Here is a 72,089-nt window from a genome sequence, read left to right on the forward strand (position 1 = left end):
CTGCCAACTGCCGGGAGTTCAGTTCTCACCGATTCTCAAGGCTGACTCAGCCTTCTACCTTCTGAGGCCGGTAAAATGAGGACCCAGATTGTTGGGGGCAATATGCTGACTCTGTAAACCGCTCAGAGAGGGCTGTAAAGCACTGTGAAGCGGTATAGAAGTCTAAATGCTATTGCTATCTGTACAAAATCAGAATTTTATATTAAAAATGGAGAAGTTTAGTCTGACAGTTTACTTTGGGAAAACAAACAGCTTTCATAAGGAAAGCAAGATAGATGCTTCTTACTCTTGAGAATTACTGAACAGGAATACTTACCTGCAAACAGAGTTAAACCATCTTGATGCATATAAGATAGACCGAATCTGTCCCCTCGCCAGTCCTCTTTAATGCATTTGATGGAACATTATTTAATTCTGTACTACAGCTTATACCAGGGGTAGGCAACCTTGGCTCTTTTATGATTCATGGACTTCAATTGCTGCTGGCTCAGGAATTCTGGGAGTTGAAGTCCACGAGTCATAAAAGAGCCAAGGTTGCCTACCCTTGGCTTATACCAATTCAAGGAAAACTAGTTATTCAGGTTCCATTTGCGATAATAGAAATGTAGCCTGGTGTATTTCCTTTATTTTGCATTCAAGAGCCACAGATGAATGGATAGTCTGAAGATGGATCTAGTGCTGCTCACTTCAGTGGAACAAGACTAATGAACTGATCGGTAAACTAATACATAATACCATCTTCTGCTGTAAGGATAATTACAGCACAGGTGGTCCTCGACTTACAACTGGCAAATGGGACCAGAACTTCCATTGCTAAACAAGGTGTTTGTTAAGGGAGTTATTCTGGATTTTATGACCTTTTTTGCAGTTAAGTTACTGCAGTTGTTAAGCAGATTCAGTTTCCCTCATTGACAGTGCTTGTCTGAAGCTGGCTGGGAACCTTGCAAATGTGATCACATGTACCCAGGATGCTGCAACTATGATAAATGAATCCCAGTTGCCCTGTGCCTGAATTTTGATCATATGACCATGGGATGCTGTGAAAGCGGTAAATGCAAGTACCAGTTGTAGGTCCCTTTTCCCCCCCAGTGCTGTTGTAACTTTGAATGGTCACTAAATGAATGGCTGTAAGTTAAGGACTACCTGCAGTTTCACTCCTAGTCCATAGGGCAAGAGAAGCAAATCCACCAAAGTCTGGCAATGTCTAAGTTAACAATGTAAAAGTTATCTTTCCATAGATGTACAAACTGGGTCCAGCAGGGTGATTTCCTAGGTTATTTTTCTTAGCATGTTGTGTGAATCAAGCCATGTGCACGGTTGATAATGTATTAAACAAGCCCTGATTAAGAAAAACATGCCTTATAGTGATACGTGAACCTGGGTTATTCAGCTGCATCCATCTCAAAGTTAAGCCACCTTGATTAGTAAACAGTCTTTCCCCTATTCTATGACTAATGACCGAGTGCTCAAAGCCATAAATCCAGCTTATGATATTTTGTGCATCTGCAATTTTATTTTAAAGACATCTAAATGGCACTGCTCCGTGTGTATTTACAGAGGTAGTCATTTTATACACTAGGTTCACGCACAGAAATCCAATCCATATTTCTACAGAACTTACTCCCCTCAGCTCAATCAACTTTATTTTCAAGTAAGCATGCATAGAATTGTACAGTGACACAATAGGTGGGAAAGACTGTACAGCTGGCAGCCACTATGAACTATGAGGGAATGGCAACAGATCCATCAAAGAGGTTTTGTGATGCAGCTCAGATTTGTGAGTCATTCATTGGTTGAAAAAAAAGGAAATAAAATCTATATTCCGAGGAACCGATACAGCCTTTTAATGTAGAATAAGCTGACATAATGAGGTGGAGATCTTGGTTAATAAAAAAAATAATACAAGGATTCATCAAAATGGGAGACCTCTTAATGAAAATTGAATGGTTGCTGAAGAGGAACAATATTTACATATGGTTATTTCAATGAAACAGAACAAAGAATTGCACTTAAAGGAGAAACCACGTCCCCAGTGAGGAGGAAGAATGAGACAAGATTGTCATGGGATTTGCAGAATTCAACAGTACAGTTATATTCAACTTTATATACACTCAGATGAAACAGAACACCTTTGTCTTAAAAAGCAAGAATTGTGCTTAACTGTACAAATATCTTGTTCGTGTGTTCACAAATTTTCAAGTTAAAGGAATTGATCCTCTCTTGCACCTCAGATTCACTGAGCTTAAGCACTTACTTCTTCTGTTAAGTTTATTCACATATGTATTTCAGTTTAATTGACCAAACCTCAGAGGACTTGACCTGATTTAAATGTGCTTACAAAAATAGTTTAAACCCCTAGAGATCAATATATATATGCTAACAGGATGCCAAGTTATGGATCTCCAAGGAACAGTAGTTGTGGATATGCTGACATTGTGCATGTGACAAGCTCCAAGTGCCCTCTTTCCCACTCTGTAAAACATCTGATGCACGTAGAAAGGTCCATGCATTGGAGTAACAGGATGTAAAGTTACTCAAGTTAATAACAATAAGAATATACATATCTGTTCTATTTTTGGACACCAATACTCTGAATATTACCAGGGTATTTGAGATTATGTTAAACTAAACAAATAAGTTAGAATAAATGTAATGTAAAGAATCAGGAATACATTTCCATGATTAGGGCAAAACACTATCTTTTTTGTCTCTGAGATGTACTTACACACAAGTTTAAAACCAAGAAAAACAAGGTAATATTCAACTTTTCCAATTTATCACAATTTATCACAAAGATCTCCCCTTCTCCCAGAGCTGATCAGATGTAGCATGTAGATGGAATAATGGCAGATATGTAGTACAACTGTATAGGATAACACATCTATTGGTGATTAATGCAACTTTTGTAACTTCAGCCACACGATAAAATTAATGACAACTTATGTTTCTTCTAGAGTGAACATCCTTGTGAGTCTACAGTGCAGCTTTTAATTATTTTACCTTTCTTCCTGAAGCATTATCTGTGTGGGTTTTCCCCACCTCCAAATACACAATAAAATATTTGCAGAATAGGACCAGATCAAGAAGGAAAATTAAATCTATTTATTTGGTGTGTAGGCTTCCTAACCAAAACTCCTGAGATAGGGCTTTCATTTGCTGTTCTCGTATTAAACTGTCTTCCACATATGAAGAGTAGAAGTATCATTTGCAACAGGAAGGTTTGATTAGAGAGGAAGTATAAACCCATACAGTATTTGATTAAAGGTGAGATATCACTCAAGGGAAAGTTGCTCTTTAGAGTGCAATGATGCTATCACAGCTCAAGACTGGAGTTGATTAACATCAAATCCTCTAGTGACAAAACAGGATACTTCAGAGAAGAGAGAGAAATATTCCTGATTCTACTGAAATAATTCAAGTTTTCAAAATAGTGCAAACCATGGGACAGATCTCCCATAATACCATAGTATGACGTAATATGTTCAATTAACTGGGTGCAAATTTGTAGGTTTCCTGGCGCTTATCTAATCAACCAATGATCACTGTGGATACATGAAATAAGTAACTGCAGTGTGTTATTTTAGTTAACCAAATCATATCAAAGTTAGGTACAAAATGTGGCTCAGAGTGGATGTTTAGTAAGAGTGGATTACACTTCACAAATTTGACTGCTAAGCAGTCACTGGTAGTAGTTCCTGGTCGGCAACAAGCAATCCTTCTATTACGAGTTGCAAAGAATATACATCCTTTGAGTTACTTCAAGCTTGGAGCAGGCAGATGTTATTCACTTCAAAGCTTTGTGAGATAGGTGAGCTCTTGCTCCTGGCAGCGTTTCTCTGTACATTCAGGGCAGCTTGGTAACAACCCAAAGAACGACTAGCTGCTAGCCAGCTAACCACCAAAGAATGACTAAGCAAATCAGCACTTGTGACTTCTGTTCTGGTGAAATTAACATTTGTCACATAACATTTTCAAAGCGTAGGGAGCAGTTCTATGAACTATGAATAATTGGCCATGACCTTTCGTTCTAGAACTTATGCAGCCAGGAGTTAAAAGTCAAATGCTGAGCAACTGTGGGTTTCTACGTTACCTCCTAGACTTTGGGTGAAGACTGCAGAAGGGACATTTCCTCATTATGTTCAACTGGAGGAATGTTGTACACTTATCATGTTATAAAACGGTCTGTTGCCAATATGCTTCTAGATATCCAGAATCACATGAATGAAACCTTCATGCTGATGACTATGTTGGAAAGCATGTGATTCAGGGTAGCAAGGAAGAACCTGGGGAACAGCACTCACTAGCTGCTCAGTAGGTTTACAGACTGAATGCCGTGTAAACATGATTAAATTCACAGTGTATCGCCAAGTAAATGCACAATTTTTATCTTCGTATTCCCAGAATATTCTGTGATCCTCCGAGGTCACTGGGCAATATATAGATGGGTCTCCTGTTAAAGGAATGCATGTGTGGTTACACAAAAGAATTAGACAACAAGTTTGTTCGCAGAGGCATGAATGTTGCTAGACTACAATCGATGACTGGCAGCTAAATGCATTCATTGATTCCAGTTGAAAACCACTCTGTTTGAGGTGATATCAGAGTGCTCTGACTTTGATTGCAAACTCATAAGGCAAGTCACCTGACCTGGTCAGATGCAATGGCCAGACTTACGTCAAGCAGCTCAGCAGAAGGTTTCCTTAAAGCTTTTCAAATTTCTTCTTTTCTAAAAAGTAGGGAGGATCTTTTGGCGTACGATTTTTCTTTTATGATTACAAAAATAGGACTTAATAATATTAACAATAACAATATGAATAATACAAAATAATTATAATTGCATACTTTTTTGGAAAAGTATTAACATAAATCAGTAAAACACATCAACCCACCCCCACCCTCTTTCATTGAATTAAAATGGTGAAGATGGAACACTTTTGTAAAGGCCAAGTTCTCAGTACAAAAGAGAGGAGAAGCAGCTTGCAAATGGATTATCTTTCCATAAGGCAACTTGTTACCTTTCATCTACTTCCTTGATTTATATTGGGATTGTTTGGTTTTTTAAAAAAAGCATCAGAACTTGGCTTGTTTCAATTTATCGATGTGATAACAGAGTTTGAGTGCTGGTCCCAGCTTCAGACCCAAATATTTCATGATCATGTCGCTTTTCAGTAGCAAGAGAGCATTGCCATCAATCTCCTAATACAAAAAGAACGACAGAAGACGGAATGAAAAACATAAATCATAATTTGGAACTGTGTTTGCAGAAGAAATAAAACAATTTACTGCAATGTTGTAGAAAGAATTGGCCTGCATGTCTCTGACAATACTAAACATGTTTGAGAAATTCAGCAAAGTACAACGTCAATTCCCAAATGTTCTACCATTCCAAAATTGGATATATTTAACTGAAGTGCTGTGAATTTATTTATTTAAAATACGTTTATGCAACCTGCCATGCCATGCAACATCTGGCAGAATACAACATTAAAATGCCTTCCATAAAAATGTAAATTAACACAAAAGTAATAATGAGATAACTGAATAATGAAACACCACCACCATGAAAAGACAAGCACTAAACATTTGATCATAAGGCTAAACTGAAGTCAAGTTTCAGAAGCAGCTGTTGAATTTCTTGATGGTCCAGTTTCCATCAAGTCCTCCCAAGCACAGACCCAGTGTCAGACATGTCAGTGTCAGCTTGCCGTCAGAAGTTGTGTGTGCTTCATCACTGGAGGTTTTTAAGAAGAGACTGGACAGTCACTTGTCTGAAATGGTATAGGGTCTCCTGCTTGAGCAGGGGGCTAGACTAGAAGACCTCCAAGGTCCGTTCCAGCTCTATTCTGATTGATTGATTGATTGATTGATTATTGATTGATTGATTGTGCTTGGAGGACTACATAGTCATAAAGAAATATGATTTTTCACAGCAGCAGCAGCAGCAACTACAAACTGGAGAATCAGGTGATAGGGATGGGAACATGTACAAGGCCCCAGATAGCAATAGCATTTAGACTTATATACTGCTTCACAGTATTTTACAGCCCTCTCTAAGCAGTTTACAGAATCAGCCTATTGCCCACAACAATCTGGGTCCTCATTTTACCAACCTTGGAAGGATGGAAGGCTGAGTCAATGTTGAGCCAACAAGAATCGAACTCCTGGCAGTCGGCAGAATTAGCCTGCAATACTGCAGTCTAACCACTGTGCCAGCATGGCTCTTATGCTCATAGTCAGATGACTATGAATGGCAAAAAAAACCAGTTCAAATATGAACTATATAAGCTGCCAGTTACTGGGTCTTTGCAGGAGATGTCAAAAAAGTCAAGATGGCAGCCTTGACTGCACTACTGAACCTCTGTCTCTTTATTTATATGTCCTGTGTTTGCAATCAGATAAAAGGGATGGAGACTTCAGTTCAAGTCTCATGGCTGTCATTTTGACACCATTGCCAAACATGCCTGGCCACTAATAGTAAAATAGCCGAGCAGCTTCTATTAAAGTTGAAAGAATTTGGGGACAATATTCACAGTGCAAAAATTATCCTCTTCATGAAATGGGAGGTTGCAACCACCTAGTAAAAACAGGAAGGACTAGTTAGTCCTTCCAGAGCTAGTTCCAGAGCCCAGGCCCAGAGGCACAAACAGGTTCCCACAACCAGGAGGATCATGCGTTGTCCTAAAGCCCCATATTTCTTGTAAAGAGAACATATTCCTCAGATGCTTCTCTCCATGATTCACCTGTTGGGGTCTCCTTCATTAAGGGTACATTGCATCAACTGGAAAAGCTAGGGTGGATTACAATTCAAAGTATGGCTAAATAACACCCAGCAATCTGGGGTTAATGTAAAAAGCTCCAGAGAATTTTGTAAAGCAGAAACAGCACTCCAGGCAGTGATTGAGTACACATTCTTCCATCACAGGCTTGGTTCAGTTATAGAGCTGAACTATATTAATCATTTCAGGGGTGGTTTATAATGGCCACTGGAGCTCATAACATGCACTAGCTTCTCAGAGTCTGCTGTGAGGCTGCAAAAGTATAAAGCAACTGGAAACATTTCATGTTGCTTTATTACAATCTAATCCTGTGAACACTGACTGTCAGGTTTAATATTTCAAGAGTGGTGTAAAGCTCTCTGAAAGACCCACTAACCAATGCAAACAAGCTCTAAATCACAAGGCTGACTTTGCTGTGGCTTCTTAAAGTGTAAAACATTCTGCTTGGTAATTGAACAGAAATGGAAGGATTACTTTGCCATCTTTTTTTTCTTTGGTTTTTTTTAAAAAACAACAACAACTGGTAAGGCAAATTTTATTCTGCCCAGCAGTACAACCACTTTATTAACGTAAAGGGTAAGCTCACTTCCGGATAGGCATCGTGGCATAACAGGATCAGGAAGATGGAGTCCATCTTCCACGTTCGATTTCTCCCTGCTGGGACCCTAAAAAAGGGTTGAAAGTCACCCCAGAGAGGCGATGAAGAAGGAGGAGACCCTCATTGATCACGGAGGGGCAGCGACCCCTCTGTTTGATCCAAGGAAGCCCTCCAAACCGGTGGGGGAAAGACTGGCTACACTTCTGTGGCCAGCCAGAAGCTGCTGACAACTGAAGAAAATAAGCACTAAGAAGCAACTTTTGAGCAACGTGGATGGAACTAGGTGAGACTTTATCCTCTATGATTTTAAGACTTTTTCCTGGAAAAAAACACCCAAAGCAAAGAATCCTCCCCGATGAGAGAGGGAAGGGGAATTTCCACCCCATTCCCCCAAGAAAAGAAAAGCGGCAAACTAATTGTTTGGGGGAAAACAGAGAAAATCACAAGATTAATTTGGAACCAATACAAATATATAGCTTTGAAATTTGGGGACTAAAAGTATTTTTGAGACTTTTTTAGAAAAGAGACTTGAAAAGTTTGTAATATAAGTTTGGATTTAAAAAGCAGGAAGACAGCATTAATGATATCTAGTGGAGAAGTATGGCACTACAATTTATTATTAAAGGAACTTGGCTTGAAAGCCCAGACTCAGATAAGACTTTGGTTGTCCTTGGAAACTTTGACTTTTGAAGAAGGCAGCTGGAAAAAGGTGGGAGGGAGACTTCTTGGGCTGCTTCTTTGTTGTTCTGTGAAACTTTCACTTTTGCAGACTGCAGCTGGGAAAAGGGGGAAAAACTATTGGGCTGCTTATCTGTGTTGGGGATCCTATTGGACTATAAAGATTACATACAAAAACAAAATGAGTCTTCCGTACTTAGCCTTAAATGGTAAAAAAATCATCTTTAACACCTGTCTCCAAAGCTCCAGCTTGATATACCAACAAGAAAATGTTAATGAATCTCAGAAAGAAATTCTATGTTGAAATCAATCCAACAGACAATTATTTTATTTCACGATGAGACTAAAAACAATGCAAATGAGATAAAAGAACAATTTTATAATCTAAACTTACAAATCCAGACAATAACTACAAAGAAGGAACTAGTAACCCAGAAAACAGAAGGAAAATTAGAAGAAACAGATCCAAACATGGAGGACCTAAAGGAAGGAATTAACAGACAGATACAGACAAATGAAAAATTAGAAGATGCAATGGTAACACCAAAATTGAAAAGATATCTTACTTGTCAAGATCTCAGAACACATTTGAGGATAAGGAAGAAGAGCTGATCAAATGGATGATAAAGCTGTTAGGAGAAATGCTGAATACTGACAAACAAGAAATGAAAAGAAAAACTGAAGGAGAAAGATGGAGGCTGTTTAATGAATATACATGGGTGGAGCATTCTTTCAAAAATACTTCAATCAAATTCTCTTCCTCATTCCAAAATATATACACAAAAACAGAGGAAGAATTACTTGATGATTCAAATGTACTGACTTGGAAAATTATTTGGCAAAATAAGAAATACAGAGTAAGTGAAGAAAATAGAGGTTTTGACCTATTAGATGGGATATTATACTATTAAATAGATGTTTGAATATGGTTTAGAAAATAGATAACTGTTAGAAATAAAAGTATTATTACAATTAGAAGGATAGTATCTAGAATATTATATTTTGTTATGAGATGGGAAATATGAAAATTCTAAAAGGGTTTGAATAAGGGAAGCCTTTGGTTACCCAAATATATTTTATTATGAGAAAATTATAAGCGATAGAGATACTTTGAACACTGAGGGGAAATTAAAATTTTAAAAAAGTGAGAAAAACAGGATATTGATTGAACAAATGGATTTTAAGTGCAAATGCAATTGAGATATGTTTTGGCTAGAAAAGATATTATAAATTGACACTACTGATATTATGTACAATACCATAAAATGTGATAAAGATGCCTATATTTAATTGTATATGTATTAACAGTAACAAGAATTGTATAATTTGCCCAGTGTGGAAAAATGCATACCACCCAAAGAAGAGAGGATCAAGGAAGCACTGGATGGTGTAGTATTGGAACTAGTCTGAGAAAGTTAATATGTATCAATGGACCCAAACAACACATTGTTTATTAAGTACTTATGATTGTAAAATTTAGAAAATTAATAAAATATTTTTTTTAAAGGTAAGGGGTAAGCTAATTGGAAATAAAGCTAAAATAATCTATACAAAGATGACGTTAAGAAATACAAATGATTTCAGTTCTATGCATCATTGGAGGCAGTAGATCCATTTCTGAATGAACAGGTTAAATCTGTCTTCATTCACAGGCTGCACTTTCTCTTCTGTACTAATTTTTTGATCATGAATCAGAATTCAATCAGAATTCTGTTGCATCAAATCTCACTTTTGGATTGGCTTTATTTGTTAATTAGCCAGACGGCTTCGATTTTAACTGTACCCCTGAACTCCGTTTCCACACTCAAACACAATTTAAGTACAGCATGTTGAACAGACCACAAGCAATTGAGTTTATACGATATACTAAGCTATAAATTTTGGCTTAGAAACAACAAGGGCAGAATTTACATAACCTAACCTGCAACCAAAGAATGCCTGTTGTGCTCAGCCAATATTTAAATCCAGCCCAAACTTTCCTTATATTGTTCTACCTCTCCCTTGAAATTGCATAGTTCGGCCCAGCTCGCAAGGAGAATCTATGTAGCGATTTATTTATTTATTTATTTATTTATTTATTATGGGACTTATATGCCGCCCTATCTCCCAGAGGACTCAGGGCGGCTAATAACAATAAAAACCAACAGTACAAAAGTTAAGAAAAAATTAAATAACAGCCCCAAATATTAATTACACAGTTAAAATTAAAACTTTTAAAAACCCATTATCAATCCAGGTCAGCCTAATGGAAAAAGAACGTCTTGAGGTCGCGGCGAAAGGACCGGAGGTCCAGGGCCATCCGAAGCTCAAGGGGGAGTTGATTCCAAAGGGCTGGCGCTCCCACAGAGAAGGCCCTCCCCTGGGGGTCGCCAGCCGACATTGTCTGGCCGACGGCACCCTGAGGAGGCCCTCTCTGTGAGCGCACTGGGCAATGGGAAGTCGTCCCCGGCAGCAGACGGTCCTGCAGATATCCCGGGCCTAAGCCATGTAGGGCTTTAAAGGTAAGTACCAGCACCTTAAATCTCGCCCGGAAGACAACCAGTAGCCAATGCAGCTCACGCAGGAGGGGTGTAATATGGGAGTATCGGGATGCTCCCATCACTACCCACGCGGCCGCATTCTGTACCAGCTGGAGCCTCCGGGTGGTCTTCAAGGGCAGCCCCATGTAGAGAGCATTGCAGTAATCTATCCGAGAGGTAACGAGTGCATGAGTGACCGTACGTAGGGCATCTCGGTCCAGATAGGGGCGCAACTGGCGCACCAGGCGAACCTGGGCGAATGCCCTCCTGGCCACGACTCCAATATGATCTTCAAAACTGAGTCGTGAATCCAGGAGGACGCCTAGATTGCGCGCCCTATCAACGGGAGGCAACACCTCTACCCCCATAACCAAAGATGGAACCTCTTGGACAAGACGAGATGCCGGTACGTAAAGCCACTCAGTCTTGGCCGGGTTGAGCTGGAGCCTGTGATTTAGGATCTGGGGAAGATCAGCCATCCCAGAGTAATGAAGCATGCCTTAAAACACACAGTGTTGAAGTTACTGGTGTTGTTTTCAGTAAATAACATTGCTGATCTCTCTTTGTTGTGATAAGTTAAATTAGTAATTCTTCTAATTGGACAGTGGGGGCATGTCACAGCTAAATTAGCTGAATGCAAGGAAAGGAAGTCAGGAGCTGGGAATGTCAGTGGCATTCAGGACATCAGTTTAAATGATGCCCCTGCTCTTTAAAATGATTTAACGTGCTGAAAACTGTGGTTAAGGTTAATGGAGTAATCACTTGTCTCTCACCTCTGGTGTCTTCTTGTTAATCCAGTTTAGCTATGAAGGTTAACAATTGCTCAGAAATGAGTAATTCAAAGGCATAATTGAGCTGAATACGGTGATAGTTTTAATCAACCACTAGACCTCTTGTAGGTTTCCCTGTGAAGCTGACTGAATTATAAGCAGGAGGGGAGTGAGTGCTGGGGTGAGGGGAGGATTTAAAACTGATGTACCTTTGTATTCTCATCTTCCTTACAAAGGATTGTTGTTCTACAAAAACACTAGCAAGCCTAGTTGTTGGATAATCTTCTCACTGAAAATGAAAAGCCCAGCAAGGTCAGTCCACTAGTCTAGCTCTTCAGCAGACTTTTTCCCACAGTGACTGGAGTGGTATTTCAGGGGAGTGCACAAGAAAATGGTTCTGCCACTCAGTTCTCTTGCAGTTGACCCTCAGTGGCAGGCTGCCCGGCCATGGAGTCCCTGTTTAGCTGTAGCACTAACAATGAGCTTTAGAATCATCCTCTCTGAATCCATCCAAGCCCTACCTCAGGCTCTTTAAGATATGATTGCCATCAAGTTGTGTGTGAGATCTGGGTTCAGGGTTTTTCAATCTTGGCTACTTGCAGATGTGTGGACTTCAGCTCCCAGAATTCCCCAGCCAGCCATGCTGGCTGGAGAATTCTGGGAGTTGAACTTCACCCATCTTCAAGTTGCCAAGGTTGAGAAACACTGTCCTAGGATGAATTGTATTTGCCTGGAGGAAGACTCACTTTGACTAATTTTTGTCAGCTGTCAAACCATTTCAATTTACATTGGTTCAAGTACAGACCAAAGCCGTTTGCTAGAAGGTTAAATTTGGATCCTGTCATTTATCACAGAAAGCCTTCTTACGTACATGTTTCCTGAAGAGTTCCACGTGGGGTCCTAAAGCATGAGGATCTGCATCTTTAACAAACCATACCACATCATCAACAGTCCAGGTCAAAGGATTTTTGCTCATGGGTCTTGTTGCATCCTGTCTTTCTGGAGATGGACTGGAGGCTACAGGAGTGAAGCAAGAGTTGGTGGGAGAGAATAACACATGACAATTCATTCACTGTTTCAACAGTAGTGTGTCGGCTACTGCCAGCAATACCAAACAATTTGAGGTCTATTTAACTAGGTTACATTGATACAATGACTGTGTTTGCATGTCATTTTAAGTTGTAGGAAAGTTTCTTTGGGTTTGGTTTAATATCGTGTGTGAACTCAGCCTCCTGTAAATTTTAAAGTATGTTTCAAAGCTGACCATTTTGTATGAACCCAGTCAGTTATGGTTAACCAATAAGTCATAATTAAGCAAAACATGGCCGAGCCTATTTTCTGAACTTAATAAGAAAGTTTTAATAAATGCATTTTTATAATGTTAATGCTTGTCAATTTTTGACTTCTCCAGGAAGGAAACATAATGTCAGTGCTGCCATTCTGCTTCACCTCACCACTGTTTCATTGATACCAGACTGCCATAAATCCTGGGGGGCGGGGGGGAAGAGATCATCCAACTGACTCCAAGGTCACAACTATGGGAATAGAATGCGAAACATCACCAACACCACAGCTAAGCGTCAGAACTGTTACCCCCCCAAAAAATGGTTTGAATCCAATTGGACATTGGGGAGATAGTCGGGGGGGGGGGAGGATGTGGGAAAGGGGAAAGTAAGTAGGCAGTTTTTGTGTTCAAATCTCAGATCTGTTTTTTTCTATCTTGTAACCACTTGGCTTTAATAAAGTTATTCCTTTCACTATCAATGTAGCTGAAAGCTCTTTTTTTTCTAAACAACCAGGTTGGGACACATAAGTTATCTTGTATTCAGGAACAAGCAGCATTCTCATTGGTTGTTGAATTTCTTTGGTACTAATAATTGTGGGGAATGCCAATGAAATCCAAGTTCCATAGAAAATACTTGTTTCTTCTTCTTTTTGCTTCTCTTTATCCTCTATAGAAACCTTTCCCAACTCTGCACCCTTCAGAAATGTTCCATCTAGCATTAGACAATTTGGTGTCTCCTAACTTCTGGGGATTTCAGACCCCTCAGCTAATAGAGGCAATCACAAGGCATTGGAGAAGTCACAGACCAACAATTTCTAGAGAATTCTAAGCTGTCCATCCTTGTTTTAAAGTTCAACTCAAAATTCCTACCCAGGATAACCATGAATGACTGGCTGGGAATTTTGGGAACTGTAATTCCAAAACATCCAAAAACACCGGCCTAGAAAATCTGTTCTTGGCAATGCGCTAATGTCATTCCTCCAAATTAAATTATTTAGAGGATTTTTAAATAGCTATAATGACAGAAGATCACCAATCCTCATGAGATTTAAGCTGAAGGAAAAGTCCTGAAACAAGAGATCTCACAAGATTTCAGGTAATTTGGGGGGGGGAATCCAGGGCCTGAAAACAATTATCAATCTCTGCTTTACAGCCTAAGCAGAGGTGAGGAACCTGTAGACCTCCAGGAATAGTGAAAATGCAATGTTTACCTCAGTGTTTCTCAGCCTTGGCAAGTTTAAGTTGTATGGACTTCAACTCCCATGTTGTCTAGGGAATTTTTAAAGTCTCCAAGGTTCAGAAACACTGGTTTAGGCATTCAGTCAGTATGGTTAAGGATAAAGGGTGCTGAGAGTTTTTAATTCAGCAATAACTGAAGGGCTGCAACTTGCCTATGTATAAACGTCTATGGTTGATATACCGACCTACAATGATTGTGGCAGATCGTGGCATAGTATGTTATGTGAATCCAATCAATTAGGTTGAATTAGTTAACTATGGTTAATTAAACTAAGGGTTTCCTTGTGTGAACACAGCCTATAATTTCTTCTGATAGGATATTTCTTAGTGTTTAGTGGAAGTGCAATTCTATGCCTTCAACATATCTAAAAGCAATAACATTTAAATTAGTTCAGCTATTGATTTTTATACATATTTTGCTTTATTGCCACTTCATATCTTCTTGCAATTAAATTCAAAGGAACTTGCATCCAGTCTAGATATTTTCACTTTATCACTTCACTGTCATTTTCATCCAGATAATGTTGAAATTCAGATAATATATGAAATGACAGCTTCGTTCAGTCTTTTGCTAAGGCATCCCAAGTGGGACTGAGATCTTTTCACAGTCCATCCAAGCTAATCCAAGTGGACATGTGTTATTTATATTTATATTTATATTACTTTTTGTGTCCATCTCTGTCTGTTAAATGTACAATGTGTCTTGCACATTTATATTTCTTTTTTAATGCTATAGTTATGGCATTGTTGCAGTTGGTTTGTCACTTCCCTCATTTCTTATTTGATTTCTAAATAGATCTTTAGTATTTGTTTATCCATTGTATATGTGATTCCAGATCAATACATATAAAAGAGAGATGCTAATGAGATGGGAGAAGATGTAGAAAGATCAGCTATAAATGCTTCCATTTCTTGTGCCATGAAAGAAAAAAGATATTAGCTACCAAGTTGCTGATTGAATATAAGTACCAAATTCTGCAACATGCATGCAAAACAGCTGTTCCATAACTTTGCTTTGATCCCATCCCCATATCCTACTTGTTATTACCCTGTTCTATTTTTTGACATTAAGTGTTCTATTTCTTTGAACTTTAAGTGTGAAACTCATGGACTTTGTTCAGAACTCATATGCTTCTATCAACAACAAAATCTCACCATTTTGTTTTTATTTATGATTTTAGATATTTGGATTGTTTTATTATGTCTGTCACCCAGAGTCACTACATGAGATGAACGGCTACATAAATATGATAAATAAATAAAATAACCCCGGCTATTATTGTCACAGGTAACTGATTAAAACAGCCATCAAAAAAAGCCAAAACAAGACTTTAGTAAATCATGCAATTCATGTGTCAGTTTAAACCAGGGAATAACCTCAATTGGCTGCAGTTCATATGGTGAAATGTAAACCATTTCTGTGGTGTTGTCTATTATATTTTAGAGGAGAGTGTGGGAATCCCCTACCCTTTGAGTATCTCTAACCCTAACTCTGTTTTTCAGTCTGATAAAGTGCGTGTGAAACTAAAACTAGTCTCACCTCAGTTTATCCTCAAAGCAATCCCATATGATAGTGTCGAGCCCCATGGGCCTGAGATTACGAGGGGCGTTAGGGAACTGGTACAGGACTTAATGTATCCACCCACCCACACAGCCTTGCGCCCAAACAAACACGGGAGGAGGCTGTGGATAAGCGGCGGTCCCAACGGTCAGCTGGGCGTCTGCCCGACTGCACAGGCCGGACAGCCAGCTGTTCCGCAGGACCCAGCTGCGCAGGCCCGGTTACCTCCTGCTTCACGGGCTCCAGCAAGGTCCTCTCAGCCATCAGTCACCTCATGAGCCTGGCAACCAGCTGTTCCACGTCTCCCGGTTCCACCGCTCCGACAGCCAGCTGATTCGCGGCTCCTAGTCACGTCTGCGTTAGAGGGTCCCGCAGGAGGACCTGCAGGTGCTCGAAAGGACAGCCCGGACTGCTCAGCCACACAAGGACTCCAACAGTTGCCGACAGAGGCAGGCGTTCCTCACACCGGAGGCCCGACCATGGATAGGCTTACGCCAGGAGGGCTCATGGCCAGTTGAGAGGGGTCCTGGCAGGACAGGCCTGTCTACGTCATTGCCTGCAAGTCAGGGAGGTCTCCCGACAATCAGCCAACACCAGCAACTCCGGATGGTCTGGAGCCGGGACCTGACAAAGACTCATTATGGGACGTGTGGAAAGGTGTATTAGAGTTAGGTGGGGGTGAGGAAGACGTGATGGGTTACAGAGGGATGGTTATGCGCTGGGAGTTTAGGGTCGGGACTGGGGGGAGGCTGGAGGGTCACACAGGATACTTACTTTGAGGCAAACAGATCACAGGGGAGCACGGGCACAAGGACGTGGAAGGGGGTGGAAGGAGGACAGGGGTTTAATAGGCACCAGCCCGATGCTGGCTTGTTGTGGGGAGGGTGGGGCCGAGATGTATATCGGTTATAAAGCCTGCGTTGGAGGCGTGTGGCTTCCAACGCTGACTTTTCGTTTACTTTGGAGTTTGTGAATAAAGGACCCATCGTTGTTAACCGTACCACAGCTCATTGACTGTGTTTTCATCGGGGACGGCTTGACAGATAGCTTGAGGAGAAGAGAACTAACTGAAATTCAAACAAAGATAGATTTCCATAGACCTCTCCCTAATTCCAATTCATCACATTGGCTATGTGGCTCTCAATATGATACTATTTGGAATAATACTCTTGTCTACAAAACTTACATTGTTCATTACAAAACATTCTTATGATTTACCAGTAAAGTCTAGTTTTCATATTAACAAATCACCAATTATTAGAAAAATATTTTTGTCTTAACCGTTCAACAATTATTGACATATTATCTTTTGTTATAAGATTCTAAATTCTATAGTATAGTTCAAATTTTTATTCTAAAAGCTTAATTTTGTTTTCCTTTAAAGATCTAAAACCTAAATGTAAAATCAGTTTATATATATACTGTAAGATTCCAGTTTATATATATAAGATTCCCCTTAGTCCAACAAAAGAGATTTTTTAAGCTCTGTCCTTGCAAATCCCAAAAAAGAGATAAGTCTAAAATTTTAAATCTAACTCTCCCCTTCCTTTTGTACCAATCAGGCTTCCATTTTAGTGTCTTTGCATTTTTAAATGTGTCTCCCTTTCCTCCTCCACCTCTTATTTGAATCCGAGGAGACCATCCAAATGATAGTTTTGCCAAGCTGGTGTCCCCTTTATAATCATTGAAATATTGCTTGAATAGCTCAGTTTTTGATGTTTGATGTAATATAATTGTCATTAATTCAGTCTGATCTTTTTCTTCTTCCATTTCCATCTGGGTTAGGTAGAAACTATTAGCTAATGTTGTTATCGTTTGATTAGCTGAATCCTCAACATACTGTATTTGAAGGCCTTTGATATCTTCACTCTTAATGTTGCTTTCTTCGGGTGTTGTTTTTTGAGTTGTAAGTTTTGTAGTTGAAGTTGGAGTTCGGACTTCAAGGTTCTCTGTAGGCTGTGTTTGTTGCTCTTTGAAGTCTCTTATTTTGATGTTAATTTCCAATTCTTCTATTTGTTTTTGAATTGTCAGTTCATCATTTAAAATCAAAGTTTGGTTTAGTGGCTTTAAGTTGTCAGGTTTATCATGCAATTTGGCTTTAATTTGCTCAGTTATAGCCAAGATTATGTCCAATATCAATTTGTAATTAAGTGGTGGGATATAGTCATGCATTTCGTTGGTGTTTACAGCTAAGTCTTCCATGGAGGCTATTTTAATAAGAGTCAATAATTTTGCACCTCCAATGCTCCTAAAAGTTGTTTTCAGTGCCAGGTGTTCCCACACTTATCTTTGAAGATAGTATCAAGGACAGCTCTGTTATTCAGTCAGCTCTCACAATAAGCAAAAGGTTTACTTGCAATTCCAAGTTTAGCCACAAGATGTCATCAATAGCATATAGAATAAGTTGTAAAGTTCTTTTTCCCCCAAATTAATATAAAGCTTTTGTATAATTAGTCCATTCTTTTTTCCTTAATTCACATCTTAAACAGAAAATAGGAGCTTTTTAATGAGTAGAAATAAGATTGCTTAATTTCTTTGCTTAATCAGATGATTTTCTTTTCCTTCCATGCTTTAAGGCTTAAAATGTTATTCCCCAAGTATACAAATGCCATTGTTTAAAAAAAAAGGGGAAAATTTTTTCAGAAAAGTCCCACAGGCAGGCAGTTAGGGGGATAAGAAAGGTAAGGTCTCACCCAGGTCCTCCAGATTGCTTTGTTGTGTTAGATGGTGCTTTTGGCTTTCGGCAGGGAACGGCTTAATGATCGGCCATCTTGATGGTCGGTCTCTTCTTCGGGCCAAAAGGAGCTGCTCTGGATTCAAGCGGAGGGCTGCCGCCCTTCCAAGATCACAGGAGGGCCTCCTTGCGGTGGTCGCCCCTCCAGGGCGACTTTCAACCCTTTTCAGGGTCATTCAATGAAGAAGGATCGGATGGCAGGGAGAGAGCTCTTCCTGCGCGTTCAAAAGCGCCACACGCGCAAACCGCAAAATATCTTCAGGAATTGCAACAGTGCTAACTTCGTGTTAGCCTGCCTGGTCTGTGGTCTGCTACAAGAACTATCTAGATATCAGCATGGATGTACATCCTTGATAAGAGTCAAGGAACAGCAGAATCCCAGTAGATAGCAGCCCACTGAAGACTCCAGATGCAATTTCCACCTTCTCTTTGTAGAGCAGGAACTGATTGTCCTTTTTTGAGGCTGCAGAACTGTGTTGGGTAATGTTAACTGTTCTGAAAAAGCAGACCAGTGACCTGATGTTCTATATTGTAGTTTTCTATTTTCTACTCTACTACTGCTGTACAAAGCAGCATCAGAATGTCTGACAGAGCATTATACAATATAAGTGATTAAGAGACAAATTAGGGGTATGAGAGATATGGAGGAATTGAAATGTCTAGTTAGTAGATGAACAACAGGAGAGCCAAGAGGTTCAAACATATTACTAGGAAAGATCCAGAAGGACAGTGTAAGCTGTTAAATAAATAGAGATTATAAGAGATTATTGCCTGTTTAAAGTTACAGTGATTAAGGTTTATGAACATAAGGTCCATTGCTGTAATATATTGATAAAGGTAGTCTTATTACTAAGACTTCCTCTATTTGGCATTTACAGGCTTTAAATGTTAAGCTCAAAAATTCCAAAAAATGAACAAAATAAGCTCAGCTGTTTGTTTATAAACTAACCACGAAAATGAATTCCATAAAAGACCTTCCAGGAGAATTTTGGACTCACATCATAAAGAGTTTAAGAGACTAAATTCAACATCTTGAACTGAGTTAATTGATAGTCAACAGAACTGATGCAAAACTGGCTGACACCACTCTTCTTCATGAATATTGTATATAGTTATTTTTTGTTTTGCTTTTTTTCTTGCTGTAGGAGTTCTTCCTGTATATAAATCCTGCATTTATGCATCTGAAATTATTCACACCAGGGATTAAATACATTAATAACAATCTCATCTCTCACATGTCATAGGTATCCTAGGGCACTTGTCATCAGAATTAATCAAGATGATAAAGAATACTCAAATTACAAAGAGAGAGGACTGTTTGCTACCAATAATTACCCATAAAGATCATAATTTAGATAAAATCCAATTTCCTGGCTTTGGCAGGTGGAAAGGAAAAATGTAAATGAACTATGGGGTACTTAAAAACTTAGAAAGCATTTCAAAGGGAAAGTGAACCTATTTATCCATTCTTAAACAGTGTACACAGAATGTGATAACATTGACGAGCAGATTTGGATTTACATAAAACACCCCCTGTTCCTGGCAACCAGAAGCTGCATGAAGTTAGAATTTAGCCACTTGACTCATAGCATTTCAAGAGCTCCCATACTAATGCTGCTTTTTTTTCCTGTAAAGAACTGTACAGTGACTGATCTCTGTATACTTTTCACTCCATGCAATGAACTTCTCAAAGTTTCCTTTTTGGAAGAATGGGAATTGCAGACTTACAATCACCCCAAGAAGAAAGAGCCAACATAATCAATTCTGCAGAAAATATAGCAGCTAGTATTGATGAATGGAATGACTGTCTCCTCTAGGCCCAATCCTAAAGATTGCAATGCTGCAAATAATTAAAGCCTTGCTCAACCTCTTCTGTTTTACTTTCTCAGTCCAATCAGTGTAACCCTTTGGTCTAGTGCAGGGGTCTCCCACCTTGGCAACTTTATGACTTGTGGACTTCAACTCCCAGAATTCCTCACCCAGCATGAGCCCTGGTCTAGGGAACAAGATCTGTTTTGTTTTGATTTGATTTCTCAGCTCCTGGCTTAGAAGCAGCTTGTTGTCCTGTCTTTATAGATATGTGATTGCTCACCTGGGACTCAGTTTCCCTGGAGGTAACAGAGTTGCATAGCATTAACATTACAGCAGATTCTGGATCCCCTTCATACTACCAGAAAACAACATACAGCATGAGCACGTCATTTCTGCGTATCACCTGCCATTTAAAAGCACTCAGATCAAGGAGAAATTTTCCTGCCTCCTTTGTTGCCCAGCACATAGCAGCCTGCGAATCAGAAGAGATTTGGGCTGCACTGATCAGGCTTCTGAATGCACTGCCCACCAAAATCTTGAGTCCTGTATGCTCCAAGAAAGAAGGGAGTTGGATCAGAATTCCAGTCTCCAGGCAGAATGTATTAGGGCTATGCAGGTACCTTGTCTGTGCATGTGCCTTCAAATCATTATTGATACCTGGTGATCGCCTGGAAAAGTCCCTGAAGTTTCTTTGGCAACATTTTTCAGAAGTGGTTTGCCTTTGCCTTCTTTTTAGGACTCAGAGAGAGTGATTGGCCAAAGGTCACCCAACAGGCTTCAATCATAGATATGTCTAGAACTCACAGTATCCTAGTTTCTAGCCCGAAGCCTTAACCACTACAACAGGTTAACTTCCTTTAAAAAAAAAGATACCCGTACCTTTATGAAAGTTATGTTTTCTCTTGGGTAGCAATACTGATTTTATCTGGTCAGAAGTTGCATAATTGCATTTTGGTGATAAATAGATATAGTTTAAAATCTTGCTGCCACTAGGTTAAATGATAACATTGGGTTCTTATACTGAAGTTCTTTCCTGTCTTATCAACCCTTTTTCTTATGACTTAATATTTTAGGTATGGTAGGTGGTAGGAGTAAGGAGAGGATAATTCAGGTCTCTTTCTTATCTTGTCTAAGGATTCATTATTGATGACCTTTTGATGGAACTGTATTTAGCAAGAACATTGTGTGAACAAACTATGGGGTAAGTCACTTACCAATGAGATAAATTTATTGTAGCAGCAAAATCTGCTCCTCGACTGGACAATATCTGTTTAACCAATAGAATAGCAATAGCATTTAGACTTATATACTGCTTCAGAGTGCTTTTACAGCCCTCTCTAAGTGGTTTACAGAGTCAGCCTATTGCCCCCAACAATCTGGGTCCTCATTTTACCGACCTCAGAAGGATGGAAGGCTGAGTCAACCTTGATTCGGTGAGATTCAAATTGCCAGTCTGCTGGCAGCCGACAGTCACCAGAAGTAGCCTACAGTACTGCATTCTAACCACTGCACCACCAAGGCTCAGAAGAGAATACTTGTAGCTCAGGGTTGAAGTGTGGGGACCTTGGTGCTCTCTGAGCTTGGTGCACTGATGTTGTTACCTAGTTTGGCAATGAAATGTCTGCAACAAAACCACCAAGCTCAGAGAGCACCAAAGACCCCACAATAACTGTTTAAATTGTCTGACTGAAGACATGGGCTACAAAAAAAAAACAACCCAGACGTAGGTGACAGTAAGGAGATGCAGAAAACTTTGCTGCCATCTAATTTGGATTTTTGGTAATCTTATTTCAAAAAGTCTCCTTCATACATTGCAATTTACAGAAGGGATCTCATCTCTCATTAACCTCAGACAGTATAACAGATCCCATAGTCTCTGGAAGGCAAAAGATTCCTTGTTCAATTGGGGGGAAAAATACTATATTTATTAAATACTGTAGGGTCCAATTTTCCTTCATTTTGAAAAAAAAGTTGAAACTATTATTTTCAAATGATAGTTAATATCTAAATCTCATGTCCGAACTTTTAAATGTTCATATTTACAATGTTATTTTCTTTTATAATAAGATTAAGGGGAGAACTTGCAGGGAAGTTAAATAGATACATCAACAATCTATGTCTTATTATGATTAACTGACCCCATCTGGCATCTTTAGTAGCCCCCAGTATGAGATTCCTACTCTACCTTTTCCACGCTCAGAACACAGCATAGATAGATTGGACTACATTTGATGCTGCCCGGCATCTTTACAAAATAACATCTTGATGATATCTGTTTTATAAGAAAGAAATAATATGCAAACTTCAGCAATGTTCCTCTGTTACATGAAATACAAAAGGAGCTAAATGAGAGTTCTAAATCATTGTTTGCATCAGAGCAGTCAAAAGAACTGAATGGGAAATCTAAAGTTACTTTCATAATTGTGACTTGTACAGATAGTATAATTTGTGTGGGTTTATGTCACAGCATTAAGCATAACTTCTATGGACTTGTGTGCATTAGATTGCATGAATAAGCCCTGCATGTCTGCAGACTTTGCACAGAGTCTCCATCCTTGCAGAGTTACTGCACAAAGGTTGGGGAAGGGTGTCAAGGTTTGTTGCCACAATCCTACTGTTTTCTGCATGCAATTACTGTACACACAATTGCTTTCTCAAGACTATAGAAATCAGTAAGATGATAAAATCATTACAAGACAAGGAAAGTGTTAAAAGTTACCATTTCTGTTTCCTTCCAGAATGGTTCCGTTTCTGGTTGGGCTGGATGTTTGATGCCTCAGAGTAGCGGTTGATGGTCCTCCAGAAGCCACTTGAGCAGAACGATGGCTGCAGGAAGAAGACGATCCTCCGCCGTGCCGTCCCTCTCCAGAACTCTGTCTCATAGAGTACAAAGATCCCATGCAATTAAATGCTGAATCAGAGGGATCAATGCTGTAGTGCTTTGTAGCCAGGGGTTCAACCAGATAATCCTCAGGTATAACTGTTTCTGCTTGAAAAAGAAGAATCAGGTTATCCTGGAATACAGTGCTATTTCCAAAAGCAAGAAAATTGATTTTGGAACTTGTTTTTATTCTGTTTTAAATACTGGACAGACAGTTTAAATCCACTAGCAAATTTAAGTGTGAGCCACTGTAAATTGAAAGAGTTGCATTATGCACAAATTATTAATGAGGATTTATAATAAAAATAGGTTGGAGTTAATTTTTAAGATAGTAGGTACGTAGTTAATTAATACTGCCCATCACTGACAACCTGAGACTCGGAGCTTAAATTGCTTTGGGATGATTATCTGAATTTGTGCAGAAAAGGTATTATTAGACTTAAATAAATATGTAAGTTCAGGAGTTTTCTGGAAAGATGGAGCAGAGGTCTCATCCTGCTCAATGGCACAAAATAAATCACAGAACAGTTAGTGATTACCTGACTACTAAGTCTCCTCTTCGCTTGCACTTACAAAAGAAAGGTGTGAAAGGGGAACTTAATTAGTAAAACCTTGTGCTAGATTTTGAGTCATGAAAATAATCAAAATGGATTTTGACAGATCTTTAATCTTTAATCAGAGAAAATGCTTTTTATTGATACAAGCCCTACGTCTTATTTGAAATGGGGGTTTGTTAGCGAATTACAGGGGAGAAGCCGACGTCGTCCTGTAGTGCACTGACTCCTTGGCAGCAGTTGTCTAATTCAGAGTTTTCAAACATACATTTATTTATTTATTTATTTATTTATTTATTTATTTATTTATTTATTTATTTATTTATTATTTTTCACAGTTCCTTTAATATACCACAAACTAACCAATGAAATATAAACATTTTTTCAAGTATTTAACATTTGTTATATCAGTAATGCTGTAGGTATTATATATCGCCATACATAAATACATACACGTAAGTCTGCTCGTCCATTTCCCCTTTCACTGTATCCACCCTCCTTCTCTCTCTTCCCTCTTCTCTACTTTCTTTCTCCCTTTCTCCTTTCTTTCCTACTTCTCTCTTCTTCCTCTCTTCTCCTCTCCTCTTTTCCTCACCACTCCCCTCCCCTTTCTCCCTTCTCCTCCTCTTTCCCTCCAACCTTCCTACTTCCTTCCCCCTCCTCTACTCTCTTCCCTCTCTCCTCTCCTTTCTTCCTGAGTTTTCAAACTTCTTCAGGCTGCAAAACCTGTTGATTAAAAAAAATAAAAAATCCTGGGATCCAGGATCAAGAGGCAAAGCTCTAATGAAAGAAAATTGTCTGTGTGGATGGAGGTTTCTTTGTCTTTAGTCTCATCAAGCTATACGGTGTTCTGTGAGACACATCCTGAAAAAACCTTGGTGTAACTTACTATTTTAGAATGCTTTAGGCATGATACTATAATGATGGGTGGCAGAATCAAAGAGTGGGAATCATGGATTCATTGGAGAGGCTTCTTATCTTTCACCTTACACTGAATCCCGGTTACCTGCTGCTGCAAAATACCGATACTCTGGTAAAAAGCAGTGGTTATAATATTTCAAATTTTATTTTCCATCGGTGTTCTCTGCATCACTATAATATTTTCTTTTATTCATTGGCATTAGCAAGCCATTATGACAAAAAATATTAGTCATTAAAATGCTACCAGGGAAGATAGCTCTTGACAGTTTAATTTCAGAAACACGAATGAACTAGACTGTGCATTATGTCCAGAATGTTATCACATTTTCTGCACATGCACATTAAAACAATAAAGGAAACAAAGACTGCCTGGGGATTCAGAATTTGCTACAGGAGCAAATGGAGATCTCTCTTTTCTCGGTAGATGATTTCTCTCTGATAAGAAGGAGTCTTCATAATATTATATGCAAATTTAAAAGTGACCTGCTGAGCCCGTAGTGAAGGATTCATCCTTTTGGCAACTGACCATATTCCCATGTTCATAGTAACAGTCTCCACAACACCTTCTCCCTTCAGATGTGGTGATTCAAATGAATCTCCATTTGTTCTCAAGGTCAGGACTAGTGTGCTAGTTTAGGAGATGGATGTTGTAGTCTTACATATCTGGAGGCTGCAAGGCTGCTCTAAATTTTTCTTGGAAGCAAACTACTGTATAGGAAGTAGCAGGCCCGCCATTCATTTGGGGGGTTATAACATTGTTTTGGGGTTATATAACTTCGTCTTTTTCCCTTCTCTACCACTGTATTTTCCTTGGTCAAAACAACAACAACAACCCCTAGTTACTAAGGAATATAGCCAATGTAAAAATATTGTGCTGGATATAAGCCAAGGGTCACTTGGTCCAATCTTGTGTTCTCACCAGATGCCTTTGGGAAAATCAGAATAAAGGCTTATGCTGTCTCATGAACTGATACTGAAAGACCATTCATTTCAATGCAAGCAGTATTAATTTGGAGATTAAGAAGGAATGTAGGGGAAGAGGTAATTGGAGTCATGGGACAACCCCCCATTTTTCAATGCCCTACAGTAATCTTCCCTTGGATATCTTCAACTGCAACTTTCCTTATTAGTTAGGAAAACGGGCCAGATTGGGATGGGTCAATCTATTTGCTATTTCTTTCAGACAGAAGAGGGAGACAGACAGACAGACAGACAGAGATTAGGTATCATGTTGCCTAATTTAATGAATGTGGGGTTCACTCTCTGTTTATATACAGTAGCTTTTAAATAGTGTTGAAATATATAACTTTGAATGCCTTTTATCTAAAAGTTACCTGTGTTCAAAGCCACATGTCGGGTTCCCTCTTCATGTTACCAGTGGCTAATCAGGCAACCAACAGAGGTACTTGCCAGATTGTAGAGGGTTAATAAATAACACTGGGAGGAAGGGAACCTTGTTATCTATCTTAGGCTCTATTCTAGCCGGCATCTGCCTGGGACATTGGCTACTTTTGAATTATTCTAGATTATGCAGCTGCCACTGCTGACTCAACCTGTGCTTCCTGAACCACCTGCGGCCTTCAAAGCTTTGCTGCTTATCTATTTAATAAGATGATAACTGTTTTCTTGTATTTAACAATAGCAATAGCACTTAGACTTATATACCACTTCACAGTGCTTTACAGCCCTCTCTGAGCGGTTTATAGAGTCAGCCTATTGCCCCCAACAATCTGAGTCCTCATTTTACCGACCTCGGAAGGAAGGAAGACTGAGGCAACCTTGAGCCAATCAGGATTGAACTGCTGGCAGTCAGCAGAGTTAGCCTGCAATGTTGCATTCTAACCACTGCATTACCACACCATTCTTCCTATCACAGCTACATTTTGGGATGCATGATCAGCAGTCAATGTGGCCCCTGGTTAAAAAAAAATTGTGAACCTTGGTTTTGGAACTAGATGACTGAGTCTTTCTGCAATCATGCCATGTGGAGCTAGGCAGTGAAGTCTCCCTAAGATTCACCAATTTATCTAAACTATTAGGGTCACATATTTTTGTTTACAAAATTGAAAATTATATACTGAGTGTATGCAGTATAAGATTAAAAAAACCAAACCCATATATTAGCAAAACTGATCAATCTGGTTTGAAATCTACCAAACAGATTCTCCTGTGACGTCAGAAGAGCGCAACACATCTGACCTCAGCTGAAAGCAGCAGAGTACACAAACATGTCTGGTTTGTGTAGGGAAAATGTTCACAAAATTACACATTAGGCTACGCAGTGGTGGGATTCAGCCAGTTCGCACCACTTCGGCAGAACTGGTAGCTAACTTTTTTGTTGCCCAGGCCCAGAATGGACTTCCGGAAGGGGCATCCACATAGAGAACCAGTTGTTCACATATTTGAATCCCACCACTGAGGCTATGGTCACAATAGAGGGGTGTCTGGACGGGGGAGAAACAAGGCATACAAAAGAGTGAAGATGGCCTCTGTGCCCGCTGAACTGAAACCCTACCCTTTTTTTTATATGTATGTTGCATGTGTGGTCCGTATTAAAAAAGAGAAGGATGTTCAATCATGTAGTCATGGACACCATCTTGACTTTTTTTAAACTCTCCTGCAGTTGCCCTTGAAATAGCCTGTCCCTTTACTGCATTGTTGTCATTGAAGACCTGGCAGAGGCAGCAGAACCAGCACTCTACTTTTGACTGGAGCTCAGCTTTCACAAAGAATGAAAATTCGGCCCCTCAAACCATCCCACTGCATCTCATTTTAAATGCTGGAGACAACCTAGCAACCTTCCCCTCACAAACTGCTTTAGACAGGCAAATAGCTTTCTATTAAATATTGTTGTGGTTGACTAGATTGCACAGATCTCCCGTTTCCCCCTTTAAGCCTGACCTTAATATTTTATGTATTGTTTAAAGGATAATGTTCCAGGCAGAGGAATCTATGAGGCAATAAATGAATTGTGCAGGTAATTAAATGACGAACCAAAGCCAGAAATACTGATAACCATAAAAACCATTTATTTTGACTGTACTCCAAAGCTATGAGCAGCAATTATTGTATTGGGGAAAGAAGATTGAATGCTACAGGACTAAGCGAAAGCAAGAATAAAATGGCACATTTGTGGCATACAAGGAACTGAACTCAGATTGCGTTTGTTGTGTTTTTCTGCCTTCAGAAGAAAACTTTGAAGTCAGGTGAAAGACACGTATGACTATTATGTTGAGCCATTAAAAGTCTTTTTAATGAAGTCCTCAAAGCATTTAATGCATTTTACAATTTGGATAAAAAAATATATGACAGTATAAAGTTTAAATTTCACAGCCTCCTTTGCCAGCACATTCTAAGAAAGACTCTATATTTGGCAGACCTGAAGATGACATAGAAGGAAAAAAACAACCCCTATCTCTCAAATTATATTTGTCTAGAATACATGGCAGAAGCGAGGCCAAACATGCACAACATGAATGCTTTTGAAATTAGATTTTTTTTTTACTTTAACAAAAACACATTTCACAGAAAGGCCAACAGTTATGCTGAATATCAAGACATCTCTCTCTCTCTCTCTCTCTCTCTCTCTCTCTCTCTCTCTCTCTCTCTCTCTCTCTCTCTCTCTCTCTCTCTCTCTCTCTCTCTCTCTCTCTCTCTCTCCTCCCCATACACACACACTTACACTATGGAAGAGAGCAGAACCAAAGGTTTCTTTATTTTGAATCACTGCAAAAATCAGAAAAAATCAGGTACTCCAATTGCCTACATTATTTTTAAAAGAATTTAACACACTCTTTTTCTCTTACACACACACACACACAGACATCACAAACATTCCCTGTAATCTTTATAACTCTTTCTGTTGTTCCCGACAGCCCTTCCTCACCAGTGCTACGTCTTCTTCTCACTAAGGTGTGTCCCTCTGACTACTCTTCAGTTCCTCCTCAGCTTTCTCCCACATATCTGCATGCCATTCCAAACTGGACAGGACAAGATTCTGCTACAATACCCTCTTATCAATAAAGCTGACCCCAGAAATCCAACCGGTTTCTGTTTCCTGAGGCTGCTACCCTTGAAAAGCTTGACCTGGGTCTTGAAAGTCTCCCAATTAGTTCTCCCGCTCAACGTATACCTGATGTACTTAAGACAGAATTACTTTATAGCTCCTTTTCACTTTTCTACCTTCCCAACCCTGCACTCAGAAATCTTCACCTTAATTCCCAGTGTTTTCTCACTCTTTCTCTGTTCCCAGATAGCCCATTATAATTTCCAATGAAAAATGGATGGCTGGGAAGAAGTTTCTATGAATCTTTCTCCCCACCCCACCCCACCCCCGTCCTCCATTTTTTTCCCTCAGAGAGTGCAAGGTCTGTGACAGGCAAAGTCATCCTCGGTTAAATTCCTTTTCCTTTCCTGAAACTGGCATTAGTTCTATAATTGACAAAAAAATACAGGCAAGAGAATTTAAATTAGGTGGCGGCACCTAGCTAACATTGGCGCATCTCAAAAGCTAAGCAGGATCAGATGCAAAATTCCTTTGGCAGGAGACCCCAGGACTGGGGCCAGTTTGAAAAATGAACACTATGCAGGAAAAAACCATTGACAAAGTACTACCTTATTATTGCCTAGGAAACTTTATGGAAACACAGCTCAAAGAAGACTTTAATTATATGAAAGTATCTATTTTTTCCTCCTAGCTTTGAACTAAACATCTTTTTTAGAAACTTAAGAGCTGGAAACCACCATGCAGCAGAACAGCCAAAACTCTTCCCCATGCTGCTGCAATCAAAATGGGTTGCTAGATTTCCCCCCTCCCCCAAAAGCCCAACCCCTATATATATTTTAGAAGTGAAGACTGAGAGTTCTGCTATATCACATCTGATTTGAGATGCAACTTAAATGTGTATGAAAAGAATTTTAGTTGGTGCGGAGCAAAAAGCAGCATTATACATTTTGGTATGATAATCAATTGGAAATAACTTAGTGGGATCTTTTTTCCTTCCATTCAATCATGTCTGATCCTCGGAGACTGTCTGGAGAAGTCCCTACAGTTTTCTTGGCAAGCTCTTTCAGAAATGGTCTGCCAATGCCTCCTTCCAGGGCTGAGAGAAAATGACTGGCCCAAGGTCACCCAGTTGGCTTTGTGCCTAAGGCAGGACTAGAACTCACAGTCTTCTTGTTTCTAGCCCAATACCTTAACCACTACACCAACGGCCTCACTCTTGGAAGATTCATATTTTTATAGCTCTTAAACCTACCTGATTCCATCTGTCCATTTTCATATTCTTCTGGGTTTTCAGAAGTGTTATATTGTGGAAAAGGCTGGTTGCTGAAAAGATTGTCGCATAATAAGTTGCGGCAAAGCTTTTTGAGGAATCGCAAAACATAACCAATACTGTTCACAACCGGGAGACTCAAGAGGTGTTGTTTTCCTTCAAAAGAGGCAGAAACTGAAGGAGAGATAGAAAAAAAATGTAGGTAGTTGTAGTTATTTCAGTGTGACATGCAAAGCAGGCTGATGTCCATGGGACTGAGTATGGCCCTTCCCCACCATTGATATAGTGAAACTGGTCTATATCAGTCTAATATGAAAGTTGTGACAAGAGAATTATTTGGGTTGGAGTTTATACTAATGGTTCCTCAGTTTTGTCAGTTTTGATGGAAATAAAAAAGATGTCAGCGATCTTAAAAACAAATGCTATATTTTCACTCTTGCTACAATGAACTGAGTCTAATCAGAAACTTTGAATTGCCACTGCAGTCATATTTACAGGAATTCGGCCTTAGCCATAGAAGAAAATAACAATAATTGTACTAAATATTACAACCTGGCATGTTTTCAGAATTCAGCGAAAGTATATATATTTTTTTGTATGTGTATGTTTAGCTTTTTGTTCTTTCAGGTGCAAATAGGATCAAAATGCCCAGAGGAGAAATGAAAATGGAAACAGAATATAAATAAATGTTGCACTGTGGGATAAACCTTAGAATTGCACAATGTGACAAGTCTTGGTAGTGGAGTAAAACAGATTTAATGGAGAAGATAATTGTCAATATTTTAAAAAAAACCAACCACATTTCTTAAAGCATATTTCCATCTGTATTTTTAAAAGGATGATATAAATATTGTGATTCATTACTGTATTTCAGTAATGAAATTCAGACATGAAATATGGATTAAAACACTTCAAAAAACAGAAGCCAGTATCCTAATAGCCCACTATGGTATAATAAATATATAATATCTCTTGAAGAGAATATGATCTAATGGCTAGCAGTTAGAGTGCTCGCACATGATCATTTCATTAAAATAATGTATGTATGTATGTATTTGATTTATATCCCATTTCATTTTCAGTCCGAAACTCCAAAGAGTAGAAGCAACATATCCTCCTCCCATTTTACAACCCTTGAAGTAGGTTGGGTTGAGAGAGAATGATTGGTCCAAAGTCACCCAGTGAGTTTCTGTGGTTGAAGGTAGATAAAATGGCTGTCTTTGTCCCAGCAGGTGATGGTACCTGTTTGACCTTAAGTTATGTCAACAAGCTGAGCAGAGTAACAGCTAATTAATACAGTACAGTACTTGTTTAGGATACTAGCAAGAGATCCAAGGATTGCAATATAGAGAAAAACAAGAAAAGTACATGTTCATATAGCCACAAAGAGTCAAACTCCACTTAACGCTTTACCTTAAACCATGACATATTATAAATGTGGAATCACCTAATTATTGACAAACAGGCATGGGGCACAGAAACTAGTTAAACAATGAAATCAGGTGGATTGGAAATGCAAAAAATATGGACTCTGTTCACATGTTCACACGAATGTATGACAACTCAAAGTGGAGATGAATTTCCATTGGTGAACAGCTTTTCCGACTTGGCTCTACTTATTCATTTATTAAATTTATATGCCACCCACCTCTCGTAGAGGTGACTCTAAGCAACTTACAACCAAACCAGACTTGCTCAAATATGGAATGGATGCATTACAGGCATAAAACAAAGCCCTACCAACTCTATTTTTTATCATTTTTATCAATGAATGCTGAATAGAATATTATCCAAGGCCCATGACCCTTGTTAGCACTCCTGAAAGCATAAATACATTTACTGCAATGCACTGTCTCCAGTTTTACCTGAAACCATTTCAGCGCCATAGCCCTGCTTGACAAGCGAGAAGACAGTCTTTTGCTGGTGGGCACAATCAATGCATGCCTGAACTGCCTGCTGTAGCACCGTGGAAGGTCGTTCAGGTCCAAAGTGATCTGGGAGTTGCTGCACTCTTTTTCGCTCAAGATACGGCCCCACATTCGCTTGCTTGTTGACATAAAGGCAGACTGCAGGAAGGGAAAAAGCCATTGTCCAAAAGGATCTCTAACAACTTCATAAAACATAATTTCCTCTCTGTGTCTCTAATTTGGTTTTGTAAACTGGACATTCAGGCCTTTGCAGACCCCACGTATCTGGCATCCTGTTGGGAAATGCTTCACTGGATAACTGTACAAATATGGATTTGTTTCCAGAGAACAGAAGTATTTCCAATCGTAGCCAGAAATTTAGGCATATAGAATGAGCTGAAAACCTTGGTTCTATATAATGAAGAAAATCATGAGAATAAAACATGGAAGAAAGCAAGAAATCAAATTGGTTAAAATTTGATAAAATGAAGTTTTGTTTTTTTTAAAAAAAGTTACAATTCCTGAGGAAGAAAGGGGATTGTGACTTTTTCTTCATCCATGTTTCTCTAATTATCCCAGAGGTCAGCATAAAGACTTTTACTGAGTCTTCCATATTATCTTGTATTCCATACTACTTGGATTTAAACTTTCAATGCAATTCATTACTATAACTTTGTTGTTGTTAGTTGCGAAGTCGTGTCTGACCCACCACGACCCCATGGACAATGTTCCTCCAGGCCTTCCTCTCCTCTACCATCTTCTGGAGTCCATTTAGGCTCACGCCTACTGCTTCAGTGACTCCATCCAGCCACCTCATTCTCTGTTATCCCCTTCTTCTATTGCCCTCAATCTTTCCCAGCATTAGGCTCTTCTCCAGTGAGTCCTTCTGACAAAAATAACCTTAATCAATCTATTATGTAGTTGCACAGATTAATAAAGTAGCTTGTAAAATTAATATTGGGTCTTTTCTGGAACAAAAAAGGCTAACATTTGATATACCAGAACTTTTTTCTTTTAAGAAGGATACTCTATTGTATGCAGGTCTATCTATGACTATGTCTTAACAGACCTGGTCTCAGTCATATTAAAACAAGACACATTATTATTGCTGGCCACAAAAGCGTTAGAGTTGTCATCATTCGGAACATTTCTGTCATCCTGTGACAGAGATTAGAGAGGTGACAAAGAAATTATCACATAGCAAAGAAGATAGATGTGCAGTGCTGTGGATAATACACAATTATTATAATCGTAATAAAAATGTAGTACTTGAAGTGTTAACAGCTACTCAGACTCGACAATAAAAAGTCTCAAAGTATTTTATTCTGGTTAAATAGGGGGTAATGGCAATAATAGCATTACACAGCTCCATAAGCCACTGAAAGCATGCATAACAAAGCAGAAAATGTAAACAAAGCCGGAGACCCCATTGTAAGCACAATTGAGGAGCGCAGATGGCTTTTCTAAGTTCTGATGATGGATCTATTCATGCAAAAGGACCCATATTTTACTTTCAGCCTGTGGCACAGAGTCTCTTAAATCAGAGTCAGTACACAAGTTGCTTCTGCGCATCTCTTTTTCTATTATGTACCACCAAAGTAGCAAATAATACTGAAAACGAAAATAGAGGAAAACATCAGTTTGGAAAGACAGCTGGCCAATTAACTGATAAGCTGTCTTGGGGCTCTCAGAAGGACAGGAAGAAAGCTTAAAAACCACTGGGTGTAAAACAAGGCTTTCATTTTGGTGGATTTGATTCCACATACCTGTGAGGGCTTGTGGTGCTGCTGAGTTGGGAATTGTAGCCGCATCCTGGGGGATTGAACTAATGTCAGGTTCTGGGGTGCTTCTTGGTGGGGAGATTGCTAAAGGAGTCATTAGAACACGAGATTTCAGCTGGAAGACATAACAGATGTTGGTCATGAATAAACATATCAAATCTGTTCTGTTATGCCACAACTTTGAGCTCTTTCAACTCCCCAAATTCTGTGACATGGCATTCTTTCCCCGATATAGAACCTAGTCCTAGAACATCAGAGTTGTCTCTTCTTAAAAGTGATGGAGCACCCACAACCTTTGAAGGCAAGCTGTTCCACAGGTTGATTGTTCTCACGGTCAGGAAATTTCTCTTTAGTTCTAGACTGATTCTCTCCTTGGTCAGTTTCTATCCGTAATTGCTTGTCTGGCCTTCAGGTGCTTTGGAAAATAGGCTGACCCCTTCCTCTCTATGACAGCCCCTCAAATATTGGAGCACTGCTATCATGTCACTGCTCCCACAGAGAGGGCCTCCTCAGGGTGCCTCCGATCAAAGAATGCCGATTGGTGGCCCCCAGGGGGAGGGCGTTCTCTGTGGGCGCGCCAGACCTGTGGAATCGCTTGCCGGTTGAGCTCCGGATGGCCCCCGACCTTCGCTCCTTCCGGCGCGATCTAAAAATGTACTTATTTGAACAATCTGACCTGGTCTGATGGGTTAGGGTTGGGGTTTTAAACATGTTCTTAATTATTGTTTTAAATTTTAAATTTGGGCATTATATTTAATTGTATTTTAACTTTTATATTCTGTTTTTTATATTTATTGCCCTGTACACCGCCCTGAGTCCTTCGGGAGAAGGGCGGTATAAAAATATAATAAATAAATAAATAAATAAATGTCTCCCCTGGTCCTTCTACTCACTAGACTAGCCATGCCCAGTTCCTGTAACCGTTCTTCATATGTTTTAGCCTCTAGCCCCCTTATCATCTTTGTTGCTGTTCTCTGCACTCTTTCTAGAGTCTCAACATCTTTTTTACATTGTGGTGACCAAATCTGGATGTAGTATTCCAAGCGTGGTCTAACCAAGGTCTTATAAAGCGATACTAACACTTCACGTGATCATGATTCTATTCATCTGTTAATGCAGCCTAGGATTGCATTGGCTTTTTTGGTTGCTATGGCTCATATGTAAATGATTGTCTACTAGGATTTCAAGATCCCTCTCACAATTACAGCTACTGAGCCAAGTTTCACCTAATCTGTACTTGTACATTTGGTTGTTCTTGCTTAAGTGTGAAACCTTACTTTTCAGTACAATGAATTTCACTTTGTTAGATAGGGCCCACTGTTCAAGTCTGTTGAGAGTTTATTAATTTCTCTAATTAATAATTAGAGAAATATAAGGAAGAGGAAGAAGAAGATAGAAACAAATTGCATTATAAGTTACCATGCACAACACTACCTTAAGGCAGGGCTTTTCAACCTTTTCACCCATTGTACCACTTTTAGAATATGGCCACATCCGAGCACCACCAGTCGCCTAGCAAGGTGTCAAAAACTTAACCAAAAAAAAAGGAAAAAAGTGATGAAGTACAGGTAGTCCTCAACTTACAACAGCTTGCTTAATGACTGTTCAAAGTTATAATGAAACTGAAAAAGTGCCCCCCAAGCCACAGCCGAGCAAAACACCTGCCTGCCTGTCCAGTGGCGCTCTTCCTCCTGTCCGAAGTTTTCATTGTTCTGAGCATTTCTGTTGAGGATTGGCAGTGAGGGTGGGGTGGGGGGGTGTTTGGTTATTATTCACCCTGTCTGCTGGGTGGTTGCAGCAGGTTTTGGTCACTTCACATGACCCTGGGACATTGTGACCAACATAAATATGAATCAGTTGCCAAGCATCTGAATGTAAATCACAAGACCCTGGAGATGCTGCAACATTCCAGCTGGTCGCTGCTTCTTCTGGGCTTAGCAGAAGCACCAGGATCAGCACCAAGCTCCAGCTGGAGCCTGGTGCTGATCCTAGTGCTTCTGCTGAGCTCTGACAGCCCTGTAGCTCCAGCCATCTCTCGCTCAGGCTTGTGCGGTGCTGCCACCAGTTCAGCTCATTCCCCTCCCCCGCTACCACTTTTCTAGGATGGTCACGTACCACCTGCCAGGTGCCAATGTACCACAGGTGGTACCCATACCACTGGTTGAAAAGCCCTGCCTTAAGGTGTAATTTGTCCCAGAATTTATTTCTTCCAGAACTTAGAAAAGAGACAGTGGGGAATCATCAAGGTCTTTATACTCACACTCCCAATGTGCATCTTAGTTGGAAAGTATCACTAACTTGCAATTACTCTTATCGATATAATTATTTTCATATATTATATACTGGGATACAATTTAGTTGCTACTATAAGGTAAAGGTAAAGGTTCCCCTGCACATGCGTGCTAGTCGTTTCCGACTCTAGGGGCCGGTGCTCATCTCCGTTTCAAAGCCGAAGAGCCAGCGCTTGACCGAGGACGTCTCTGTGGTCATGTGGCCGGCATGACTAGATGCCAAAGGCGCCCGGAACGCTGTTACCTTCCCACCGTAATGGTCCCTATTTTTCTACTTGCATTTTTACGTGCTTTCGAACTGCTAGGTTGGCAGAAGCTGGGACGAGTAACAAGCGCTCACTCTGTTATGCGGCACTCAGGATTCGACCCGCCAAACTGCCGACCTTCTGATCGACAAGCTCAGCATCCTAACCCACTGAGCCACCGCGTCCCTTTTAGTTGCTACTAAGGGACCTATTAAAAGTCAGTTATGTAAAATCTACATGTTCAAAGACATATTTCCCCCTTTTATAAATGTCAGTCTGACACATGCTTATCGCAGTCCCTACATCCTTCTAAATGAAATTTCTGTAAATATATTTCCACCATACTGCCACACATGTCAATAAGTAATAGTGATAAAGCTGGTATGATTAAATCCATCTGGGTTTTTTTCTATAAATGCTACAAGACATATGTCTTTGTAAACATGGAGCACATTTAGCAATTTACTGAGACAGACTTGGGAAGCAAATATGTAATTTATAGATGTGCATCCAAAGCCAAGATCATATTATAAGTTAAAGCAGGATAATGTGAAACAGGTTTTCATATATCCAGGTTGGAGAAAATAAGTTTGAACTCACTGCAGTTTGGCAAAGACGATCTCTATCTGCAAATTGGAATGATCTGCTGCAGCCTTTTCTTTTCTTGCTCTTAACTTCTGTTGCCATTACCCCTTGTTGCGAGAGTATGAATGAGTCCCTGATGAGTACAAATGCCATGTCCAACTACAGCTCTAGTTCAACTGCAGCTGAGTCAGCTGCAGATTCTGTAGGCTGTAATCAGCTAGACCGAGGTGGGGAACTATGGCCCTTTTATGACCTGTGGATTCAACTCCCCAAATTCTTCAGCCAGCATGGTTGGCTCAGGAATTCTGGGAGCTGAAGTCCACAAATCATAAAGGGGCACTACTGTAGTTCCCCACCTCTGGTCTAGACTTTACTAAAGAGATTGGCCCCAGGTTGACTTTTATAGGTATGCAACAATATTGCAGCTAAAGGGCTGCATGCTTTTCACTCTATTTCTACCGCTAATCCCTCACAAAATTCAAAATTTGCAGCAGATTTTTTTTTTATCAGTATCAATTTTACCTAGCTAGAAATGCTGAGAACCACTAGAGAATACCATGACTTACTCCCTGAACTGCCGAATCTCCTGAAAGAATAAAAATGTATCCACTCACATTCCATGCAAAAAAGAAAGAAAGATACAACTAGTCTCCTCTCCTCCCATCCAGGTATTCAGCGTGTGTGAATGCATGTGCCACTGGGTCAGTGTTGACTCCTGGCAACTGTTTTGGATTAGCCACTGCAGATTTTTTGGTGAAGTTTTTTGGAAGTACTTTGCCATTATCCCTTTTCTAGGGCTGAGAGCGTGTGACTGGCCCAGTGGGCTTTTTTTTCAAGAATATATACAGGTAAAAGGAATACCTTTCTCCATCTCTACTGAAGCTATTTTTGTGACAAATTACAATGACTGGAAAGCTAGACAAATATTGTGTAAGATCCACCCAGAGTCAAGTAACTCTCCAGAAACTGGGACTTTATATTGTTCCATGAAAGAAATGGAAGATGAACAGCCTGAAATAAAGTCCAGCACAGAACCTTCATAACTGCACTTGATTTCTCTGACTCCTTAAGCTTTATATTTCTTTTTTTAAAAAATATTTTAAAATATTTTCATAATAATGCTATAAACCCACAAAGCCAATCCAAAGCAGTAAAGGGGGGGGGAGCGGGGGAGAGAAACCTTGTCTAATTTAAACAGACTTTCACATAGACAATCAAAAGCAATGGAGAAGAAAATTGCATGTTAGAAGTTCTAATTTAGATCTGATGTAGAGTTTATAGAACACAGTAAATCAATAAATGAAATGATCTCATTTGTTTGCCAAAATGAAAATCACCAGATACAAACAATCTGCCATTACATGCTTGTGCCTAACCTCACACAGGTTTTTTTTAAAAAAACTTATGCAACTTTAACCCTAATTTTGTTTGTCCCTTGAGTCAAAATACTCTCTCTTACACTTGTTCTCACATTTGTGCATACACATATACAAATATAGAAATACTTTATCTAGGAAGATAGTAGTAGTATTTTATGGCAAGTCTAATCTCTCCCAAAATCTAAAATTTGCCACCTAGTGAATGGTCCAGACCTAGTGAATGTTCTATCAATGCAAAGTATATTTCCCTAATCTGGCACTGCCCAAATGGGCTACAGTACAATTTTCCTGGTACGCAAAGCTATACAGCCTGGTGATCAAGAAAGTGGCAAGTCAATGGTTCAATAAACTGTGGTGACCCGGTGGTAACAATGCAGTATTTCAGGCTAACTTACCGCTCACTGCCAGCAGTTCCATTTTAACTGGCTCAAGATTGACTATCCAAGGACGGTAAAATGAGAATCCAGATCACTGGGGACAATATGCTAACTCTATAAACCACTTAGAGAGGGCTCTAAAAGCTCTAGGAAGTGGTATATAAGTCTAAGTGCTATTGCTAATACATCTGGGCAGCCTCATATGAAAGCAGCATCTTACTTCCTGGAATGCTGAGCTAGTCTTCATGTCTTTCCCTGGGCATGTCTGCTCCTGTATTGTGGAGAACTACAAACAAACAAATGTGCAGGCTCTTGGAAAATGGTAGGTCTGAACTCCAGATCTACTGGAAGCACCATCTCTATAAACAAAAACTGCAGAGCTGGTTGGGTTTCCTGGATTAGGGGTTAAACTCAATAGGAGTGTCTTTCAACTGAGGCCTCAGATTGGACCCCTCTTTAATATGGATCATGAACTAGGATTCAGCATAAAGACAAAACCTGATCTGAACAGACTAAACTGCGAAGTTCCTGAGTGATTGCATCTTTGAATCTGGACATCCCTAACTATTTCTATCCAATTGTCCCAGTGGCGGTCCCATGTTGGCGCTTTTCAATTTAGCTTTCCTTGGTGTTTAGCGAGTTTAATCCTATTTTTGAGTTCCCGTTAGCCCTTCAAGGTGGACATCGTCAGGAAACATAGATGTTAGAACTCTGTTGATATGGTCATAATATTGCAAAATATGGTTATAATATTGATGGGATTTGTCCTTCCCTCTCTCTTATACCAAGGAGAGTGAAGGCAGGGCAATCCTGGGTTCCTTTCTCATCCTATTTTCCTGGGCTAAATTTATGTTTTCATAACAGCTGCCACATATATTCTTTTACTGTTCCTTGTATTTGCCCTTTCTACAAAACAGAGGCAAAAACCATGCTTTGAAATAGCACAGGGAATGGATGAAAATCTTCCACTTGTATAACACATTTGCTAAAAGAAAATTTTGGAGTGGGTTCCCATAGTCCATCAGCAGAATGAACAGAGAAGTCCCCAGATACAGCAAGAAATTATTGCCAAATTTTGAAGTTAGCAAACTAACCCACGTTGCCATCTAAATGTGCATTAAGGAAGCATTACACCACAAGCCCAGATCAATCTAAGCCCACCACTGTTTATGTTGTACTTCACTGAAACAGAAATGTTTACCCATAGAAATTTTAAAAAAGCAAAAATCCAACTATCTGAAAAATGTTTCCTTGACAGAATAATATATTCTCGGAATTATTATTATTAGTGTATGGCATTGTTACAGTAGCCAGGAGACTACAATGCAATTGCAGAGTAGTAGTTTGGCTGCCAAGGTATCAGCTCTGTTGTAGGAAACTCTCACGTGCCTCCCACAGTGCGTCACAAGAGGGCAAGCTGGTTTCTCATCAGAAAGAAGACAAGTGGGTCTTCCTGCACATCACCCAAGGCACCCTCCCTCCCCAGAACTGCCTCACAAACAGATGCCACAACTGGGAAGGTTCAGAGGACAGGAATCTGACTGACTGCACCAAGCACCAGCTTATTCGGGAGCTCACCTCAAACATACAGTGCTAGAACTTGAACCGCTGGAGTGGAAAACATCTCCAGTGTTATTAAGCCATTGAGCCACCATGCCTCTTATATTCTTGGAAATGAATAAATCAGTCATTTAGCTTTGGCTCTGAATAAAGACATTTGGGAAATGATAAGCACTGCACACATACACACAAACATAGACGTGCACCAACATTTCAGTGAAATACTGCAGCACATTCACATTTTTCGGGACTATTCTTCAACCACAGTGGTAGCACCTGATAATTTTAAAGCTTGGACTGGTCCTACAACAGTTCCCTTTGGATAACTATGACTTCAGTTGTGAATCACACACGGCTTACTTGACAATAAGTGTAGCAGCAAATGCTCTCTGGAAAACAAGTGCCTGTATATATTCCTATTGGATGTTTGCTGATGCTGGAAACTGGGCCGAAGGAGAGGGAGCAGGAATGGAGGGAACAGAGACTATATTAACATTTTTATTTTTTATTTAAATTATGAATAGACTGCTAGACGCTTTCCCCCAAGGATGTAGAAATCCCTCTCTTAGGTTGTTATGGACCCATTTAGCCCTCCCTTCAACTAGACTGTCATTCCTCCACCACTGACACTGGAAATCATTATGTCGGAGTGAAATAGGCTACTTTATTAAACATGGCTTCTCCACAAAAATAGCATTAGGTATGCATAAGCAGCATGGAGATGGTAGTGGTGAACAGACGGCTTCATAAATATGTAGATAAGGGGCAAAGTGTAATAAATCTGGATCTCCAGAGTGGTACTTGTGAAAAGCTATTTTAGCAAAACCTTTGAGAGCAAAGCTCAACATACAACCCTGTCATCTGAACTGAAATCTTTCCCCAAATTGGGATTAGATGATCTTGCAGTTTTAATGTGGATGGGATGTGGACTCTTGATATATGTAGTTTACAAACAGAATGACAGCACAAAAGGCTACACACAATCACACACTTGCTCCAGTCAAGTGAGAGTGCAAGGTGGCAAGCCAAAAAAAAAACAACTTGTAGCAGAACCAGCAAAATAAGTGCCTTCCAGGAAGACAATGTTTGGGAACTAAAGGAAACCATGAAGGCAGTGGCAAACATTCATAGTGATTACTTACTGAGTTAAAAAGAGGGAAAATATTAATTTTTTTCAGCTGAAAAATCTGCCAAAAACTGGTGTCAAAATGAGTAAGCACTGATGTCTCGTATAATGCAGTTGCTAAATAAATTCACAAGGAAGAAGTAAAGCCACCTATTGTAAATAACACTGATGCCTGTACAGTTATGTGTTACAACATAGCATAGAAATGCAGATCCACAATCCAACTGTAACTGTAAACTTGTTTGCTTCACATTGTCCTTTGGTTATTTTGTAAAATGTTTTTTTGTATTCCGAGGAGCCTGAGAATTTCTCTAGTCTCCTGAACATTTAGCAACTAAAACAGTCCTTTTCTATCAGAAAGGCAGATGATAAATGCAATCAGGAATAAAATAAATAATAACCTATCAAAACAGAACTGGTTTTAGAAATAAAATATCCTCAAAGTGGTAATCAAATCTGTAGATAAATCGACACTACCATTACCCTAGATAAAATCAGATTGTAGGAACAAGCTGATGAAATAATTAGGGAACAATTTCTTTTGCATATGTTTCTGCTGATGTCTTTAATCTTCTTGTAAACTGCCAAGAATGGAAGACCTTAGAAATAGAAGAAATAAACAAATAAAATGTGGGCAATTTCAAGTTGGATGTCCTGCATATTTTAATGGTTATAGTAAAACTACACTCTTATTAAGGAATATTAATGGGGAGACCTTTTATTTTGTTACCAGTCCAACTCTGAGTGTTTCAATAGTCTACAATTCTTTCCAAGGTAGGTAGGTAGGTAGGTAGGTAGGTAAGTAGGTAGATGATAGACAGACAGACAGACAGACAGACAGACAGACAGACAGAATACATGATAAGTATCCTTGAAGTTACTGTGTTCAATATAAGCATTCTGCAACATTTTGGATCATCATTTACTCACAACAATAAAACTCTCACCTACTTACTTGTTTTAATTTATGCACATTGCAATCAGAAAGATTCTTGGTGATTAACAATAGATCTATAACAATACAACAAACTCCACCAAATAATAAATTGAGAAGTGTAATATTTGATGCAATGTGATGAAATAAAACACTCAAAATATTGAGATTTTGTTTTTAAAAAAGGAAAAGAAGCAATTAGCACAAAATTTTACAGACAACATAGAAGGAAACCAAAGTAAATAGTAATGCATATGCTCTAAATGTAAGAGGTTTTTTTGTATCTGTATATTTCACATGCAGGAGTAGCATAGTCAAGCATCTTTTTATCTTATAGATCAGGGTGTCAAACTGCCGGCCCGTGGGCCGGACGCGTCATCCAGAAGTCGCACCCACCCCATTGCCGGCAATGGCAAAACCGTCCCAATACGTTCGTGATGTCATGTGACGTTGCGAGTTTGACATGTCTGTTATAGATGCACACAATCTCTGTCAAAACTTCTTCAGTCAAGAGTTGCTAGATATCATAACAGAAAAGTTACAGGTAGTCCTCTGCTTACAACAGTTCATTTAGGACCGGAAAAAAGTGGCTTCTGACCATTTTCCATACTTATGACCATTGCAGCTTCCCCACGGTCACATGATCAAAATTCAGACACTTGGCAACTGACTCTTATTTATGACGATTGCAGTGTCCCAGGGGGTCATGTGATCCCCTTTTGCGACAATCTGACAAGCAAAATCAATGGGGAAGCCTAATTCACTTAACAACGGTGCTATTAACTTAACAACTGCAGTGAACCAATTAACAACTATGACAAGAAAGGTCATAAAATGGGACAAAACTCACTTAGCAAGTGTCTCATGTAGCAACAGAAATTTGGGGCTCATTTGTGGCTGTAAGCCAAGGACTGCCTGTACTCTTTCAGATTAGAGGATTGATTCCATCTCAAAAAGAAGCCAAGAATTTTGCATCAGCACCTTCATTTACAGCCAAATTAGACTATTACCAGATTTTAGGTAGTGATTCAAACCAATTTCAAAACAATATGGTCTTTTATCGGTACCATATATGGTGATTTTTTATGACTTTTGAATTGTCCATAATTATAAATGCAGAGATGCATAGAATGGACTGCAACAGGCATATTTAGTTTTGAATTTACTGCATTTTTAATGCAATCGCTCAGAAAAAATAATAATGGAAAATGGAAAATTATACAAAACTTATGGATAAGAATTCATTTCTTCATTTCACCTATATTCACTTAAATATAATATTCAATATGAACACTATATCTCAAAATAATGTCGAGAGGAGCTTTCAATACAATATGAAAGAGTTACTGTTATGACAGAGATGCTTTTCTCGAAGAATTATCCAAGCCAGATATAAAAACTATTTTTAGATGATAGAAGTTCCAGAGAAATCCTTATGGACAGGATAAACAAATGTCCCTTGGACTATACTGTATACCAGAGTTCCCCCACACTTACGGCTCTTACCCCCTCACCTCTGGGGTGAGGGGAAGGGAGAGAGGATAGCTCCGCACAAGCGACCAGCAAGCATGTACTTGCATGCAGCTTCATTTGTACAAGCGGCATGCATGCACACCTGCTGCTCACGCAAATGGAGCACACGCGCATACGCTCTCTGCTCATGCAGAGGATGTGCACACATGAGCTGGCCATTTCCACAGCCCAGTTGCAATCTCCTCACGGCCCACTAGTGGGCTGCAGCCCACAGGTGGGGGGACCCTGCTGTATACAAATAATTTATTTATTTTATTTGTTTCGATTTATATACCGCCCTTTTCCCGAGGGACTCAGGGCGGTTTACAGGGCAAATTAAAACAGTGCAATGTACAAATTAAAATAAAATAAAATTAATAGCCCCAAAAGAATTTAAAATTTAAAACCTTAAAAGCCCTCAGTCCAGGCCGGCTAACTGAAATAGCCAGGTTTTTAGGTCCTGGCGAAATGAGCGAAGGTCGGGGACGATCCAGAGTTCCACAGGCAGTTGATTCCATAGGGCAGGCGGGCCCACCGAGAACGCTCTCCCCCTGGGGATCGCCCGCCGGCACTCCCTGACCACTCCCTTAATGCTGTCTTAAGAATCTGTGAGAAGAGTACATGACTGTAAACTGAATATGAATCAACAATCTGCAATCTGCAAAAAAGGCAAATGAAACTTTAGACTGCACCACAGAACTACAGTTTTCAAGGTACATAATTTCCTTCTTCTTCTGCAGTGATCATCTTTCTTCCCCCTCCCCTCCCATTTCAAATATTATGTCAAGTTCTGGCTACCTCACTTTACGAAGCATTCAACAGACTACATCAGATATAGAGAAAGGTAGCAAACATCATGAGGGACTGGAAACTACTGTAAATCATATTAAGAAAAATGAAAAGAGCTGAGAAGGTGTTTGAAAGAAGAAGAATATAATAGTAACCTGAAAGGGATGCTATATAGAAGTCACAACCTGTTGTGTATCACTCCAGAGCACAGAATGTAGAGTAATTATGGTTTGTTGTAGTCAGCCAGATGTTCAGTCTGGATCTGGCATTTTTATCCACCTATTGAGTCATTTCCAAGAACTTGGGATAGTCAGATGTTGATGTTGATGTTGTTAAAGGTATCACTGCAAGATGTAAGTTGTTCAAAGTAAAGCTGCCTTTTGCAATTGACTGATGGTGATTTTGTCAAAGCCATTGATGTTCAAGTGATGCTCCAGCTGTTTTGGGATTGCGTCTAAGGCACCTATTACTACTGGTACTACCTTTGCTTCCTTTTGCCATAGTTGTTCTAGTTCTATTTTCAGGTCTTTAGAATTTTGTTATCTTCTCCAGTTCTTTCTCTTCTATTCCGCTGTCTCCAGGTACTATCCACTATCCAGACTTATTATTATTATTATTAATGAAAAATTTATTTGCCTGAATTACTCCAACCCAATAATAAGAAAATATCTATTTATCACACTTTCAATTTTTTCTTGAGTTTCCGCTCTAGTTGCTATAAAATGTAAGGCAGAAAAGTTGTACCAATTACATTTTTTTAAAAAAAAATCCATATAAAACAAGGAGCTTTGTAAAATCTGCTCACTAAGATTTAGGTGCTAAAATAACTTACAACCTCCATAATAATATAAAAGACAAGTTTCACTGTTCAGCCTTAGGCATCTTCATATATTAAAAAGTATCCATAGAAGAAAAAAATATGTATCTCAGGGTTGGACTGTGGAATTTTTGGTGCTCTCTGAACTTGTTGGTTTCCTTTAGATATTTCCTTATCTGACTAATATTAGCAGTCATAATGACTGTGGGGTTTGTTCCCTGCTTATATACACAGTGGCTTGCCCTGCCAACGTAGGTGGGGTGTGTGGTTATAGCAGATAAACAGAGATTAATACTAAACAATCAAGCAGAAAGCAATATTCTCATAATCAAAAAGCTATCAAGGAGGCAATCAAGTAGACAAAACTAAGCAGATACTCTAATCAAGAAGGTACCAAGGAAAAACACATATTCCTACCTACACTGGCAGAGCAAGCTACTATATATAAACAAGTAGCAAACTCCACTTTCACTAGCAATGATGTTGCTACCTAATCAGGTAATGAAATGTCTGCAAACAAGCAGCCAAGCTGACAGAGTACCAAGGACTCCATATGTTAAAAAGTCTTCCTACAATGGAACAATTGCATCTGAATGAGAAGTTAGTTTAGAAGTAACTCATACTTTTTGAAGTCTGGATTTACCATTAAAATCAATGTTCTGTTATTAAATCATCTGCTGTGCAATTTACCAAATATCATGGGTGGTCACATAAACTGATTCTCTAAATAAATATCCATGCATGTGTTTTTTTCTAGTCATCTTTACATCTGGTAATTGTTGGAAATTCATAATAGCTCATAATGTTGTTTTTTTTAAAAAGGACACAATAAAAACCAGATGAAAAAGACAGAATTAATATCACATGTAAAAGTCTTGTAGTCTTGGCAAGCTTCCTAAAGATTAAAAATGACCAGCTCTGATTGGACTCGCTTTCTAGATTGGATGCATTTACATTAGTAACCTAACAGGGGTCTCCAATCTTGGTAAGATTAAGACTTGTAGACTTCAACTCCCAGAATTCCTCAGCCTTAAAGTTGCCAAGGTTGGAGACCCCTGATCTAACAGACTTTATGAAGGTGAAATCTCAAAGGAACTAGAAGCAGAACACTCTGTTTTTGATATTGTAAACATTGTGTGATTCGTGGAGGAACCTGGCAAATTACAACTTATTTTATAGCTTCTAATGCAATATATTAGTAAATATCCTATAAAGCTTGATTCCTGGAATGAAAACATTAAATCTTTTCTGGTTTTTTCTTTTTTTGGCCACAGTTCAAAATAAGTAATTTCTCCTATCTGATCAGGAAATAGAGCTTTTTTTGATATTTGTAACCATAGCGTTTTTACTGTTAAATGTAGGAACTCTTATTTGGTTTAAAGTAGTTATTTTGCTTTATCAGCAATCTGAAGAAGAACTACTGTATAGAGAAAACAAAGAAATGTTTGGTTGTAGGAAAGTCCCAAAATGACTTCATGGCAAATGGAGCTGAAAAAAAACTCAATTTCTTTGAAGCTCTAGAGAACTGCTCATGATTACTGTCAACAATGCTATGCAAAGAGATTAATGGCAGTTGTACACTATCACTATCCACTCCTCTATCCCTCAAAACCTTTACAAATGACCTGCAATCCCTCCGACTACTCAGAATAACCAAGAACATTGCATTGCCCAAGCTTTTACACACTTCAATAACAACTAAATTCCTCATGCCTTACTTTACCCAAAGAAGGAAGGAAGACCAAAGCAATTCGCTGCTTAATACCTAGCCTGATACTTGCCAAAGGAAAAAGAGAAGTGCAGTATGTTGTCAATTTCACCTCTGCTCGTTTCACCTGAATTACTGAGGAAGAGATGTAGAGCTGTCAAACCAACATTTCACAACACAATCTGCTAGGGCAGCTGAACCTCAGATCTCAGGAAGAAGGTTGAGGCATGAATTCCCTCAATGGGGAAGCAGCTTGCATCCAAATTCCAAAGACCCTCCTCCTCCCCCGCCCCCTTATTGCAGCTGAAAACCAATTCCTCTTCCCCTACTACACAGCTAAGTGGTAAGTAAACTAGCTCAGCTGCCAAAGAAAGTCAAACGGCATGGGGGTCATAGAAGCGAAAAGCTTGTTCAGCAGCAGTAGCAGCAAATTGTCCTGTGGAGGGAAGTATATTTATGCCATTTCCTAAGCCACTAATTGTGGTTCATGCAGAATAGGTAGTTTCACCTATACAACGATTTTTGGAAGGCTTCATAAAAACCCAATAGACATGCTCCCCCAGAACAGGCTGTTACAAATTTCCCTCTAGATCTAGATAAGCCAGCTAGAAGAGTCTACGTCTTCTGATAATACCCTGAACAAAGTGCTCTGACGAAGCTTTGCACAAGGACAGAATCTAAGCAAAGGCAAAAAAAAAAAGTAAAATAACGAAAGAAGCAGAAAATATCATACCTTATACCCAGGTTTTCTCCCTCGCTTCTTTGGGATCTTCACAACCGGCAAAGATCCAGGAGGTGAAGAGTAAAGATTATGAACTGCCATTTTCATAGGGCTGGAATGGAGTGGGGGTCTTCCTCTTTTTCGGCCTGGAATTCTGGAAGACTGCATGTCAACAGAATCCAGTCTTGGAGGCAGGAACGGCAAATGATTCATAAGTAAAGGAGCTGCAATTTTTTTAAAAAAATTGAAAAGTGAGGATATATTTAACATGCATAATGCAACCATCATTATTCCCCAGCATGATAGGTGCCATTTTGTGAATAAAGAGTAAGAAATACTGAAGTAAGCAAAAGAAAAATAAAAGCACATGATTTAAAAAAAGAAGGAAATAGCTAAATTCAGTTCACACAGGTGCCATTTACTATACCTCTCCATACCTTTTGATCCTTGCAAACAATCCTTCTTTCACCATGTCCATACACTGTTTAAAATATTAATTTTGTCCTTTAAACTTTTTGTCCTTTTTTGTTTTGTTTTGTTTTGAGGCTCACTTTCATTCTATTCCACCATGCCTTTTTTTTTTTTTGGTCTTCCCTTCTTCTCAACCCATGCACTCTTTCTTCACATATACATTTTGCAATTTGCTCTTCATTCACTTTCTCTATATACTGTAACTAAATCATCCGCACAGACTCCTTTTTCACTGATCACTCTTCTATATCAATTAATGTTCAATGGGCACAATTAATTCTTGATTCTCATGAATGAAGGCGAATATACGTAACGTGTCCCAGGATAATGTTGCAGGATCCAATCTGGGTCAGTCACCATAAGTTCCCTGAGGATAGGCTCCAGCTCAAGTCCAAAAGCTCAGAAGACTAAACCTCTAGTCCTGGTGACCGACTCAGATTCCTGATTGTCTCTCTTGCTTGACAACAAACAGTTCTTAACAACTCTATTTCCACCACATTCAACTTATGTTTGACCACACATATCCTCACTTCCATGTAATAAAATAGGCAGAAACCTGTTCTTATATTCATCAGTTTTCACTTTTTTGCCACATATTCCTCATAATAGACACATACTACTTCCTATCTTTCTACCAGCATTTGTGCACCCTCATTTTTTCCCATTGATTTCTTTCATCTTTAATAAACATTCTACCAAAGTACACAATTTTGCCATTTATATACAACTTCCAATTGCTCATCATTTTCCCTGTCAAACACAACCACACTATCTTGTGCTTTGATACATTAATTTTCAGATCCATACTCCTTGTTGGATTATACATTTCTTTATTTTTTGCTGCAAATCATTCAAGTTCTCAGTGAAACGATATCACTGGCATAGAAAAGAAATTGCATATTCATGTCTCCAACCAGCAGCTCTCTAATGTCACCACAAGCATTTTTATATATTTATCCACATAGGTATTTTGATTAGTCCTCTTCACTCGCTTCCAAAACATTTTTATTTTCACCAAAATGGCTCCTTATTTTTTCTGCCTGTTTTAATGACTGGCTTGGGGGGTGATGTTTCTATGTTCTTTGCATCTAATTTTTACTCTCCGTACACATAATACAGCATCTTTCTCTCATCCCTAATTTTTAACAATCATTCTCAGCATTTTTTTCTCATCCATAGCCTCTTTCATCATTCCTCCAAACATCCTTCTTCATCCTTCCTAGTTTCTCAGGTTTACACACTTCTGTGCCACTTTGTAACTTTTTTTGTTCTATTCTAAGCAGTGTCCACTTTGTCTTTTCTTCAGTCTACTGTCCATTCATTTGCTTTGCAGATTAATTGCAATAATTTTTCACACAGCTTGTGCTTTCCGTTCCCACAATTGGTCTAGTTTACTTTTATTTCTTTCACTTCCTTCTTCTTCCACGTCCATTGTTGCCTCATGGTCCATTTTTGATATTTTCAAATAATGGTCTACCCCACAGCTAAGGATCTAACCACCCTCATATCATAAGCACATTGTGCTTTAGATTGTAAGACGCCCTGAGTCTTCGGAGAAGGGCGGGATATAAATGGGATTAAAAACAAAAAATCTAATTATCTCAATATTAGTACTTCATTTTATAAACAATGATACATTCAGATTTACATTCATTCTTTTGCCATATAGCAGTGGTGGAGAACCTATGGCACGCGTGCCAGAAGCGACACTCAGAGCCCTCTCTGTTGGCACGCGTGCCATCGCCCCAGCCCCACCTCACCAGCAGCCTTCCCGGAGGAGAGTTGCCCCCTAGTGTGGCCCACGCAGAACAGCATAGCCAAGGACATGGCAGCCAGGCAGCGGGGACAAGACTCTGCCCTCGCACCCCGTCGCACACAATTGATGCTGGGGGGCAGGGGTGGAGGGCGTGGCCACCATGGTGCTGCTGGATCGCCTGGGCGATCTGCAGTGGGCCGTGGAGGCAGTGAGTGGCTCTGCAGGCAGGTGGGGCAGGGCAGAGCGGGGGCGGGGTGGGGGCAGGGCGGGCAGGGTGGGGGCAGAGCGGGGGCGGGCGGGGAGGCAGGGCAGGGCCTGTTTTGGGGCACTTGGTCTCTATAAGGTTCGCCATCACTGCCATATAGTATCTATGGATAGGCTTATTCTTGCCTTATGCAGTTGAAGAAACAGAGCTTTTTTTAAAAAAAACCAGATAGTTACAAAAGAATCTGTTATTCATTCATTTTTGGTTTTCCTAATGATCCAGTTATTTTCTTCTGACCCTCATTGTGTTCCTATCTACCCATTTGTCAAGCAATAACATCTACCTATCTACCCATTTGTCAAGCCCATACGTCGGAAACTTGACACCATTTATGTCATCTAACAATATGATTACTTTTACTGAATTCCATTCATTCAGAATGTTGCATAATTTCTCCAGAATTCAACTCTTGTTCATCCATTACAAATTTAATGGAATTTAAAGAACTCTTGTTCTTCCATTAAATTATGGATGCCCCAACACTGAAGGCTTTTAAGAAGAGACTGGACAGCCATCTATCAGAAATAGTATAGATCTCCTGTGAGAGCAGGAGGTTGGACTAGATGATCTCCAAGGTCCCTTCCAACTCTATTACTGTTACCATTACATTGCCATTCATTGGAACATAACATGCAACTATCACCAGTATATGAATTCCCATTTTCACATGCACTTACAACAATCTCAGTGACACATTCATACTTTCTGGCATACAATTTTGTTCTTTCAGTTATAATTATATTTAAACCTTCACACACCCCGCATCACTTCATCAACTCTACTCCACAAAATCATACCTTCATTCAGATACATTATTTCCTTCTCCTTTCTTTTAAATATGCCAGTTTCAAGCTGCAATAAGGGCAAATTTTCAGTAGGAAAAACATTGCCATTTATTACCTTAAAAAAACTATCTTAGGGCCAATCAGATAAAGTAGGGACTGTTGATTTTGAAATTCTGTTTCATGAATTTTTTAAATATAGTTAGTGTGAGAGTGAAGGTTCGTTCTCCAAGCTTGAGATAACCTCTTCAGTGGGGGTGTCAAGTGAGGATCTTGTGAGTCATCAGAGAAGGGCTTGTGATGGGGAGGTACTTCAGGTCAGGGTTGTTGGAGGGTGTGAATTAGTGGGTCAGGAGTGAGTCATCAGTGGGAGGCTGGTAAGGGGTCTTGTGATGGGGAGATTATGTCAAGTCAGGGTCATTGGAAGGTGAACTGATGGGGGGGAAGAGGGGCTTGAAGGTGGTGCTGTCTCCAGATGGCTGCTCGATTAATTTGGATTCTGAGGAGTTCATATGCTGCTTGTAGGTCAATGTGTCAGTTGATGGAATTGCCTATGGAGTGCCAGGCTTCAATGAACTCCTGAGAGTGGCTGATGATTTGTGTTGCTCCAATCGAACTGGTGTTGTTTGGTGTCAGTGTGGGTAGCAATGGGGATTGTGGCATTTGACTGCTAGCCAGTGTTCGTGGATCCTGGTTTTTAACTGACGGGATGTTTGTCCCGTGTAGAAGTGGTTGCAATCGTTACAGTTGATTTTGTAGATGACGTTGCTTCTTTCATCCTTCTGTGTCTTGTCTTTGGTTCTAGATAATCCCTGGATCTGGTTGACCTCTTCCCCCACCCCTCAAGCAGTTCACCTTCCAGTGACCCTGACTTGACATAATCTCCCCATCACAAGACCCCTTACCAGCCTCCCACTGATGACTCACTCCTGACCCACTAATTCACACCCTCCAACAACCCTGACCTGAAGTACCTCCCCATCACAAGCCCCTCTCTGATGACTCACAAGATCCTCACTTGACACCCCCACACCTGAAGCCGTTATGTAAACAGAACCCTGACATCCCCTGAACACCGCTGAAGATGTTACCTAGCTTGGTAATGAAATGTTCGGAAACCAACCTTCAAGCTTGAAGAACAAACCTTCACCCTCATCCTACACTCGAGGGAGCTACAGATATTTGCCACTATACTTAGCACAACAGAATTAAAGGACAAGCAATCTGATATGCAGAAAATAATACATGAAAGGAGTATTCCATTTATGTTCCCGAATTTCATGAATGTGAGTAGTGCTACATAAATTAACCTGTTGTAATAGGTAGCTTTAATGGCTTAATGGATTTTTGATATCATTTGCAAAAGGTCGATGGTGGAATTATAAATGAGCTATAATAACCTTCTGCTAAAGCTTTCATTAATCTTTCAACTGTTAAAGCGCTAATTCATAAATTTAAAGGGTCAAATCCCAGGAATGATTGCTGGAGTTTGCTAAGCCCCCTCTCCCCAATACGTTCAGATATACACTCATTTGAAAGTAATTTTGGGAAGGAACCCTCAGTAGCCCAATATGCTGGTGTATTTCTATGGTATTTGCAGTTGTTGACAAAAAAACAAGGGATGCAGAATTTAAAACGGTAGCCAGAGAAAATCCTCTCAAAATTGTTGTCCTCTAACAGAGGTCTTCATTTAGATGCAGAGATCACCAGGTCAGGCAAAGTGGATGTTCTCCACTCCACTTGTGACAAGATCGGAAAAACTCCATTAGATGCATAACGTAACAGTCTGTTTCACAATAGCCCATTACTAAGTGAAGACATTTAAAGAAGCCTAATAATACCTTTTAAAGGGATTTTATTTCATTTATATAGAAAAGCCTGAGTAAGTGATTATGCTGTTGAAGAGGCAGTGAAATTAATGCTTTACTCAAATATGTGTTTCTAGTACATCCAGCAATTTTTCCTTTGGGGAAAGAAGTTATTACATGCATTAACTCAGTTTTGAGATTCAGTATTTTCAGATGTGCATATTCTTTGAGGTTTATTCCCATCACATGGGAGCTGACCTGGTGAAAGGATGGGGATTTACCATACCTTGCCTAGAGCTGAGAGTCCTATTGTTCAGCACTGCAAAGGCAAATATGTGGCTCCAACTAACTATTCAGTGGTCTGCAGAATTGATCTTAGCAGCAAATTACAAATCAATATCTTATCAACATAGATTAGCTAGGGATGAACTGTAATGAATTATGACTTCCATTCGTTGAACAGCTTACTGTACAACGTCACACGTGTAATGTGTATGCAATGTAATGAAAGTCTATGAATATATGACCTCTATGAATTGTTTCTCTTTTTTTCAGCTTTATTATTTCTTCTATTACAATTTTGTGCATTCTTTTTCTTTACTTTTTGGTCCTAGTTACTAAAGGACTGGGAGGAAAAAACAGGTCTATGTGTTGTAACCATTTTAAAATCCCATAATGGTGAACAAAGAAAAATAGACTTTATTTCAAGCTTACATGCATTGTACAAGAGAAATGTGACTAGTATTCTCTAACAGATGTTTTGTTGCTGGAAAGCATGCAGCTCTTTTTCCCCCCAGAAAATTAATTTTAAAGAAGTAATTACAACCACCACACTGTCCTGTGAAATCTCCCATGATCTAATGTAGGGAGGAGTCTATTATATTTGGTTTTATTTCATCATTAATAGCTTTCTTTCCTTCTGCTATGAATTTTTCAACTGGGATGAAAAATTTCCTCCTTATTTTATCCTGACCCATTAGACTGTTTTAGTACATGACAGATGTGCAGCCACAGTGTGTCTGGCTTCCTCCTGGTGCAAGCCAGATTTCCTGTTTTCCTAAGGTTTGTGTGGTTTTTTTTAATCACAGTTATGTCAGGATATTTGACTGGCTGGTTTCTACCATATATTACTTCAGATCTTCAGATGAGAAAATACACAGTACAGGCATAGCTCGTTAAAATATGATGCTGGTAATTTATTGACAGGAAAGTGCACTGTCTCTCCATGAGTTTTTCCTCTTCGTAACAATTCAGCCCCGCTCCCTTTAACTTAAATGGAATGCGCAGAAAGCCAATGAGCAGAACTGAAGTCCTAAGAAAATGCTAAATAGTCCCATATTGTGCTTGTATGGTTGACTGGCAATTTCCATGCACATTGACACTACACCAAGAGCTTTGCCTCTTACTATTCCAACATGAGTACAGCTCCCTGTGAGTGTAGAATAGTGAAGTGTAACACATGTAGACAAGGCAGCTATAAATAATTCACTGAGCAAAAAAACTCTCCTTACTGGAATTAAGCCCATAAGCAATAGAATGGATTCCCAACTGGCTTCTGCACAGATTATCTGCTGAGTGATAGGCAACCTTTGGGGACAATGCACATTTGGAAATTTAAATGCATTCAAAAATGGCTGTCGTTTACAAAATGGCTGCCATGCTAAGAATGATTAGCCTCAAATGGGCCATTTACCAAGATTAAACTAGACACTTGGGTGCTTTCTATCATCCCATTGGGATCTTTCAAATACCTGGGCAGTCTTGGATTATTTCTTACTTGGCTAACAAGTATTTTCTGGTCTTCACTGAATGGGTCCCCAATTATCTGTTCTGTAATTGTACTGAAGCTGGACCCACCCCCAGGTTTCACAATTAAAGGGTTTTTTAAAACAAAGCTGAAACTCAGGGAAGTCATCCCAACACCCAAAGAGGACAAATCTTCCCTAAATATATTAGGACTTCCTGATAGATTACTTCTGAATACCTCTGCTCTGCTTTTCAGGGTGGAAGGGAATCAGAGCAAACAGGTCCTTGGTGACATTTTGCAGCACTTTTTTTTAAAAAGTCACATTCACCAACAATGACACTTTGCTGTCCTTCAGGAGAAGTTTCTTTGAAGTATGACACTCTGGTGACAGAAAGAAGAGCTGCAACCGAATATGCTTCTTGCTAAGGTTTGGTTAATGAGCCAGAAGAGTTGGAAAGCATCTTTGGAGGAAGGGAACCGGAGGAGTAGAAGTGACCAATTTCCACTGCTGCAGATTTACCTTTGTTCTTTTGGTCTGACATTTTTATTGAAGACTAGCAGCCTATGGCAATGAATTGATGATATACGTAAGAGTCTACAGGCAAGAAAGGTGCAAACAGAATCTTTTCTTTTTAAGTAAATATATTAAAAATATAGCTGACAAGGTGACATAGATCTCTATGCTTGCCATACATGCGGGGGCGGGGGGATAAAAATAGAAAATATTTAAAGAAGAACCCATCCTAGCATCTTGGTGTTGTACACAACAAATACCAACATTATTAAGAAATAAAGGAAGAGGAGGAAGAGGATATTGTTTTTTTGTCCTTCAATTACAAGAATATTTCATCAAAAAGGTTTTCATTACTATTTTAATAATTGATATTTTAAATTATTGTTATTTTATTTACACTTAAGCAGTGAAAGGGCCACTTTTGGGTAGCCTGGCTCTGAGGCAGTATCTTGCCTTTGATGAAGAGACAATATTGTGTCCATAGATGGTGATGGAAAAAAGCAGTAGTTTTCCCTGAGATTTCACACTGTTTCCCGCTGTTGGTGAAACTACAGTAAAATGAAAACAACAACAACACTGTGCTGCTAATAAGGGACAACATCGCTTGGACAGTGTTCTGTGTTTTTATTTGTGTTGTGGATTAATTTGTCTTAAGGAATTTTCCATCTTCTGCTTGTCACCTTGAATGCCTTTTTTCAAGTCAAAAAAAGAACCTAAATCTAATTAATGGGTCAGTCAATCAATAGAGTATTTCAGTCCACAAACTAAACAGTTTCCTTTATTGGCTTTCTGTAAATGTAAGGCTAATTTAATTATTTTAAAAGCAAATCTTAGTTTTCTGTCTAAACCATAGAACAGTGATAGTGATTGTGTTTACCTAGCATCAAGTAATTTCTCTCCAATAGTTTTGTGTATCTTCAAAAGCCTTTCTCATTCTGAATGGTAAGTATTTACCTTTATACCTTTATTCAAAGCTCTGGAATTGCATCCCTTTAAAAGATTATAAGTGGATAAAAAGTTCTCTGAGGAAATCGCTCATTACAAAATTATTGGTTCGTTTTTTAAAAAAACAGTGATAAATACTCAATAAATGTTCAATCATTATTTTGGAGGACAAGAAAACAGATGCAAATTCAAATATTTACACACATGTGTAAATTAAAAATTAAATTTATAAATTAAATACATTAAATGTAGGTTCAGAAAATTTACTGATATTTTAAAATCTTTAAAAAAGGTGTAGCACAATGCTAGTTCCAAGTCATCATTTCCTATCACAGCATTCTGCTATTCAGAAATATACATATACTCACAAAGACATGGAGGAGAAGCATAAGGACAGTTCAAAGAGATTTCACATCATAGTAAACAGTCTACATTTATGCCTCACTGTATTATCTTGCAATATGTTTCAGCCAGCATTACCATGTTTTCGTTCTAAATGTATTGTCTTGTAAAGCTAGGTTGCGCTTGCACTGCTGGAATTTTAAGCACTTTCTAAACACATTTCTGACAGCTACAAGAAGCTACAAGGAGGTTGGATTATAGCTGGCATGGCATTCTGGCTACAGATTATTTACACTTCTCTTCTTTCACATTATGTCTCTATCACTTTATTCTTCAGCTTCTATGGCCTTCCATTACAGTAACAAGGAGCATCTACTCCGCTTTGTTGAGGATCCCAAAAGGTGCTTTTTAGTTCTCATCCAGAGAACTGAAGAAGTTTCTTGGATGAGAAGTGAAACGTCTTCAAGGAAAAACAAAGAAAGTCCAGTTGCCTTTTGAAAAAGCACCTTTGGGACAACCATGGCCTGGATGTCTGAGAATCTCCATAGACTCTGTTGAGGATGCCATTTTGCTCGTTGCTCAACTCATTAGTTCTCACTCCCAACTATTTCAAGCTGTACTCTTTATGTTCTCTATGTAACTCATTTATGAAGCACATTTTTTATACCAATGATTCATAACCTTTTGCTCTGTGAAAGAAATTAAGTCTCGCCAATGTGGAGGGGGAGGGAGGGAATTTACAGGAATTCTATTGAAAGGAAAGAAAGCTGCAGTAATGCTGTTGACACTATTGTTATAGCAATAAACTGACAACTAACTGTTGTCAAAGCAGTATTTACCATTAGGAGAGCTGTCTTCACCATCTCTAAATCAAAAAAGCATCTAAGGCTGTAGAGTAGCCTGGCAAGCTGAATAAAAGTCTGAGAGCAGGTAATGGGAAGCTTCTTCTGTGTTGCCGGCAAGAGTCCCCAGGAGCCAATTCAACTTAAGACTACATTTTAATGAAGGAGTGGGTTGTAATGCTTTATTTTGGTTTCCAAGCTTAAACTTCAGAGTGATGCAATGTTGGAGTGCAGGAATTGCTTTGCCAATATGCTGTTTCCTATTCTGTGTGAATTTGACTGGAGATTGTTGACTTGGCCTTTTTTCCCTGGTTTTCTTCTTTCTCTTTGATGAGTTATTTTTGAATTTGGAAACTGTGCCCCAGCAAGATGGATGGATGGATGGATGGTTGTTTGGATGGATGGATGGATGGTTGTTTGGATGGATGGATGGATTGACGGACAGACAGACTGGTGGGTGATTGGATGGATGGATGTTGGTTGGTTGCTTGTGTGCCACCTTCATTATTTTTACAAATAACTCAATGTAATGAACATATTCAACATACCTTCCTCCTCCTATTTTCCCCACAACAACAAACCTGTGAGGTGAATTGGACTGAGACAGAGTGATTGGCCCAAGATCACCCAGCTGGATTTCATGGCTACGGCAGGCCTTGGACTTACAGTCTCCCGCTTTCTAGCCCTGTGTCTTAACCACTAGATCAAGATGACCTCCATATGTGATTGGTGGTCTGTGTACCTAGAATGAAACCCCAGTTCTTATTATTTATAATAACAGGGTATCTTATAAGGCAAATACTCCAGATATAGAAATCTGGCACTTAGGAGCAGCCAAAAAACAGGATTCCACAGGGGAATGGGCAAGGATAAAAGAGATATTTTGGGGAGCTGGATACTCCTCACAACTGATTACAGGATACTTATGTCAAGATGGACACCTGAGACAAATGCCTCATTTACTAAATTCCTGGGCCAGCCTTCAACTTCTGCCTTTTTAGAAAGAAGTCAAAACTATTTACTTAACCAAGATACCATAGTTATTTTCATGAATTGACACTGAAATGAAAGTGCTGCTTGGAACATAACAAACGGAGCTCTGGCCTTTAAATCTTAACCTTTCCTGACTTGTAAAATGTCTTGCTGAAATTGGAAGGTTTGTATGGTTAAGCTCCATTTCATGTTCTCAGTCAAGTGACCACAAGCACGAAGGACCTTATTATGGCCTTAATCACATAGTGTGTCAGCATAATTTACAAGTTGCTCTGTGAGAGCACTGTTTGAACAAGCTAATAAAATAAATAAAAATAAATGGCGCTGTATTTTTCAAAAGCCCTAACAGCTTTTATTATCTCTGCCCAGAACACAAATCTGCAAATCATAAATACCTCCTTGAAATTTATCTGCCTTTTCTTTATTGTGTTTATTATCTTTTTTTGAACTAACAGCAGTCCAGTGGTTTAAATCCAAAGGTTGCAACTATCCAACACATTTTGGAAGTAAATACCATCAAGTTCAAATGTATTGAATAAATATTTATTGGGCCGATTTAGGGGAAATAATCATAAGAAAGAAGGTATATATTTGGAATTAATATCCTAATTGTGTTTGTACATTTGCTATTATTAGTTTGCTATTGTATGGAAAACTCTGTGGCATCTTGAACTTTAAAAATACCACTTGAATTCTGCAAAATGATTACTGAAAAGGGCAAAAGCTAGTCATGTAAAATAAAACTGTAATTCAATATTGTCCTAATGTATATCAAAGGAAAGTGCTCATTTCAGTATCAAATTGGTTTTGAAGCATTTTAAATATTGTGCTTTGTTTCCTTTGCAAAATTGCAGATAACACATTCATACCACAAAATGTGCATGTTCCATTAAACCACTCTGGTTGATTGATCTGAGCTTGTCTACTACCTTCTTAGTTCTGTCCTATATGGCTTCTTAATCATAGTCAGAAGCTCCTATATGGTTTAACACACAAGTTAAATGTAAGCAGGAGTGATAGTGGTCATGCTGTATTGCACATCATGCTAAACAGCTGGAATAATTTAAAGTGTCACGGAATCACACTGATGATGCCCAAACACTCCAAACACTTCATGTCTGCATAGCACTGAAATTCACTGTATATACAAATACAAACCTGAAAACATCAGTGGATTTTTCTGTGAAAGATCATCAAATATTCACTGTACAAGTGAACCTATGTCCCTTCTTATTCAAATTGCCAAGCCATAGATTTTTTTTGTCAATACAGATAAAAGCCAATAACTATTTATCAAATTGGGGATAAGCAACATGGAATTTGTGGCTTCCTGGTATTTTGAACCAGAGCCAGAGATATTGATGCTCATTTTCCAGACTGTTTGGGTTCAACAGATCTTTTCAAAGACATCAGAGCTCTGTGTTCAATGGGATACTGCCAAATTTTGCAGTATTACCCCTAATGTTTTTTTTCCAAATGTGTACTAATATTTTGCATCTTGAAACTTCAAAAAAAGCTAAAAGCTCTTTAACTTAGACTTTTTAACTTAACTTAGTAAGTGTGGAAGTGAGGGAATCATCTAGCTGTCACGGTTACAACAGTCAGAGACATGCTGTACAATGAGCATGGCTGCAGCCATTTTTTCTTCTCATTCGCCACTAGCCTTTTTCTAGGCCACAACTGGTGTTGGAGCCATAGTTTCATTACCATGTGTCAACCCAGGTTATAAAGTTGCTGCCTTGAACTCTCCAGGGTCCTGATACTGCTAGAGCCCAGATCTGTTCTGCCTGCCATTCTCTAGGTAACAAATCCTTGGTGGCTTTCTGGGACTTCTTCAGGTGGACCAAGACAGAATGGCATTTTTAAATAGCCTTCCATGCATATATGTGCATATTCTCTTAGAAGTGAATGAAGGCAAATATACGTGTCCCAGGATGATGATGCCAGATCAAATTTTGTCTACTGTCACACAAAAGGAGCTGCGTCAGAACACTATATGGCAGAGTGAGAACCCACTGTAGTATCCAGCAAGCTAAACAACTAAAGAGAAGGTACCTACATGGACAATTCAAGCATAATGGGTACCCACAAGCATTTGTTACAAGATGCCTGCGCAAAAAGCAAAAGGGGGGGAGGCAAAAGACCACACTCTGCCATACATCAAAAACCTTTCAGAAGCAGTAGAACGCAGCTTCCGAGATCTGCAAGTGGGCTTTGCACACTGCCCAGAGGCTACCATATGAAAACAAATTGTGCATTGTACAGATCGCTTAAAGGTGGGAGATACTTCCAACATAATCTACTGCACAGATTGCCCTGTGATTATGCAGGACAAACGGGGAGAAAGCTAACCCCCAGACTGCAAGAACACAAGTGAGCAGTCAGACAAGGAGACCTGAACTCATTGGTAGCCTCACATTGCAATGAACAACGACAAAAATTTAATTTTGCAGCAAGTAAGATCATTGGCCATGCAGGTACAAGGATAGCCAGGCAAATGATTGAAGCCTGGGAAATGGGCCCCTTGTCAATTAACAGGAGTACTGATTTACCACCAGCTTATCAAATATTTAGGAGCTGAGAGCTTGGCAGCACCAGGAAATGACAGCCAATCCCCAGCCATAACACACCAATCAGCCAATAGGAAGGCACTGCATAAACACAACTCACAGAACAGCCCAAAGCATGTATTCCAGTAGAGAGAAATTCCCTGAAGATGGGCTCCAGCACGTGTATGAAAGCTCAGCAGAGTAAATCTCTGGTCCCGGTGACAGACCCAAATTCAATCTCGCATCCCTTAGAAGCATTCATTTTCTCTACTTCTACATCTAAAATGTGTTTCTTGATTTTGTGATTGTACTTTATCGCTTTGTAATGCTTGTTTTGATTCATCTGAAAAGATAATGGTAACAGTTATGACTGGTTCTCCTGCTGGAAAGTTCACTGCAAAAGGATAGAAGTTAAGAGAAAAATCCCAAAATGGCATGCATGCCCAGTCTGAGGAAAATTCGTAAGGACTACATACTGAACACAGTACAGATCAACGGAACCAAAGGGTATCAAGTCATCATTAAGGCTCTCTCTTACCTTCAGCAAATAGGAATAGGATTTTTCTTTCATAACAGAGGCAGTGTGCTTTCATGTCCCGCCTGTGGGCTCCCCAGATACATCTGATTGGCTCCACGGGAACAGAACACAATGCTGGTGTTCCACAGCAGGCCACTCCTACCCTTAACATTAAGTCACACTGAGAAATGAATGCCGTTTTCACAGAAGTATTCTATTTGCTATTTTGCCTTTTCCTTTTCTCAGCAAAGTCTTTTGGAATGGATGGCCATAGTACATTTAATGAAAATAACAAACAGCATTTGTAGAACAGGCATTCCTTCATGGGTGAGAAGCAATAATACCTTAAACTTTCCTGGGATCATATGGCAGCTGGGGAAGGCAGCTGCAGTATTTATTTATTTGATTCCGTTTGTTTATGCTGCCTGATTCCAACTGACTCTGGGCAACTAATAAAGTAAAAAGAACACACAACAACAAATAAATAATACAGCTTGAAAAACCAAGAATAATTTCAAAATAGAGAATGGTTAGCAATTCAGACAACACAAAAATCTGAAAAGGGAGGGCGGGTTTGTCCATCCACCGTCCTCCATAGCCAGGTTTTCATGTCCTTCCAGAACATTCTTAAGATGGGAGCCATTTGGATCTCAGGGGAAACCTCATTCCAGGAAGAAGATGGGGATGCTTGCCAACATGTGTAATATTTGAGTTCCTGTACAATCACAAGCACATTCTAGAGATCCTACCCATGAATTTTAGAAAATGCGCAAACTACAAGCCGTGAAAGCCTCCTAAATACAAAATTACAGGAGAAATGTCAAACCAGACAGAGAACAAACCGTATGTTTTACATCCATCTAATTAGTTTTGTTTTGAACACTGCTTTAACTAAATCATGCTCTTGAGCATAAACAATTTTTAGAGCCAGAATAACAACAGAGGAAGTCTCTTGCTCTTTTCCCCTTCCTTTAACTCTCTCTCACATCAGGCCACATTTTGTTCATTATTCTTCTGCATTAAATTTCTCTCCTATCTTTCCTCCAGGAGTTCAGGGGCAATTCCCTCCTTATCCTTTATCCACATCATGCAACATTACAATATGGGGGAGTGGAAGTCAAGGGACAGTAATCCCAAATCAGCCAGTGAACTTCCACAGCTGAAGTGGACTTAATCCAAGATTTCTTCAAATTCAGCTCCTTAATCACAACATCACACATATGCTCGTCTTAGTAACAGGTGGGGAAGATGCCAAAGAGCTCTATTGAACACCATCACGCTTTGTGGTACGAGCATCCTGTTTCCCTATTGCTTCATAAATAATCATGAAAGAAATTAAATTGCAGGTAAATCATGTATTTACTGATGTATTTTATTGTTGCTAATATTTGTTATGAAGCCTAACAGATAATACTTTCTGTTAGTTGCTTTTGTCAATATTCAGGACAAAAAAAATTAACATACCCAGACTAAAATATTCAGCATCCTTAATGTGCTCGTCTTTCCTTGCACATTCTACACAGCATTCATGCACCATTAAAAACCAGGTGAAAGTTGCCACCTAATTAACAAGAAGATCCAGCCTCAAGAACATAGATTGCTTCAAGTTGATTTTTCATAAAGGTTTATTGGGATTCAGTTGCATTTTCACCCCAAATTTCTTGGTTAAAACCATCACTCTTTCTGTCCTTCACACCGTTTTGAGATTTCTTAGCTTTTTCATATCTCTCAAGAAGAGTGATGGAAGGATTTATATCAAATGTTCATACTTTATTTAGACATGCCCTCCAGGCTTGTAAGACTTTAAAAAAAAAGACAGTCTGCAAACTCTGTACTTGGTGTCATAACACAAAATTCTAGATGGATTGTTCCTTGCTAGAATTCTTACATTAGAAATGCTGCATGTAGCAGCCTCATTGACTCCATGTTCTCCTTGCAATCTCTTAAAGCATAAGCCATTAGACATGTTGTTAGTTTGCATGAAATCTCCATTTTTCAATAAAGCATGGGACAAACAATCAGAATGGTATTTGTTTTATATCCCTCAACTAATAAAGAACATGTTGGATTGTCAAATATTGCAGACAAACAGTATGAAATGGAATATTCTATGGTGTTTTATCTTGTTTGTGACATTTGGCTTTTGAAATTTATGTTTGGATGGAGCAATGTTTCAGTTTTCAGCTTTTGGCCAGAAGAAGAGAAAGATGTAGAGTTGAACTTTGCTCTGTTATCATCTTAATGTAGTTGCTGCCCCAGTGCAAATATGGAACAATGTTTGAATGCTTTTACATAAATTGAAATATTAGAAAGCACCAATAAACTTTACAGGCACATTTTCAAAAGAAACAAAAATCTAAATAGCTGTTCTTTGTTTCTAGAATTCAAAAATGGGATGACTGAAATATGCTATAAAATCACTTTATTAGCATTAAACAGCTTTCATTAAAATACCAGTGAGAGTAAAGAAGTATTTCCCCCCCCCAAATAGTAACCTGAACAGACACCTCTTGAAGACTTATCATTTTTATTATTCATATTGCTATAACACGTCTGAGATGCACGTTGAATGGATAGATAATATGAGGAAGAAGCAGTATCACTTCTCTTCCAACTATGCAACTTTGATTTTAGATTGGAAATAAATATGCGAGAATATTATAATGAAGAACACTAATTTCAGAGGTGGGATCGAATACACATTGGTTGGGAGCTCTCTACTCCCTAGCTACATGCCTTGATTACCTGTATGATGTGCAACCCAAAAGTACTTATGAATAATAGTTAAAAAGAGACAAAGACCTCTACTTCGGCATCTAAATATACTGCTCAAAAAAAAATAAAGGGAACACTTAAACAACACAATGTACTGTATTTAATAGTAGGATGTCTTATTTTGTGTTCCCTTTATTTTTTTGAGCAGTATATATCTCTAGAGCCAGGAAAAGAGGTACAGCGGGCTCATTCTCCAAGGCATTCAGAGTGAGGACTTCTTGCTGCAAGGCAGAAGAACCCAGGATGCAGCTTGCAAATGTTCTTGACTAACGGACCCGCCACAATCTGAAGCTTAGGTATCATTTTTAGCACATTTTTATTAGGAGAAGCAACTGTTTTGGACAACTATAATAAGGGAAAAGATACCTTCAGGGTTAAACCAACTCCTTCCTCTGCAGTGCTTCAGTTCTGAGGTGACCCACAGCTGGGGAACTTTCATTATAAACCAGTTTCGCCCTCTGGGAACCAGGAGATGATTGAAGGGGGAACCCTCACCCCACACTGGGTCTGGCTAAATACAGAAAGAGAAATCAAAACGTAACTTTATCATTCTGCAGCTCAACCCGGTACAGGTGGGTGCCAGAAGAGCCCAGTCAACTCCAGTTTTAAACAAAAAAGAAACTTTATTAAAGGTGTCAAAAGAGGATAAGGTGTGACATACACAACACACAGGTAAAAAGAGATTTTTTAAAAAAAAATGCTAGGTTAGCTACACTCAAACAACTCAATTTCCCACCTTGCCTGAATCCTCCAAAACTTCAGCCAACTCTCTCCAAACTCCAAAACTCTTCCTGCTCCCAAATCTGACAGAACCCCCTGCCTTTCCTTTATTGGCTCTTAGGGATCAGGTGACTCTCTCTGGGCATCTGGCTTGTGACTTAAAAGGCCAGTTGCTTCCCACTACAGAAATAAAATAGCTGTGATCAATTCCACTGCTAAATTGTAAATTTCCCTGGTTTTGACTAATTTTATTTCAGTATCAAGAAAGACACATATACAACAATGAAACTACATAGTGTACAAGGCCTTTATTAAGAACAAATCAAATTTGATCATGCTTTACTATTTTTAGTACTAAAATAATTGAAGCAACTTTTAAAGACAGATTCAAAACCTAATAAATGGTTTCTATGCTCCTTTTTTCTTTCATTTTCTCTTTTTCTTGGTGAAATTAGATCCCTATTAAATATTGTAGTGTTGAACCACTGCTTGAAAATTCATGCCCAGAACTCTTTGGGAGTATGAAATCAAATGCAGGCTTTTGCTGTTCAAAATTAAGCTGTAATCATATCCTCAATTTCCTGAATATGTTCCCCCAGAAAAAAAGTTCTGGATAGACATGAATTGGACTGCATTGTTAAACTGTACTGCTGAATTAGAAATAAAATCAGTGAGGTTATTTTTTTTAAAATCTAAAAATAATTTTTCAAAAAACAAATTCAGATTTAAAGCATTTTTCTAGAACAAAATGAAAATCACAGCTCTTATCTTAAAGCTCAGTGAGTAAGTGCCCATCTTGGTCCTTGTCTTCCCTGAAATCAAAAGCATTCCTTTACCACAACTCCAGACTAGTAGTGAGTGAAATATAACCAGTGCTTTTCTGATTCAGGAAGGGAAAAGGTGCAGTTGTGGTTTCTAATCTCATAAAGTCAGACCAGAAAACTTAATCAAACCCTGCTTGACCTTGAAACAAGATTAAGTGTTTAATCTAATCTGGAAACACAATGCTCTGAAGAAACATGGTTGGAATTGGAGACGCTTAAATCAACCTTTGATAAAACAGTAACCCAGAGGGCAGCTCTCTTTTCACTCTTTGAATGCCCAACATAAGCTTGGTCTTTATTAGCAAGAAGCATGACCACATGCTGGTCTGCTCGAGACGGAAAAGATGGAGAAATCACAGTTCTCTTTAACTTTTCAAATTCTATACACTATCTTTCTTTGTCCCCCAGATTCTCATGGCACAATGGACATCAACTGAGACAGGCTACCTCTGAGTTTCTGATCTGCAAGCTACTTAAGTTATCAACCAAGCCACTTTACCAGCATTATTACTACCACCTGGTAAACCAGAGATGCTTTTTGCTGGTAGATCCTAAGCTTAAATCACTCCTCAGAGGCTCCAAGCCTGAACAATAAAGCACAGTGTTTACCTAACCACTCACTACCTTTAAAAGGAATATAAAATGAGCCCATGAGCCCACTGCTTCTGCAGCTTCTGGTATTTTCTTTCCAAAAAACCTAAACTTTAGGTAACATGGGAATAACTAACACTTTTCAATTCCCTTGAAGCGGGATGTATGCCTGTACTCTCATACTCTCATTTCTATACTGTACTCTCAAAATTTGTACATTGATCACACAGAAGGTAAGAACGGTTTCTCTAACAATCATTTAATTTAAAAATCATCATTTTAGCTGATTTTTGTTGTTTTCATGAACTAGCTGATTATACTATTATTACACACAGATAATTTACAGTTGAGGAATTGTATCAATTAGCCCAGTGTGGAACTCAAAGCACTCTATTCTGGTAACAGTCTTGTCAGAATACATCTGTGTTTTTGCAGAAGGATTGATAAGGCCACGATTTTACAGTGACTCAATCATTCAGACGACTGAACTTTAAAAAGAAAAAGCATCATTCAAAAAGTGAAATAGTTTACATTATGCATGAATGTTAATTGACAGTCATAATTGCAAGTTTAGAAAGCATGGCTACAATATAAATAGAAAGGTGTATCCCATCATTGCAGGGAAGATTATGACCAAACTGGGTATATATTTATCCTCATGCTAGCATCAGGTGTTAATTGTGAATGTGCAGCTTCCAAGACACTGTTCCATTACCCCTCTTTTCCTACTTCAATCCAAATCTAAACTGGACTGTCTTTCAAATAAGGGACCCTTACTAAAGTAAGACACACAGCTATCCACAGAATGTAACTAAATGACTTTTCCCGCAGCACAAAATACTTTCTCTTACTAAGTGCTTGACTTTTGCACCCAAGAACAACAGCCAACTTTGGAAAGTAGAAGTAAAATGCTGTTATTCAAACTTTAACAAAGTTAAGGTTAATGAAAAGAAAGACTGCTGAAATAATGAGCTGTCATTTGCAGAATTGCCCATAAACAGGTGTGGGGAGGACGGGTCCCTGGGATGTGGCCTACTGAGCTCTTGATGAAACAGCTGCATGATTGACATTTATGATCCTGCTTTTACTAGTTAATTGTAAGGACAAGTGAATATGTCCTTCCTGGCATACCAAAAAGCGTAAGTACTTTGTTCAGCAGGTCATCAAATCCACTGCTGTTGAAATCAGCAGGTAGAAAGCCACTCCTTAAAAAAATGAAGGCAAAAAATACAACATCTTGCCTCTAGCAGGACAATCTTTTGAAAACAGGCTTACTTGCATGAAATGAAAAAAGTGTAAGTCAAAGGGCTTGATTTAAAATCATTTATCTTTTTGTAAAAAAAATATCCAGTTTTTCAGATTTCGTTCTATCCAAATAGATCCATAGATACATAACCTGTATTTTATGTACATGCAGGCTGATGGATGGTGAAAGAAGCAATTTAGTCCATCAGCCTAGTGGGAAACTGCTAAATGCTTAATGTGGATTGGGGGGGGAACATATATGAAAGGACATAAGAGAAACCTGTGACATGTACTTTTAGTTGGTGCTTTACTAAAAGTAAAATTAAGGAAAGAAATATTTTATTAGATTTTGTTGAATCCGGCCTTTATAACATACTTTATATAAAGAAAAGTAATACAATCAATAAAGTCAAGTCTCATTCAGGTAAGCACAGCTGGTGATTTTATGGAGTTGTTTTTTTTAAGTACTGCAATTTCTAAAGGCTTGACATACCCAGATTAATTGAAGCAGTGCCAAATAGACATGCTTTTTAGTAACAATAAATTAGTATTAATAATTTGGTGTGCTTGGTAGCATCCTATAGCTCATGGTTCTGGCCATAAACTGTTAACTGTGTAAACATTGCTGGCCATATATACAAAGACACAGAAAGATACACAAAGACATTCATTTTGCAATATTGTCTTCAAACTGAAGAACCTTGTTCAGTAAAAACGGTGTATGACACTCACAGAAAATAAATTTCACACAGATATGCTGATTGCTTGACTTTGCACAAATGTCACCATCTGCATCACTTCTGTTAATAAAAAAAGGCAAACTAAAACACCTGTTTAAAAGTGTTAACACTAATTCACTGCCCAGCTGCTTACTCCATACAAGGGCAACTTCATTTTGAATATCTAAGGAACCTGTTCAGCTATAAAAACAGAAAAGAAATGGCTAATTAGGGAATCTTCTCTGATTCACAAAAATTGCTGAAATTAAATTTTACACCAAGTCCTTTCAACAAAATAGATGAATCAGGTCTCAGCAGAGCCCAGATAGTACATCATCCGAAGCAAAGCTCAAGGAAGAGGACAATGATTAAGAGAGCTTCCAAACAAGCAATTCCCGGTATCACCACTCAGAAAGCACTATGCAGTTAATCCATCTTTCCCTCCTTCACATGTTCTTACGGGGAGGAAGGGTGAAAAATATTAAAGGGTTACAAGAAGATGATGACATCTGGACCCTACTTGCCACCTCCCCAATAAAATTCTGTATTTGTAGCATACAAAACATTTTCTCTGGAAGTACCTTGAAGTACTTCAGTAAGGAAAGTGTTTTCTCATTTAAGTACATGCCAGGACTGATAATCAAATGCTACAGGAAGCATAAATGAAGGTTGTAACCATTTCAGATTTCAAGCAACCACACTTTTAAAAAAATGCTTTATGTAAGAACAGAAAATTAGCTTGAGCTAACCAGACATCATTGGACCCCATGTTAATCAAGAAACTACAAGGAGTGTCTATACTGGATCAATTATTTGGGGGGGGGAATGGAAATACTAATTTTATTATTAACTGGACAATAAAAGAAAAATCCCAAGAAAAGTATAGGACAATTCACTTTATTAACCAAATAATCTTATGAATATTACTCTAAATGGTTAAATTAAAATATCTCAGTTTAAAAAACTGAACAGCTTGGTGGTTAGCAAACATATTTCTGAATCAATAGGCAAGGGAATGGGCTGTACGTTAAAGGGAGTTTTTCCAACTATGCATAGGAGACTGAAGACAATTCAGTGATTTGGGGATCAGACAAAATTCAGAACCAAGGGGACAGCATATCAGATGAGCTACCAAAGTTTGCTGAGCAGATCACTGGGAGAAGATGCTGCATTTTCAAGGACATTTTTCAAGGTCACAGAACAATTTGAAGAGCAATGTGAAGAACAGAATTGTTCTCCCATATTTCTCTTTCCGTCCAAAGATTTATGTATTAGGTGACATTGCTTTAAAGGGGTAGTACTGGGGTTTTATTTTACCTCAAACATGCAACCTTCACAACAATTAATATATTCCTGTCACTTTGAAAAGACATGGGATTAATTCAGACGCAATCAAACTTTCTGCCAGAGGGAAAAACAAGTAAGGTAAAACACAAAAGCCTCTTGTTAAAAACACACGACAAATCCTTTCAAGCATGAGAATTCTCCTGAAACAACCATTGTAATTGCCACTATAAAGAGAAAACAGGAGCAGGAGACCACCTAATCTTAAGAAGTGAGCAAGTCTTCCATAGGGAAACTTGGGAATACATCCCAGTTATTTGCAAATATATCTGGCAGATGAATGAAGTCATTCTGACAAGAAAGGGCCACAAAAGAGGTTGAAGGATCTCACTGAAATTTGTAACAGATCAAATTTAATTTGCATTGTAACACATCATTGTTACTGCATTGCAAATGTATGTACCCATTGCTTTCTGCTTATTCAGACAGAGAATAACTGTCTGGAACACAGCATTTAAGAATGTACCACATTCATTTTTATTCTGAAATAAAATGAAAACCAGGGCACAGAAAAATAAACAGAAAATGCAAACAGCCATGATTAAAGCCTTGCAAGACTATAACTGTAGTGCAAGTGATAAACTTTGGCTTTTAGAAGAGAATTGTAAGGAAGAATATATGTGTAATATGATAACAAGGAGGCTGGTCTAGTGGTTTGATCCTTCTGCCATCTCTTTCTGGTTTCAAGCTATGAAATAAATGATACCAGAACTTTGAAGCCAAACTTTGCTTTTCATTGGCCTGGATGAGCGTCCTCCCATTTCATCAACAAAAAATTCTTCTCCAAGTCTTATATTTAAATATTTTTTTAACAGAAATCATTTCTTTTGCTTAAAATGTTTCATAAAAAAATAACATTAATTAAAATGAAACCATGAAGTCTCAAAGCAGCTAATTAACAGTTTTTTGAAAAAGTGAGCAGTGGCTGTATGCACGGGGAAGATGGAAATGAGATGATTGCTATCGAGACAGAGATCAATGGATCATTTTTATTTTTATTTTGCCCCAAAATAAAAACTGGGGCATATAAAAGAAACATTAAAGTGCAAACAATTTTAAGCAAATGTGATTAACTGCTCTGAGGTTTCAGATAGAGAATGTTCCCATGCAGAAAAGCTTCAGTTCTTTTGATAGGTCATCATTCTCCACAGCCAAAATCAATAATAATAACATGCTTTTATAAGATATAATAATTTTAGATAGTCAGATTTATTGAATTTAATAAACATTTTTGGATGCTTAAACACCATAAATTACTTCCTGGCCAATTTAAATTATTCAATGAAAAGCTACCTTTCAGTTAGAATTTAATGAAAATAATTTTCCTATTCAAATTCATGAACTCCTTGAAATTTATCCAATGGAACCCAGGTTAAGAGCTCGTGCTTTAACATATCATTAAATCTACATTATAAGCATAATTCTCTATGGATAAGCACATCTCCGACATCAGCAGAAAACACTCTTCTTAAATCCACCGTTTAATATGTACATATATTTTATATTCATCTTGGGTGTCTGCATAGAGTATGCAGAAGCAGGTTTTCATTTCTTGATGTCTTTTTTTTTTAAAAAATCCCATTTTAAAAAACAATTTCATCCTTTCAGAACAATTATATATAGTGTGGTAATCTTCTTAGCCATTTAATTCAGGGTATTCCTCATTTGCTACACATTAATGTAATCATCTTCAGTCAGGTGCCTCTGGGTAGGCTGGACTACATAATCCCTCAGACATTCAATAAAAACAAAGTTGAGCTAAAGTATAAAATGGCGTATCCTAGACAACGATGGATAGATTTCATGTTTGGAACAACTACATTTTTCTCTCTTTTTACTAGAATCTCCAAATCTGAAAAACTAAGTAGTAGAATTCAAGAATTTTGAGCCCAGGACCTTATTTCAACCACTATAATTAAAATGTCAAACTAAATTTAAAGTCCATTCTTAGTTTTGTCAAGTTTTCTTCATATCAATAGTATAATTTAAGTTGGAATGAGGAGCCACTTTGTTGCTTCTATTTTCAGATAATTAGGAGGCAGAGGCTTTTACAGATCTACTGGAAATCATTTGATCCTTTCCAGAATTTATGTTTCAAGCTACATATCCTTTGTTGGAATGGATGTGAATATTTATTTTAATCCCCGCCCCCCCCCCCCAGATATAGTAATCCTAGTGATGGATGCTGTTTTATGCAATGAAGATATATATTTGGGATTGAAGGTATTTCTAAATTAGTAGCTCAGATTTAGTATCATATAATCCTAGAAAAAGGGAAAGGCATTGCATCTATCAAATACAATCCTGGCTCAGTCCAGGAATCCAGATTAAAGCATCCTTAATAGTTTTCTAGCTTATGCTTGAATGTCATGGCAGTATAGTTCTTTACATAATTATTTGTTCCCAATGGATGAGAGCAGTGGATACTTTTCAAGGACCTTCATAAGTCTTGCAAGTTGTTTATCACATCCCTGGTGCTCAGTTGGAAAAAAGGATAAATGGATATCTTGGTGGTGGGATCACACTCCTCTGTACATATTTCCTGCTGTGTTAAGAATGTAAAATAATTTCAAACATAAGAGCTTCGGAGTTGTTGCATTGTTGGATCCAAGCATCTAGTTACTGGGTTTAAACATTAGGACATAATGTCATTTATTTAGTTTTAGATTCATGCAGTGGGTCATCCCTACCAGTATAAGTTTAGGCCTCAGTACTATAGATGATCCAGGCCCTATTTAAAAAATATCTCAGATTATAGCAAACCATGATTTGGCATGAGGTGTGCATTTAATCTATCAGATCCTCATTATGCCTGATTTCAGGTTTTCTATACACCCAAGAGTGAGATTTTCTCCCTTTAGCTAAAAGCTAACATTTCATTTAAAATTTTTGGATGAGAACCTCAATTAAAAAGAACAGCATATATGTACATGTTTAATAGGTTTTTAATATTATATAGTTATCTTTTGCAAATGCTATAGGCTCTCAGAAACGTAACTCTTCA

General features: G+C 38.7%; 1 protein-coding gene across 1 annotated transcript; it reads right to left on the reverse strand.

Moving 5' to 3' along the window:
• Window positions 1-3,032: 3,032 nt before the first annotated feature.
• On the reverse strand, window positions 3,033-47,519 carry SCML4 (Scm polycomb group protein like 4). Its single transcript, XM_081325836.1, has 7 exons — window positions 47,349-47,519; window positions 33,278-33,407; window positions 31,470-31,670; window positions 29,587-29,778; window positions 22,692-22,961; window positions 12,213-12,358; window positions 3,033-5,196 (listed from the first exon to the last, which is right to left on the reverse strand). Exons 1-7 carry the CDS (start codon window positions 47,502-47,504, stop codon window positions 5,071-5,073), a joined length of 1,221 nt encoding a protein of 406 aa, XP_081181962.1. The 5' UTR covers window positions 47,505-47,519; the 3' UTR covers window positions 3,033-5,070.
• Between the last annotated feature and the right edge of the window lie 24,570 nt (window positions 47,520-72,089).

The sequence above is a fragment of the Vipera berus genome, assembly GCF_964194415.1.
Source record: "Vipera berus genome assembly, chromosome: 1".
NCBI classification, from domain to species: domain Eukaryota; kingdom Metazoa; phylum Chordata; class Lepidosauria; order Squamata; family Viperidae; genus Vipera; species Vipera berus.

Coding starts and splice junctions, on each gene's coding strand:
- SCML4 (XM_081325836.1), bottom strand. CDS start 47,504: ATGCAGTCTTCCAGAATTCCAGGCCGAAAAAGAGGAAGACCCCCACTC. Junction 29,779..31,469: donor TGGCGCTGAAATGGTTTCAG/GTAAAACTGGAG, acceptor TCTCTCCTTCAG/TTTCTGCCTCTTTTGAAGGA. Junction 22,962..29,586: donor AAATGGACAGATGGAATCAG/GTAGGTTTAAGA, acceptor TTCTTTTTCAAG/CAGAAACAGTTATACCTGAG.